This window comes from Lactuca sativa, chromosome 6, assembly GCF_002870075.4.
Source record: "Lactuca sativa cultivar Salinas chromosome 6, Lsat_Salinas_v11, whole genome shotgun sequence".
Lineage (NCBI taxonomy): Eukaryota > Viridiplantae > Streptophyta > Magnoliopsida > Asterales > Asteraceae > Lactuca > Lactuca sativa.
In genome coordinates, this window is record NC_056628.2 from 149,270,294 (window position 1) to 149,342,382 (window position 72,089).

A 72,089-nucleotide genomic window follows, 5' to 3' on the forward strand; every position below is an offset into this window, starting at 1 on the left:
CAAAAATCACTAACCTTAGCATCAAGAGAGTTAGATAAAACAAAAATCATTTAAGTTCATAATTAATTTGTAGTTTGTAAAATAAAACAAAAATCATTTAAGTTCATAATTAATTTGTAGTTTGTAAAATTAGATGAATAGAACCGTCAACCAAAATGTTCGTTTCTAATACTAATTCTATTTGCATAATAATGATAGTTTTGGTTGAATTTACTCGTTTTTAACACCCTTTATTTAAATTTTATGCATTTAATAAAACTACTAGGCGAATCCCCGCGCGTTGCACGAGGATAGAATTATATAGTTAAAATAATAACTTTTACCAAATTATTATTTAATCTTTCTACTTTGAAACAAAATGTTAGTAGTAAAGCAAACATATAGTTAACATATTAGTTTTATTAAACATTATAGTTTAATTTTTATGTCATTGTGATATATACAATTATTTGATAATTTTATAAACCGTTTAAAATTGTGTAAATTATATATCAAATGAATGATAATATAACGGGTAACAAAATGTATGAACAAAAATATGAACTGTAACTTTTAGTAACATAAAAATAGAAAAACATCTATTATAATATTTATATTAAAAAAGATATATATACAACGAATAATAAAAAATATGAAAAATAAACATTATAACTTTTAATAACATAAAAACACTAAAACATCTATTATAACATTTATATTAACTCTTCATATTTAAATCACAAATCTCTTCAAATACATTAATGTTTTTAATGAGCAAAACTTTACAATCTTATAAAAGAAAGGAAAATAAAAAATTATTAGTGATTACTAATTAATAATTATAAGTTAAAAACTCTTGAGTTGTAACTAATAAATATACATAAATTAGAAAACTCTTGAGTTGTAGTGTGAGTTTCCAATGAATGCGGTACTTGAAAATGTATATTTATTTATTTATTTATTTATTATTATTATTATTATTATTATTATTATTATTATTATTATTATTATATTCTTCTAAACAATTGGTTTTGATGCATCATTTTAATCCTTTCAATTATTAAACATAAAGATATTTAATTATAAATTTATAATATACATAGGTGCATATACATGTTAAACAAATCACACACACACACACACACACATATATATATATATATATATATATATATATATATATATATATTCGTATATATCATATGTAATTCTTGTCGTAGTAATATGGATAAATTACTTTCATATGAAGAACATATCATGATAAGTCTATCATAATTACATATCAAATGTTCAAAATTATGTTATCTTTTAAATATATTATGTAGGATAACCCAACAAAAAAATAATAAAAAATAAACATAATCAAAATAGAAAAAATACAATCAAATAAATAAGAGTATTAGGTGGTTGAATATATAAATAAAGATGTTACATAAACATACAGTTAAATCAAAAGAAAAACTAACATTCGTCAACTTTGCTCAAACAAAAAAACCTATATCCATTTTATGAATCTTTTTTCTTCATTTAACACCATTCAACCATAGAAACTTGATGACAATTATTCACTAACCTGCAATCAAAATATTTTTCTTGAAAAATAAGAAGCAGAAAGATATTCCAAGCAAAACATGATGTTTGGAGAGTCACATTCAACATTGAGTAATACACATAAATCACATATAAAGATTAAATGAGAACTTGAATATAAAGAAAGAATAGAAAAACTTCATTTGTTTTGGTTGAAAGAAAAAATCATATTACAATTACCATCGATGCGACATAACTCATTTCTTCAAATCATCATATTTGGATCGTGAATGCTTCAACTATATGAAAATTTTTGAATCACAATATCTTCAAATCCTTCTTACATGTAAGATTTTATATAACACAAAAGACATAAAAGATTGGTCTTTTTATAGTAAACTTTTCACTAAATGCTAATTAAACATAATATAAGTTATAAAACTTTTAAGTGTTAAATCATAATTAAAAAAAACTTTTGAGTTGCATTAGTTAAAAAAAGGAGGTTTCAAATGAATGTGGTTTGAGAAAGTTAAAAAAATGGGGTTTCAAATGCATGAGATTAAAAAAAAGATGCTAGCTTTATAAGTATGTATGATATGTATAGTTACTTTTGGATTAAAACTAGACCCTTATGACACTATTACTATCCTTTTTAAATTATATAAGTGCAAATATGAATTATTATTTTATGGATTCCACATTTATCATACATTCTAACTAGATTATAACACGCGTTAAACGCGAGAAACATATAAAAAACATACAAATGTCTACATATATTGTATAATGATTATTAAAAAAAAATAAAGTTATTGATATAATTAAAATGTGTAGAAGATACAATGAAATCAGTAAATATCTATAATGACCTCTTTGTAGACAACATTTTTTGTTTTATTAGTTAACGACATTCTTCGTCACATACGAGTACCTTCAAAATCATAGATAATTACATTAGTGTAATTTGACGAAAAATTGATGGATAAAACATCAGAGACAAGACTTTTAGCTTTTTTTGGAGAGAAAAAATTAGGATCGTGAAAAAATATATATATGGAAAATACAAATTCAAATTGTGTTAAATTATGGATGAAATGAATGAATATTACATTGGTAGGTTATGACTGAATCCGATTTTGGAAAGTTTAAATTTGATCAAGGAAACGCGTAAGTAAAATAATTTTTTTATGAATATAAATAAAATACAAATTAAAATTTGATAAAGTAACGCGTAATAAATAAATGCTTGAAATATTTTTGGAGGGGAAAAATCAAGATTATTAAAAAGTTTTATATAAGGAAAATACAACTTTAAATTGAGTGAATTATAGATTAAAGTAATGACGGTTAAATTAGTAGGTTACGATCGAAATCCGATTTTGAAAAGTTTGAATTTGATAAAGGAAACACGTAAGTCATCAAAAGATAAAATTTAAATGCGGGGGAACATATAAAAAATACATATAATGTTATAAAAAGGCGACACAATAAAAAAAAAAAGATAACACAATATAAAAAAATATATCCTAATAAATAAGAATCATTTGTCACATGTTATTTTCTCATTCATTTTGCCAAATTACAATTTTTGGTATTTTTGAATTAACTATTTTTCACTTGTCATTATTCTATGTTTTTCAATTATTTAAAAATGTTACTTAATTTTATTGTTATATAAGCATAAACATTCTAATTAGACACCCCTTCCATAATAAGGTTACTTAATTTAAACATATATTGACAACCAATATACCGTGTTTTCACTGCATTAAATATTGACAATTATTTCATTTATTCAAATCAAGTCATAGAGTATAATTTATGGAATGTTAAATGTTAAATGAATTTAATTTTAGTATATCATCAATGAAAATTCTTTTCTAAATCATGATTGGTTTATTTTAAATTGATTATGAATATAAATGCTAACTTTTATGTTTGTTCTTATATATTCGGTGTTCGCATGAACTTTGCATTAGACTTGACGCAACTTTGAATAATATTGGTATATCATCAATGTAATTTTATATGTATATATATATATATATATATATATATATATATATATATATATATATATATATATATTAGTTTTATGAAATATCAAATAATGACATTTCATTACTATTGAAACGACCCAAATTTTTACGTCCGAAAATTTCATTTTTAAAATATTACTTTAGAAAACATTAATAAATAGAAACATTATCTAAATAAAAAGAAACATTGTTTGTTCACACCATAACACATTGCAACCATGTTCTCAAAAGCCAAACCGTATATCCCATCAAATATCATAGTACAATCCCAGTAAGTCTCATAAATGCGGAAACCGAAGAGTGTGTGTATGACGTGCCGCTACCGCGCCGGCTCCTTCCCCTTCGATGCAGAGGTACCTGAAAACAAAACTGTAAACGTAAGCACAAAGCTTAGTGAGTTCCCCCAACGTACCGCATACCATACGAACACATAACATATATACTGCCAGGCTATTCTGGGGTGCCTGACTACCCGGTACGGCCATTCTGGGGTGCCGACCTACCCGTGTCAAGCCATTCTGGGGTGCTGACCTACCCATACGGCCATTCTGGGGTGCCGTCTTACCCGTGTCAAGCCATTCTGGGGTGCTGACTACCCATCGGTCCTGACAACCGATCCTCGGGGACTATTTCACCCCTACTACTATGATCACATATAACATAACAAGCCAGCATGCAAACATATCATCACATACTGTCAGACGTATCTGGGGTGTCTGACTACCCTTCGGTCCTAACGACCGAACTTTACTACTATCACAGACAACATATCATGCTAGCATATAACATATCAGGTAATAGCAAACTTAGATGATATCACAAAGACAATCATCTACCATACATCTCCTACTGGTGGGTCGACATTGTGGCCTTAGACCCACCGCTACTGGAAGGTAACTCACCTCAAAGTAGCTGCTGAACTGATCGGGAACTAACTGACTGCTGCTGCTCCGGGAGTCCTCCGGCTGCAATTTCCACGACATACTCAATCAAACACTGCTAACTGTCCTTTAGGTAAAATGACCATTTTACCCCTGGATTAACTCTAAGTCAAAGCTGGAGTCAACTTTCAGTTGACCCGACTCGCCGAGTGGATCACCACTCGCCGAGTCCCTAGCAAACCAATGTCCTGGGTCCCTGGTTCCACTCGTCGAGTCGGGCTATGACTCGACGAGTTTGCCTTCTAACTGTCATTCAACACCTTCATCCTACTCGCCGAGTTGTATGAACAACTCGTCGAGTTCATCTTCATCCGATGAACACTTTATGCTAAGACTCGCCGAGTTGTATGAACAACTCGCCGAGTCTGTTCTTGAGCTATGAAGATTGCCTTGGACTCGCCGAGTCAGGGCATTGACTCGCCGAGTCCTAACATGAGTGAGTTCAGCTCCCAACTCACCGAGTCACCCCCTGTGACTCAAGGCTCAACTCGACACATGAAGAAGGGACCAATTCGGTAACTCGCGACCAGACTCGCCGAGTCACCTATGCGACTCGCCGAGTCGTCGCCATGCACTCCTTAAATATACCGATTTGCTCGGTTCCAGACCATGCCATTCATAGATCTGGACTTCTAGGACACGAATCACACGTAAAGTTTCCAACTTTACGTGTGGATATTCACCAATATGGATTATAAGGCTCAAAATGTCTCAAAATGGTAGATCTAGGGCTAACAAGCCTTATGGGGCCAAAAAGCTAACAGATTTGAGCTCCTGGAGCTCAATCTTACATAGATCCAAAGGCCAAACACCTTATTACAACATATAATGAACATGCAACTTGGGAAATTGACCAAGAAGGACCCAAATGAAGTTTTAAGCATAGAATCAAGGGGAAAACGGGTTATACCTCAAAGGAAATGTAGAAATGGCACAAGGATGGCTGATCTCCTTCTCCTCTTCTTGATCTACTCCTCTTACACTTCAAAACCTTCAAGAATACACCAAGAACACCTCAAACTCTCAAGAAAACAAGGGAAAACGATGTAGGGGGAGTTCTGGGGGTGAATGGGGACGAGTTGGGGCGGAATGAGGGTTTAAATAGGGTGCAAACCCTTGAAACTTAGGGTTTCATCCCGCAGCGGTGACTCGCCGAGTCCAGGATATGGACTCGTCGAGTCGCCTACTTAAAACGCGTCCTGAGTCCCGTCCCTACTCGGCGAGTCGGACCCTATGACTCGCCGAGTCTAAGGCTAAATTAGGGCAATGCTCAAATAAAATTCACATACCGGAAACCAGGTGCTACAAATCTCCCCCACTTATTTTAGACTTCGTCCTCGAAGTCTGCTGCCTGATCCTGAAACAGCTCGGGGTAGTGCTCCATCATCTCGTCTACCGGCTCCCAAGTCCACTCTGAACCCTTGCGGTGCTGCCATTGCACCTTCACTAGCTCCACCCTCTTGTTCCTTAAATCCTTCGACTTCTTGTCGAGGATTGCGACTGGGCGCTCGATGTAGTTCAGGCTGTCATCAACCTGAATATCCTCCAAAGGTACTACTGCAGAATCGTCCACTAGGCACTTCCGCAACTGCGAAACATGGAAAGTGCTGTGGATCTGGCTAAGCTCGGCTGGCAGATCCAGCCTATATGCTACCTTGCCCACCCGGGCTAAGACCCTGAACGGTCCGATGAATCGCGGGCCCAACTTGCCCCGCTTCCTGAATCGGATGACGCCTTTCCACGGCGACACCTTCAGGAGGACCATATCCCCGACCTGGAACTCTAAATCGGATCGACGCTTGTCGGCATAACTTTTCTGTCGACTCTGAGCAGTCTGAAGCCTGCTCCGGACCTGCTGTATCCTCTCAGTCGTCTTGAGCACCACTTCGGTGCTTCCCATAACTCTCTGGCCAACCTCACCCCAGCATATCGGGGTCCTACACCTCCGTTCGTACAACATCTCGAAGGGAGGGCGGTCGATACTCGCGTGATAGCTGTTGTTGTAGGAGAACTCAGCCAAAGGAAGATAGGTATCCCAGCTACCACCGAAATCCAGAACACACGCCCGCAACATGTCCTCCAAAGTCTGGATGGTCCGCTCACTCTGTCCATCTGTCTGCGGGTGAAAGGCGGTGCTGAAATGCAGACGAGTGTCCAACTCGTCATGGAATCTCTTCCAAAACCTGGAAGTAAAACGCACATCCCTGTCTGAGATCACCGATACTGGCACCCCATGCCGTGCCACAACCTCCCTGATATAAATGTCGGCCAATTTCTCGGCCGATATGCTCTCCGGAATCGGAATAAAGTGAGCACTCTTGGTCAATCTATCCACGATGACCCAAATCGAATCCACTCCACGTGCGGTCCTGGGAAGCTTTGTGATAAAATCCATCGTGATATCTTCCCACTTCCACAGTGGAATGTCCAACGGCTGCATCTTGCCATGCGGCCTCTGATGTTCGGCCTTGACCTTCCTGCAGGTCAAGCACCGCTCGACGTACCATGCCACATCCCGCTTCATGCAGGGCCACCAATAGTCTAGACGAAGATCCCTATACATCTTCGTCGCCCCGGGATGAATGGAGAATCGGGACTTGTGCGCCTCCTCCATCAAAATCTGGCGCACGCCCCCGTGATACGGCACCCACACCCTATGGTGTAGTGTCAATAACCCTCGGCTATCATAATCGAAGGAGGAAACCTGACCTACTACGCGCTCGCTCTTCCGATGCTCCTCCTTGATAGCCTCCTGTTGAGCTTCCCGAATCTGCTCCAACAGGGGAGTCACCACAGTCATCCTCAAACAGGCGTCCCTGATCGGCGCCGTCTTGCGGCTAAGCGCATCGGCCACCACATTGGCCTTTCCCGGGTGGTAAAGGATCTCGCAATCATAATCCTTCACCACATCCAACCACCGACGCTGCCTCATGTTCAGATTCGGCTGGTCCATGAGGTACCTCAAGCTCTTGTGGTCCGTGTAGATGGTACACCGAACCCCATAGAGGTAATGTCGCCAAATCTTGAGGGCAAATACCACCGCCCCCAACTCCAAATCGTGCGTCGGGTAGTTCGCCTCGTGAGGCTTGAGCTGCCTCGAAGCGTAAGCAATGACATGCCCCCTTTGCATCAACACCGCGCCCAACCCAGAAATGGACGCATCGCAATAAACCACGAAATCCTCTACGCCCTCTGGCAGGGCTAAGATCGGCGCCTCACACAATCTCTGTCTCAGCGTCTCAAATGCAGCCTGCTGCTCGGGTCCCCACCGAAAGACCACGGCTTTCTTCGTCAGCCGCGTAAGGGGCACGGCTATCTTGGAGAAATCCTGGATAAATCTCTGATAGTAGCCTGCCAATCCTAGGAAGCTCCGAATCTCAGATGGGGACTTCGGAACCTCCCATCTCATCACGGCCTCGACCTTGGCCGGATCGACCAGAATCCCGTTCTGGTTGACGAGGTGCCACAGAAATTGCACCTCGCGCAACCAAAACTCACACTTGGAGAACTTGGCATACAAGCTCTCCCTCCTCAGGGTCTCTAACACCTCTCTCAGATGCTCCTCATGTTCCTCCCGGGTCTTGGAATAAACCAAGATATCATCGATAAAGACTATCACAGACCGGTCCAGCATCGGTCTGCATACACGGTTCATGAGGTCCATGAACGCGGCAGGAGCATTGGTGAGCCCAAACGGCATCACCACAAACTCGTAATGGCCATAGCGCGTCCGAAACGCGGTCTTCTGCATATCCTCCTCCCTGACCCTCATCTGATGATAACCCGAACGCAAATCAATCTTGGAGAACCAAGATGCGCCCTGAAGCTGGTCAAAGAGGTCATCAATCCTCGGAAGCGGGTAACGGTTCTTCACCGTTACCTTGTTCAGCTCCCGATAATCTATACACATCCGATGCGACCCATCCTTCTTCTTCACAAACAGGATCGGGGCTCCCCAGGGCGAACTGCTCGGCCGAATAAATCCCTTGTCCAGCAGCTCCTGCAGCTGCGTAGACAACTCCTGCATCTCGGGAGGAGCCAACCGATACGGTGCTTTGGCTATCGGAGCCGCACCGGGAACGAGGTCAATCCGGAACTCCACCTGTCGCTCCGGAGGTATCCCAGGTAGTTCCTCCGGAAAAACATCAGCAAAATCTCGAACCACCGGGACCTCGCTCACGGTCGCCTTACCCGCCTCCCGGGTGTCCATCACGTACGCGACATAACCCGCGCATCCCTGCTGAAGGTAGCGCCTAGCCCTCGCTGCTGAACATACGGTGGGTCCACACTGCGGCCGCTCTCCATGAATCACTAACTCTCCCCCGCTTGGGGTCTTGACTCGCACTAGCTGCTGTGCGCAATCTATCACTGCCCCATTAGGGCTCAACCAATCCATACCAATAATCACCTTGTTCCCACGCAATGGAATGGGAACCAAGTCTACCAGGTAGCACTCCTCAAACAGTCGCAGGACACAATCTCGAAACACCATCGATGCTCGCACCGATCGATCATCGGCAATCTCTACCTCTAACGGGCAATCTAACTCGCCTGAAGTCTCATGAAATCTCTTGCTAAGAGCAAGAGAAACGAACGATCGGGACGCACCCGAGTCGAACAATACCTGAACCGGGATGCCGTTCACATGGAACGATCCTAATACACATGTATACACACAGAGCACATATCAATATCATAACAACGAAAAAATAAAAGATAGAAGGAAGGAATCATACCCGTCACCACATCGGGCGCGGCGCGTGCCTCCTCGGCAGTCAACTGAAATGCCCGACTCCTCACCACTGGAGCCTCTGCCTTGCCCTGACGGCCATCCGTGATCCGCAGGGTCGCTGGAGCTGGCGCCTTCACTGGCGCTGAAGCTGTCAACATGGGGCAATTGGCCTTCTTGTGGCCCCTCTGGTTGCAGTGGAAACACAGCAACTCCGATGTCTGAATAACGGTCGCAGGAGCAGTGCAATCCCTGCTGATATGCCCAAACTTGTCGCACTTGTAGCAGCCTGACGATCCCATCCTGCACGCCCCCTCGTGCGGCCTGCCGCACCTCCTGCAGCGGCTCGGTCCCGACTGGCCTTTCGGCCTCCCATCTGATCCCTTGGGCTTCTTCCCCGAAGCCCCTGATGCCTGACCATCCTCAAGTTTCCGTTTCCGGATGTGCTCCAAATCTATCTCTCTCTCCCTAGCCCTGGCAATCATGGAGTCCAGGGTAGGGCAAGCCGAAAAGCTAACATGCTCCCGAATGTCAGCTCGTAGCATGTCGTGGTAACGAGTCCTCCTCATATCCTCGTCACCTGCATACTGGGGCACCAATAAAGCCCTCTCCCGAAACTTGGCGGTGATCTCCGCCACGGTCTCTGTCGTCTGCCTCATGTCTAAGAACTCCCTGGCCAGCTGCTGAAGCTCGACCGCTGGCGCAAACTCTGCCCTGAACCTAGTCACGAAGTCCGACCAGGTCATTGCCTCGACAGCCGAGGCTCCCATCGAGTCACCCACTGACTCCCACCAATCTCGGGCCCGGTCCCGTAAACACCCTGCTGCGTACCTCACCTTCGACCCCTCGGGGCAGAAGCTGATCAACTGGGCGGACTCGATATCCGCAATCCACCGCCTGGCGACAATGGGGTCCTTCACCCCATGGAAATCCGGCGCACCACTGCTCCTGAAGTCCTTGAAGGACAGTGTGCGAGATCCTGACTGGCTAGAGGCCAAGTCGCTCCTGAATGCCCGTAGGCGATCCTCCATCATCTCCACGATCCCTTCCTTGATCGACCCAAAGATGATGGGGGTCGACTCAAGGATGCCCCTAGTGATCTCCGACGTGATGAACTCACGTAGCCTCTCCTCAATCGGCTCGGTGCCAGATCCCGAACCTGACCCCTCTCCTGACCCGCCATCTGTCGGTCTCGATCGAAGTACCACCATTCTGCAAAACATCAATAATAATCATTAGTGGTACTGCTACTTTCTGAGGGATCTCAACTACTTACAGGTTCCTTGGTCTCGTCTTGGCCTTCCTCGGCTCGGGTACGGATCCTCTGCTTTCAGTAGTACGGGCCCATACTACCTTCCACATCTATCCGTACCTTCTCCGGGGAATTCCTCGACTCCACCAACTCCCCTCTACTACTGCTACTCTCCGATATTCTCACCCTAGGCTTGCCCTAGGGAGAACTCAAGTTCAACACAACTGGTCCTCAGCTGCTGTAGGTCTCCTCATAATGCCAGTTAGCCACCACCTAAACACCATCACATGTAATAAGGATTAGATAATCCTTCAAGTAAAAGATCCGTCCCTACAACGGTTGGACTCAAACAAGAGCTGCGCAATAGGGCCAGTTCCAACACTTTGGGATTATTCAACCCTGATTACATGTGGCGTGACGTGTTTACCTAGTGGCTCACTCCCATTACTCAGAATCCCACCAAGCACGAAGCAAGCAGCATTCGGATAAGGAAAAACAGACTCAAGCCAAAACTGTTCTTAGAACAAGAAACGACACTTAACATAGGATGCTAAGCTCATACTATCAGGCATAACCTAAACAGGCTACCCTACTGCTGTCTACTCAATTCTAACATGCAATATTCAATAAGCTGGAACAAATAAACAGGCACATAAGGCATCACTCCTAGATCCTTAGCCTATTCTAGCATGCAATATTCATAAAGCTGATAAACATAACATAAACTTGTATGGGTACTATGGGGAATACTTACTTGAGCTCGGCCGGTCGCGCACGTCACACACTTTACTCTTTCTCGTGACTCTTATCCGGGTTTTAAAGAATAATTTCTTTTGGAAAAATCTTTCAATCCCTCGGTTTGAGTCCAAACACTCCCGAAGGCGTGTCCGAATCCCTCAAACCAGGGCTCTGATACCAACTTGAAACGACCCAAATTTTTACGTCCGAAAATTTCATTTTTAAAATATTACTTTAGAAAACATTAATAAATAGAAACATTATCTAAATAAAAAGAAACATTGTTTGTTCACACCATAACACATTGCAACCATGTTCTCAAAAGCCAAACCGTATATCCCATCAAATATCAGAGTACAATCCCAGTAAGTCTCATAAATGCGGAAACCGAAGAGTGTGTGTATGACGTGCCGCTACCGCGCCGGCTCCTTCCCCTTCGATGCAGAGGTACCTGAAAACAAAACTGTAAACGTAAGCACAAAGCTTAGTGAGTTCCCCCAACGTACCGCATACCATACGAACACATAACATATATACTGCCAGGCTATTCTGGGGTGCCTGACTACCCGGTACGGCCATTCTGGGGTGCCGACCTACCCGTGTCAAGCCATTCTGGGGTGCTGACCTACCCATACGGCCATTCTGGGGTGCCGTCTTACCCGTGTCAAGCCATTCTGGGGTGCTGACTACCCATCGGTCCTGACAACCGATCCTCGGGGACTATTTCACCCCTACTACTATGATCACATATAACATAACAAGCCAGCATGCAAACATATCATCACATACTGTCAGACGTATCTGGGGTGTCTGACTACCCTTCGGTCCTAACGACCGAACTTTACTACTATCACAGACAACATATCATGCTAGCATATAACATATCAGGTAATAGCAAACTTAGATGATATCACAAAGACAATCATCTACCATACATCTCCTACTGGTGGGTCGGCATTGTGGCCTTAGACCCACCGCTACTGGAAGGTAACTCACCTCAAAGTAGCTGCTGAACTGATCGGGAACTAACTGACTGCTGCTGCTCCGGGAGTCCTCCGGCTGCAATTTCCACGACATACTCAATCAAACACTGCTAACTGTCCTTTAGGTAAAATGACCATTTTACCCCTGGATTAACTCTAAGTCAAAGCTGGAGTCAACTTTCAGTTGACCCGACTCGCCGAGTGGATCACCACTCGCCGAGTCCCTAGCAAACCAATGTCCTGGGTCCCTGGTTCCACTCGTCGAGTCGGGCTATGACTCGACGAGTTTGCCTTCTAACTGTCATTCAACACCTTCATCCTACTCGCCGAGTTGTATGAACAACTCGTCGAGTTCATCTTCATCCGATGAACACTTTATGCTAAGACTCGCCGAGTTGTATGAACAACTCGCCGAGTCTGTTCTTGAGCTATGAAGATTGCCTTGGACTCGCCGAGTCAGGGCATTGACTCGCCGAGTCCTAACATGAGTGAGTTCAGCTCCCAACTCACCGAGTCACCCCCTGTGACTCAAGGCTCAACTCGACACATGAAGAAGGGACCAATTCGGTAACTCGCGACCAGACTCGCCGAGTCACCTATGCGACTCGCCGAGTCGTCGCCATGCACTCCTTAAATATACCGATTTGCTCGGTTCCAGACCATGCCATTCATAGATCTGGACTTCTAGGACACGAATCACACGTAAAGTTTCCAACTTTACGTGTGGATATTCACCAATATGGATTATAAGGCTCAAAATGTCTCAAAATGGTAGATCTAGGGCTAACAAGCCTTATGGGGCCAAAAAGCTAACAGATTTGAGCTCCTGGAGCTCAATCTTACATAGATCCAAAGGCCAAACACCTTATTACAACATATAATGAACATGCAACTTGGGAAATTGACCAAGAAGGACCCAAATGAAGTTTTAAGCATAGAATCAAGGGGAAAACGGGTTATACCTCAAAGGAAATGTAGAAATGGCACAAGGATGGCTGATCTCCTTCTCCTCTTCTTGATCTACTCCTCTTACACTTCAAAACCTTCAAGAATACACCAAGAACACCTCAAACTCTCAAGAAAACAAGGGAAAACGATGTAGGGGGAGTTCTGGGGGTGAATGGGGACGAGTTGGGGCGGAATGAGGGTTTAAATAGGGTGCAAACCCTTGAAACTTAGGGTTTCATCCCGCAGCGGTGACTCGCCGAGTCCAGGATATGGACTCGTCGAGTCGCCTACTTAAAACGCGTCCTGAGTCCCGTCCCTACTCGGCGAGTCGGACCCTATGACTCGCCGAGTCTAAGGCTAAATTAGGGCAATGCTCAAATAAAATTCACATACCGGAAACCAGGTGCTACAACTATTGTGATAATTTAGTTTATATATTGAATTATTACTAATGTTAACAGTCTTATTTTTTTCTAATAACCGTGCCGTTTTTACCAAGTATATTTTTTTACTATGTTATTTTCAAGATTGACTGTTTTAAATACGAAACTTTGTTCACTGATTTCGACCAAAAAGGGTTTCCCATGACTAAGGATGTCAAAAAGTCCCATGGGACCCCGATCCCGTGGGGGTCCCGTCCCGTTTTCCCTCGTTGACATCCCAACCCACGACCGAGATATGACATTTCAAAGACATGGACAAATTAGGGAAAAATGTTGATATAAGACCTTTGACTTTTTAAATAAAAAAACACGTACGCACATTGCTATTAACAAAATATGTTAAAAACAAAATAGAAATTACAATGCACTTTGTATCCACTGAACACAGTTAAAACAACTTAAAAGAAATTCAGAAATTACAATTCAAAACATTATATATTAAAGTCAAAGTACATTGCTATTAACTAAATCTGTTAAAAACCAAGAATTATGGGCAAATATGTCAAATTAATAGCAGTATAAAATTGATAATTAAAAACACTGAAGGGTAAATGATAGCTTTCAGTCGTTGTGCTTTTCTCATGTGCATTTTATCAAACATGTAGAGTGTAACATCAAATGCAATGTTAAAAAAACAAAAGTAAAAGATTATAAAACTAATACTAACATTTATAATCAAGATTATTCATGCATTCAGAGATCACAATCAAATACAACAGTAATAAGAATAAAAAAACCGAATAAAATTAATAAAATTAAGATCATATTAAAAAGGAACCTGGATGACGAACGTGGTGCTGCAAATGGTGATGTTATTCGAACGTGATGCTGCAAAGGGTCTGAAAAAAATATAATGTACAAACAACGACACATGATTTATACATAACTTTTAACAATGATTATGGAAAGGATATTAAATTTCAAATTATTTGATTATTTGAAATTGAGTGATGATATCCCATAATTTTGTAGATATGTTTCATATAATAGATGTGTATTGAAAAAATATACGAAAGGTGCTAGCTAATAAAATGATTTTAATTATGAAGGAACGAACTTTACTTTAAAAAATTATGATGAGGTTTAAATAAATTGAATACAATCCTTTTATAAATGACGTTAACATTAAATGAGTTAGTCAAATTTTTAAATTCAGTCAATATTAATTTAATTTTATTTTATTTTAGGATGACATCATTAAAATGATCTAAGAGTTGAAATTAATCAAGGAAACATAATAAATGACTCTAATTGTTGAATGCGATGTTATCATGTTTCTCTTTTAATATAAATACAAATTAATCATTTAAGTTGAGATTAAATTGAGATATTTTATGCTAATAAAATTTAGGGCAAAAATGTTGATATATCTTATCTTATCATTTAAAGGTCATTTGGGATGTGTAATGAAGTGTTGGGTCAACATCATCAAATTAAAAAAAAAAAAAAAAAAAAAAAAAAAAAAAAAAAAAAAAAAAACTTAATTGGACAAAAATCATAAAACGAGGAACGACACGTGTAACAAGCTATATCAAAACTAAAAATGTTATAACTTTTGCTATGTTGATCCATTAGACCTAAAACCATTTATATTATGCTTTTAATGGCATAAGAAACATGACATATCTAGGTGATAAAATAAGATTCCAAATGTTTAATGTTATAAAAGAACTCAATTTAGTAGTTAAGTGATTGATATAAGCTTGATGTATAGTCTTAGACATCTAAACACTACTAAAAGTGAAGTTTGACATCTACAAGAAGCTAATGCGAGTATTTACATGTCCCTATAACACTTAACTTTGATGATTTTAGTTAGCCGTTTTCACCGTAAGTTTTTACTATATCATGTCCTAAGACATATTTTTTGCAACTTATTTATGTTTCAAGTGTTCATACGTCTAGCAACTTTGTTGTTTACTTGTGCAGTTTGAGTGCTTATGCACTACTAAAAATTTATATGACATAGGCGAAATAGCAGTTACGAATTTAGAATAAAAAATTATGTGATTCTTTATATAAATGAAACCGAAAAAATAAAAAAAAAATACAAAATCATAGTGGCTTGCCAGGTTGCCTTAAAATATTTATACATAAATTCAATAGTTATATTAAAGTTCTTTAAGTTGTAGTCGTTTCAATTATTTTATCCAAATCACAAATCATAAGTGCTCATGTACACATGCGTGTCTCTGAGAGAGATGTGTTGTTGATGGGCGATGTTTTTTTGTTTTGTTTTTTTTTTAAATTTTAATAAGGATTATACATAAATTCAATAGTTATATTAAAGTTCTTTAAGTTGTAGTCGTTTCGATTATTTTATCCAAATCACAAATCATAAGTGCTCATGTACACATGCGTGTCTCTGAGAGAGATGTGTTGTTGATGGGCGATGTTTTTTTGTTTTTTTTTTTTTTTGGTTTTTTTTTTATGGTTTTTTTTTTTTTTTTTTTTTTTTTTTTTTTTTTTTTTTTTAATTTTAATATGGATTAGGCTATTACATATTGATTAAATTTTAAGTGGATTGATGTATTGGATTAGATCAATTATTTTTAATATGTTTTTTTAACCACAACTTAGATAGATTATTTAGTAAGTCCTTAACTTTTTTGGCATATAACATATACTACATTTAACTCTACTTCCCTTCGCCATTGGAAGTAGCTAACCATCTTCATCGTAGATAACCCAAAATTCTCATAAAAACCATGAAGTTTTAGCACCAAAGGATGTTGATTGATCTTATATAAAAAAATATCCCATATTTATTTTGGTTAAATTTTGATTTTGCAATATAAGGATTTATTGCTTCAATTATATTTTGATTTTGCAATATAAGGATTTCTTTTCTACAATAAAAAGGTAAAATTGTCATTTTTATTATTCAACACATCCTTTCCAAAAACATGTTTTCATTCAATATATTCCAAAAAACATGTTTTCATTCAAATATAAATTTTTCAGAGCCTCTATACCCGTTAGATGTCTGAATGTTTTAAAAAGCATTATATATGAAAAATATTTCATCAACGTGGTAAAAGATAGAAAAAGTTAGGTTGTCGAATTTTATGGTTTTTGATCTTTTTTTTTAATTGACCCGTTTAATTATTCGGATCCGGATAAACCTATGCTTGCCAATTTGTTGCAGAACAAAGAGCTCGAAGTCGGTCTCTTCACAATCCGTTAATCCTCCATGGAATTCATCTCGCACAAGATGCAATTTCTCTTATGTCACCCTCTCTAAAACCCTGAAAATCCATAACCCCTAGTTCATCACACAATATGCTTCCCACACAAATTGGGATACCTGATAAATTTGTATTACCTGGGGCCTTTTCTTCCCAATCCAGCATTACCCTCCATACCTCACTCCCTATCAAAACCCCCCTTCGAAATGATTTTAAACGTATTGAAATCAGGAGAAAAAGACTAAATTTTCCTCATGCATTCTTTCGAAAATCCGATTCGGTTCAGAATAATGATAATAGTGCACCACAGGATGATTTTGTAACTAGGGTTCTGAAGGAAAACCCTTGCCAGATAGAGCCCAGATATAAAATTGGTGATAAATTGTATACACTGAAGGAGAAAGAGAATTTGGGGAAGAAGAGTCATGGTAGTAATAGTGCTTCGGAGATTCTCAAGAGTCTAAATTCGAAATGGTTGAGTAACAACAAAAGTGGAGATAGGGTGGATTATTCACAGGATGTGTATTTGAATGATATTCTGAGGAAATCAAAGGGGAAACTTTATGTTCCCGAACAGATATTCGTAGAGGAATTATCTGAAGAAGCCGAATTCCGTAGGGAGTACGAGTTGTTGCCAAAAATGAGCTTTGACAATCTCCAGAAGTATATAGAGACCGATATGATAAAGTTTTTGACTTTCAAAGATGAAGGTGAGGTTGCTTATGGACACAAGGATCTTATCGTGGAGCTGAAAGAGATTCCGGGAGACAAGAATTTACAGAGGACTAAGTGGTCGATAAAGCTTGATGATATTCAAGTACAAACTGTTCTAAATGAGTATAATGGACCCAAATATGAGATAGAGACACAAACGATGACATGGGTGGGAAAGCTCCCACAGTATCCAAATCCAGTCGCCTCATCAATATCCAGCAGGGTAATGGTGGAACTTGGTGCAGCGACAGCTGCAATTGCTGCAGCTGCGGTGGTTGTTGGTGGCTTTTTAGCTTCAGCTGTATTTGCAGCAACCGGTTTCGTGTATGTAGGGACCACATATGTCATATGGCCCATGGCAAAATCACTACTTAGCGTTCCTTTAGAAGTTGTTGTCGGTGTTTTGGAAAGAATGGGTGATGTGATATTAGACATGTTCTTCTATGGCGGGATTTCCTCAAAGTTGAATGAAATGTATCGACTTGGGGTTTTTTCATCTGCCTTTTCAATAGCTAGACCCATATTGTTGGTAGGTTTATTAATGGTTGTTCTTGTTCGTTTCACTCTTTCTAGAAGGCCTAAGAATTTCAGGAAATGGGTAAGATTAATGATCTAAATCCTAGGATACCCTTTTTTCTACAGTGTATGCATATGCTTCATAATCTTGAAATTCGTTTTCTTGAAAACAAATTTGCAGGATATATGGCAAGGAATTGAATTTTCACAGTCTAAACCACAAGCTCGAGTTGATGTTAGTTTTACTTAATGTTCGATCACATTATTTCAAAGATCAAATTCTTGATATATGTGTGTGTCATTCATTTCTTATTCTCTTTTAACCATTTGTTTAGGGTTCAACTGGAGTTACATTTAGCGATGTGGCAGGTATTGAAATAGCAGTTGAAGAGCTCCAAGAGGTAAAAATCTTTCTTTTTCTTCTAAAAGTTATGAATGATCCTGAAATTAGTTCTATAACCTATTTGTTATAAACCAATTATCAATTATGATTATGAGATTATCCCTCATAAAATGTTTGACTTTTTAGCTAGTCAAATACTTGAAGAATCCAGAACTATTTGACAAGATGGGGATAAAACCACCTCATGGTGTACTACTAGAGGGTCCTCCAGGATGTGGCAAGGTAGGTTATTATAAGCTATTTCATACTCTTTATGAGAAATAGGATCAATTAACTTTATGTTAAATGTCATTCAGACCCTTGTGGCTAAAGCTATAGCTGGAGAAGCTGGTGTCCCATTTTACCAAATGGCTGGATCAGAATTTGTTGAAGTGTTAGTTGGTGTTGGATCTGCTCGAATTAGGGATTTATTCAAAAGAGCAAAAGTCAACAGACCATCTGTTATATTTATTGATGAAATTGATGCATTAGCTACAAGGTATTCATTCATGTCCTTATTGTGTTTTTATATTTATTTATTAAAGAAAAAGATTCGGTAGATTGACCTTTTCTTTTTGCAATAATCAGGCGTCAAGGGATATTTAGTGACAAAACAGATGATCTATACAATGCTGCTACACAAGAAAGGGAAACTACATTGAACCAATTGTTGATAGAATTGGATGGATTTGATACAGGAAAAGGTGTTATTTTTTTAGGTGCTACAAATCGTAAGGATTTGTTAGATCCTGCACTTTTGAGGCCTGGTAGATTTGATCGAAAGGTTGGATCTTTGCTCTTTCACATAATTACATAAATACCCTCTTGAAAATACTCTATCTTGCAACTTAGGACGTGTTTTATGAAAAAAAAATTATTTTCTTTTTTAGATAAGAATTCGTCCTCCTAATGCAAAAGGGCGATTGGAAATATTGCAAGTGCATGCACGCAAAGTGAAGTTGTCAGAATCTGTTGATTTATCTGTTTTTGCCCAAAATCTCCCTGGTATGTGCTTTCTTGATCTCTCCTCCTTTTTAGTAAATTACATTGAGTCCAAAATTTGTAACATTTTTCAGTTTCAGTCCTTGTTTCAAGTTTTCATATCAGTTTTGGTCACTACAACTTGGAAATAAGGACCAAAATCGATATGAAACCTTGAAATAAGGACCAAAATTGAAAAAAGCTCCAATCTTGCACTAAACATGGTATAAATCAGAAAGCAAAGGGACCATTTTCGTAATTTACTCTAAACATTGACTCACATAACAGTTGAAAGTAATTGTATAATGTGATGTGCATGAGTGATAGATAATAAGAAGAAAGATTTGTGTGTTTAATTGTTTGTTTTCATCTGAAAAAAAGTAAATTACGAAATTACCCTTGCAGGATGGAGTGGTGCAAGATTGGCTCAGCTCCTCCAAGAGGCTGCTCTTGTAGCTGTGAGAAACAAACATGACTCAATCCTTCAGTCAGATGTTGGTGAAGCCGTGGACCGTTTGACCGTGGGCCCCAAACGAGTTGCATTAGATTTGGGTCAACAAGGTCAACGCCGTCGAGCCACAACTGAAGTGGGGACCGCTTTGACCTCCCATCTTTTAAGAAGATTTGAGAATGCAAATGTTGAGCCCTGTGATCGCATCTCAATTCATCCTCGTGGCCAGGTAAAAAATAAGTTCAAGAAATAGCAACCTACTTTCACTTTCTATTTTTATTTTTTATTTTTTGTTTTTATTAAAGTAATGATTTTTTTTTCTTGATTGATACTAAATGATAATATGCATGCAGACACTATCACAAGTTGTATTCAATCGACTCGATGATGAAAAGTATTTATTCGAACGTCGACCACAGTTGCTTCACCGACTTCAGGTAAAATTATCACAATGTAAAACTACCATTTTGCCCCTAATGATGCTTACTACTTCCGACATGATTACATGAACAGGTCTTACTTGGTGGGAGAGCTGCTGAAGAGGTGATTTTTGGAAGGGATACATCAAAGGCATCAGTAGAGTACCTTGCAGATGCAACGTGGCTCGCCCGTAAAATTATCACAATGTAAATTTACGTATTTGCCCTTTTATTGGGTCGGATAGATTTAAAGGGTATTTTAGACATTTGACATGTTTGCTTTTTCTCAGATGGAACATGGAGAACCCGATGGTTATACATGGGGAGCCACCTCCATGGAGAAGGGAACCTAAATTTGTGGGCCCACGTCTGGACTTTGAAGATTCTTTATATGAACATTATGATCTAATTGAGCCATCAATTAATTTCAAAATGGATGATGAAATTGCAAAAAGAACAGAAGATTTGATGTCCAACATGTATGGAAAAACCGTTGCTTTGCTCAGGCGCCACCATACTGCTTTACTCAAAACCGTAAAGGTAATTTTGACTTTGACTTTGAGGTCCATGTTGATTATGACTTATGATATGAAAAAGAAAAAGAAACAAGGGACTTGATTGTTGTTTGTTGAATTGTTTCAGGTTCTTCTTTGTCAAATGGATATGACAGGGGATGAAATTGAGTTAATTCTTGATGAATACCCGCCAAATACTCCAACAAGTCGGTTACTTGAGGAAGGTGATCCAGGGAGCCTTTCATTCTTTAAACAAAAGAAAGGAGAAGATCTTGAGATGGAGTATAGCATCTTGAGTCAATGACACGTGTTCATGGTTTCCCAATACAAAATTTGCGTTCATATTTTTCTTCAAAGGTTTTTTGGGAGAGAGGATTTCGGGGTTTAGATTGTTGTTGTATAGAAAGTTTTGTTGAAATCTTGGAAGAATCGTTAGAATGATTGTTTGTACGTTGGTTCTAATAAACACAAGATTTTACTTTTTGTTGAATTAGGTCAAAACTATTTTCTGGGAATTGTGTGTTTTATAAGATACTTGTTATTGTTAATGACCAAATGAATATTAATCTGTAGTTGCTAATTAGTTATTCAAAGAATAATAATAGTATTTGTTATAATTAAGGGATATCCGCCAAAATATTACTTTTGGCAAATCCATATCACAAAATAGCCTTAATTTTCAAAAGAAAAGTTTCTTAAGGGATAATGACTTGAGAGGATAATGTATTTTAACTTTTGATCACTATTTTTTTTTTTTTTTTTTTTTTTTTGTTTGTTTTTTTGTTTTTTTGTTTTTTTGTGATGTATTAACCCTTGAACTTGTTGAAACGTATAACTGTTACCCTTATGACCACTTTTGGCAGGTCATAACGGTGAAATGTGAACAATTTCAAATAATTCAAAGGTAAATCAAGCACGTAAAAAGTTCAATGACTAAATGTAAACAAAAGTAAAAGTTTGTTACCTTTTCAAATCATTATCCCATAAATGGTTCTAAATGTTATTAAGGATGAGCACAAGCGGGATATGGAGGTTACAAAAGTGAGGATGTTGTAGTAATCGTGTGATATACCTTTATTGTATAAGGTACCAGAAACAATACTTAAAAATCCAGTAGGAGCGGCTTCAATCACAAAGAAACTGAATGAAATATATATATATATATATATATATATATATATATATATATATATATATATATATATATATATATATATATATATATATATATATATATATATATGATGGTTTCAGACATATATTTAGGACATAGAAGACGGTTTTCACTCTAGAAGGTGGAGATGGTCGTTATAGATCGTGTGAGGAAGAGAAAACATATACTTAGGACATAGACGGTGATTTTCACTATATAAGATAGAGACGGTTGTTGTGAAGATAATATGATGTTAGATTTAAATGAGGTTTTTCTCTAATTAAATCTCATGTCATTGTAAAGAGAAAAGCCTCATTTAAATCCATCATCTTATTATCTTCACAATGACCGTCTCCATCTTCTGGAGTGAAAACCTTCGCCTATGTCCTATGTATATGTTCTATCTTCCTCGCACGATCTATAATGACCGCCTCCACCTTCTGGAGTGAAATCATCGTCTATGTCCTAAATATATGTCTGAAACCACCATATTATTTTCTTCCAGTTTCTTTGTGATTAAAGCCGCTACTGCATTTCTAAGTGTTATTTCTGGTACCTTATACAATAAAGGTATATCACACAATTACTACAACATCCACATTTGTGTGACCTCCATATCTCGCTTGTGCTCATAAATAACATTTAGAACAATTTATGGGAATTGAGATAATGACTTGAAAGGGTAACAAACTTTCAATTTTGTTCACATTTAGTCATTGAACTTTTTTCGTACTTGATTTAGCATTAATTATTTAAAAGTATTCACATTTTACCCTTATGACCGGCTAAAATCAGTCATAAGGGTAACATTTACACGTTTCAACAAGTTCAAGGGTCAATACATCACAAAAAATATTAGTGACCAAATGTGATCAAAATCTAAAATATTTTACCCTCTTAAGTCATTATTCCAAGTTTTAATGACCATCAAATTCCAAATTAGGATTTTCGAGTTCGATTAAGTTTTTACATCAAAATTATTATTATTATTTTTTAATTTCAAGCTCCTTTGAATTTTAGGAAGTTAATAATATGTGTAATACACCATTTTTTTTCTCATAACATCTCATCTTTGATTTTGACATATGTCATAATCCAGTAAATAAGAGGATAAATACGAATATTTAGTAGGAGGATATTGAACCTCTCTTTCATGTATTATGATATGGAAGAGGTGGAAATGAAAGAATAACTAAAATGGAATGTCGTGACAAGTGTGTTAGGAAAAAAAGAGTACCTCCACCTCAAAATAATAGTAATCAGCTATCTTTCATTTGTGTTGCATACTTGCATTTGAACATGTAGTATGCTATAGAGTTGGAGTTGAAAGTATAATGGTTAGAATTGTTTATCTTTACATATCTTAATATCTTATGTGTGTTTGGATATGTATTATGAAATTGATTATTTGATAATTGCGATTTAAATTGCAATAAACAAGTTTACCTTATTCGGATTAACAAGATTGTTATCGTGAATCATGATTATAGTGCTTATTATATTCATATTGTATACCACTAACTCGACCGGGCCTTAAAAACCAAAGTCTTTTCCCGAGTCGGGTCAAGAATGATATCGGGTTCAAAACCGATCGTGCATGTCTAGACAGAGCCAAAATTTCCATAGGGGTGGGGTTTGATTAGGATTTGGGGGGTGCTTTTACTTTTAGAATCGAAAAACAGAGTAAACTTCTCCTGTCCACTCTTACGTAAATCTTCAACTTTGATGAGAGATGAAGAAACCCATCATCCAAGATCCATCTACAGATGTCAAATTTCACCCTAATAACCTCAAATTGTTCAACAAAAAAGACGAAAAGGATAGCTTTTTAAAGCTCTCGTTGCCTTTATTCATCACATTTTGGCTCCCTTTTATGATTTCATTCTCTACATTTGGCCTCAATCACGGCAATGGAGGTATCTCACAGGCAATTCCAATAAATTATCGATTTTGATAAGAGAATATTTGTTATTTTCGAATTATGTTACATACCCATGTATTATTTCTTGGCTTTGTGAATCCCCATTGTTAAATCTTTGCATAAAGTTATGATTTTTACGGTTTGTTTATGTAATATTATGAGAATTTGTCATACCCTTTTGGAAACCATCATTCTATTTATTTATTTTCATGAATTTGAGGTGCCTTGTATCGTATGTTTTAGAAAAAGATTTGTTGTAATATCTTTTGACATTGATTTTCTTTGCATGAATTGATGCATCTATGAGGATGATCTTTAGGGTGTTTGGACGTTCATGTAATATTTTATAAAAATATATGCGGTTTTCAAGTTAAGTTACATACCCATGATTTGTTTCTTGATTCTATGAACTTCCATTGTTAAATTCTTGCATAAAGTTACGATCTTTAAGGTCTGTTCATGTAATATTTTGAGAATCTGTGATACCCCATTAAATAATCCTTTTATGTTCTTCATTTTTGCAGGGAATGTAGGTGTTTTTAGCAAGAACTTCACCAACTTGAGCTCATATCCATACCTCGAAGATCAAGGTCGAAATCATACAGATAGGGTTCTTTTAGAGTTAAATATCTCTAGGGTTCATAACGATTCAACGTCTTACGAGGAAGAAACCGAGGGTAATCCTCTTGACGAAACAACTTCAGCAGACGAAGTATTCTGGAAAGTTTTAGGTTATTCCTCATTCGTCTGCGAACGACAAATTCAAGACCTTTATCTCGAAAACAGACAAGAAGAGGTCAAATCAAGCCGAACCCATCTAACATATCGTGATTTGAAAGAGGTCACCGGCGCACCAAGCGGGTTAACCAACATCACCCACCGGCTGGAGCCCGATGGAACCAAGTACAACTACGCGGCGGCGTCAAAGGGGGCGAAGGTGGTGGCGCACGATAAGGAAGCGAAAGGTGCAAGCAACATTTTGTGGGAAGATCACGATATGTATTTGAGAAATCCGTGTTCTGTTCCTGAGAAATTCGTCGTCATCGAGCTTGCAGAGGAGACTTTAATTGATGCAATTACGATCGCGAATTTTGAACACCATTCTTCGAATTTTAAGAAATTTGAATTGGCGGGAAGTTTGGTTTTTCCGGCGGAATCGTGGTATGAGCTCGGAACTTTTGAGGCGGAAAACGTGAAACATAAACAATACTTTAAATTACCTGAACCCAAATGGGCGAGATATGTTATGTTGCGATTGATTACTCATTATGGGTCGGAATTTTACTGCACGCTTAGTGTTTTTCAAGCATTTGGAGTCGACGCGATTGAAAAAATGCTTGAAGATCTGATCATGGCGTCACCGGAATCGACAGAGAGAAAGTTATTAAACCCTAATCTGAAAACCGATGGTGAACTGAAGAATATGATCGAAGGGGTTGATGATGGACTGAAAGTTCCTGAAACGGTGGCGAAAGGTAATGGGCGGATTCATGGTGATGCGGTTCTCAAGATTTTGATGCAAAAAGTTCGATTGTTGGAGAATAACTTTTTGTCGTTGGAGGAGGAGATTAATGGGGTGAACATGAGACATAGTGATGTCGTTCCACATCTTGAGAAAGAAATCGCGAAATATTCAGGGCTTGTAGAGGAAACAAGATCGGAAATTGAGAATCTTTATCCATGGAAGGAGATTTTGGTTAGTTGTTTCTCTAAATAAAAGTTTGTCAAGCACCAACATGAATTGTCTTTGGCGTACATATGCCAAAGACAATTCAGTTTCAGTCGGTCCCACATAATCTGATCAAATTGAACCGTGTTAACACGGTTGAGTTTCAGTTGGTCTTTAAAACCAAAAGACCAACCGAAACTGATCAAGTTAAACTGGTTTTTGAATATTTATGATTAAGGACCGTGGTTAACGATTTCAGGAGAAAGAAATTGCGGATTTGGAGTCATGGAAGGCTTCGGTGTCATTCCTTTTGGAATCGGTAGTCAAAGAAAACATCATGATTAGGTAACGAAAATCATTTAAATTTTAAAAACCAATTTTAAGCTTGCCTTTTTAAACCCTTCGGTAGTATGAAAGAAGTAAAATACGCATACATGACGTGTTGTGACCATATTTCATATCTCATTATATACTTGAAAAATGTCCCTTGCATCTTCGGTAATTTGCAAGAAATTGCAACCTATTTTACCCTTTTTATTGTTGATCCATAATAGCAGTGTACTTACATTCTTTAACGATATAAGTACGCTGCTATTATGGATAAAAATAAAGTACATTACCATATTGGTAACGAGAGTAAAAGGATTGTTGCTAAATGGTGCAAAACTTTGCCAACTTTTTTGATAGGCAAGAACTTGAGAAGGTTGTAAGTGATGAAGAAAGCCTGGATAAAACGGAGCATGCTTTGTTGTCTGCAAGTGTTTCTTTCACCATTGTTGTCACCTTAAAGATTCTTTCAGATCGATTCTCAAACTCCTTTGGCGACTTACATCACTGGAAAACACGCAAGGCAGATTGGGGATGGAAATTTCTGGTTTTGACTTGCGTTATTACAACAATTGTTACTTTGACTTTTTGTTGAGTCTTTTTATTGATAACCTCAAGCCATTGTACATTAATCTTTAGCATTAGCCATTTTTGCAGTTCAAGATTGTGTCAGAGATGATTTATTTTTATTTTTTTATAAAGATTTGATTTTTGTAGCTCTTTTTAGAAATTGGGTTTTAGTTCTCTAATTTTAAGAAAAAAAAAGTAGTTCTAAGTTCTACTAAATTTGTATCATCCCAAGTTTAAACAACAAATTAACATATATTCATTGTAGTTAAAGTAACAAACTCATCTAATAACTTGTAAATTAACTTGAAGCAAAAAAATAGTAATGATTCATAGATTTACACAATATCTATTTATTTTAACTCAAAGTTTATATCCCCAAAATATGCATCCAACCATACCAAAAACAACATTAATTTCTTGTGTTATGTACCTTGCATTTTTCTTGGTTCCTTATAACATAGTTTAATATTTAACGAGAGTTTTGACTTAAATGACAATGAAAGTCTCAGTTTTAATTTTAGCTCGATTTAGCCACTAAATATCTCACCATGTTAAATTAGACCTTGAAGCCTCGTTTCGACCTCATGTAACAGATTTATAAGTTGCATTTAGGATTAATGACATAATTGATCCATCCAAAACATGTGTTCATTTTTTTTTAAATCTTAAAATACTTTGGTTATTTTCGATTAAGACCTTTTTAAATTTGTAAATATCCTTATTTTAAAGATATGAGCCCATTAACTTGTGTTCAAGCCCACAAGTCGGGTTGTCTTCGTTTATTTCTGCAAACCGCTTTCGAAAAAAAAGCTGGGGAACAAATCAACGAACAGTGCAAATCAACGTATTTGCTGAAATGTTGAGAAGGAAACTCCCTATCTTTATTATCAAACTCCATTAGAAATGCATTAGTTTATACAAAACCCACCTCACATTTCCCCATCGCAAAGGTATTGCACAACCCAATTCATCATTGGACCCTATTTCAGAAACCTGTTAATTATTCATCTGGGGTTAATACCATTCGAGCTTACAGCTTTTTGAGGTTGAATGATCTGAGGGACAACAAAGGTGCTACGAAACAGATAACAAGAAAGGGTCGTGGTATCGGGTCGGGTAAGGGGAAGACAGCGGGTAGGGGTCATAAGGGGCAGAAAGCTCGAGTAAGTTCGGTTTTGAAGGTAATTTCTCTTCCATTTTCTATTAGAAATTTTCACCTTATTCATGCTTATTATCTTCCCTGTTCTAATGTAAAATACTATCCCTGTTCTAATTAATCGGATTCCAGCTTGTTAATGAGTTTGTAATGCTTTATGAATCGTGTTGAACTTTATATAATTGTATTATGAATCATATATTCGCGAGGTTGGAGAGAAATGGAAGGAAAGTTAAACATTTTCCTTTCATTTTCTTCCACTTTCTTCCTTTAATGAAACTCGGGATTCCTTCAAACTCGGAGCACCATTTTCTCTTGCTTTCCTCTCATTTTCTTTCTTTTTTCTCTTTAAGTTGAACTCGGGAGCGGGATGTGAGAGCTCATCACAACGAAAACTAATAAAGGCACTCATTTGAAGGTTTTACTTTAGTTTTCATCTGGTGGACACACATTTGTTGAATATTTTAATGCTTCCGTGGATTTCCACTTCTAATCATGATCCATAAGAGTGTAACTAATTTTATTCTCCTCACACACAAGTACAACAATGGGATTGTTGTCAATTAGTAATGCTATTATAACATCGATCACAGTTCAATCATATCAGCTCCTTATCGAGTGTTTCAACTGTGTGTCAGGTTTGTAATTACCAAAAGGCTTTTATGGCACTAAATGGTTTATAAAAACAATTCATTCATACGTAATAATTTTTCTTTATATACAATAATTTGTGTTTTAAAATATTGTATGGTACAACTTTATAAAACACAAATTATAGTGTATAATAAAAAACAGTTGAGTTGTGTATGAATCACTTCCTATAACAACAAAAGATTGCCATTTATAAAATTTGATCAAACAATATGTGTTGGATGAAATGTTTTACCACACAAGACCACATTTGCATACGTCTTTTTAGAGTACATTTGTAACTCATTGTTACATTCTTATCAACCAACTATCCTTTGAATTATGAGTTTTAACCTCAAGGTAAAATATTGTCACCGATGAAAAGATGTGATGATTTCTAACTCATAAAATTAACGGGTGTCTTGTTTTTATTGCCAATGGTAAAAGAGTGCAGCGTAGACTTTTACACTTTTTGCATTTTTTACTTACCAAGTATGGTGTCGTGCATATGAGTTATTTTAATTTCATTTTTGAAATATATATATATATATATATATATATATATATATATATATATATATATATATATATATATATATATATATATATATATATATTAAAACCATACGAAAATTTAAAATAACATAAACTTAGAAATTAGAATTTAAAAATCCTAATTTAAAAAAAAACATGAAAGTTAAAGTTACATTGAAAACCTAAAAAATAAAAATAAAACATGCCGTTAAACTTTAAAACCCTAGAAAAAAAAAACAAAGCATTGAATTTTCAGTTGCGTTTCGTTAGATTATATTTTTCCTGAATCGATGCTTTCATAATTCTTGCCGCTTCTTGAGTCCGCTTTCATAATTCGGGGTCAAGGTGTCTCACGTCTTGCATTAACAGCGAATATTCCGTGAGTCCGATTGTTTCCGCCATATGTTTCTCCAAAGTTGTATTCAATTGTGCTATTTGTGTCATCATCTCCTCCGATCTAGCTGACCGCTCCGTTCCGACTGACGAATTTGAAGATGTCGCCTTCCCTTTTCCTCTTGCTCGAGCTTTTGTGTTATCCCTTTCCATTGGAAGATGAGAAGGTCATACTTCTTCGATACCTTCGTCATCATCGTTAAGATTAACACCTATGTGATCATTCAACGAAACTTGATGTGAACTCGAATATGAAGATGTGAGACTTCTTTTTGGCGGATTAGCTGTGTTGCAAGTTCCCTCCACCTAACGCTTTGTTTCACAATATCCCACACATGCATAAAATTAAAAGGCTTAAGCATATCATCTTGAAATACGGTATGTGTTTTTTTTCAACAAAATTGCTTCACTTTCTCCACTAACCCGTTGCTTTTCAAAGTTTTTGTAAATTCCATTCCAATATGTCACAAGTTTTCTAAATTGATTCCATTTCGAGTTACATTGGACCGATGTCTGATAATCTGGATCTCGAGCCATTCCTTTACAAAACTGATGTGAGATCTTCATTTTCACGGCCATAAAAGACCGATTTTGTTTATGCTTGTTTGAAAATCAGAGTAACATTTTACATAAAAGTGTTGCGGAATTTTTTCCCAAAATAAAAATATGATTCAAAGTATTTCCGTAGAAATGTATTTCATTAAAAAGACTCGGGATGTCATGTTCGATACAGGTCAAAAGCATAAACAATACAATATAAGCCTTATTACATTATTTCATATCTACAGACCTATATCCGTAATCCTTCATCTAAAACATCACATCTATGCTCGAGCGTCACTACCTGTAATACATGAAACCGAGTGGGTCAGACTTGGGAGCCTGGTGAGCACATAGGGTTTTCAACCCACAATAAATAAATTTATTAATTTCCTCAACCAACAATAACCCGATTACCCGTTCCCGTTATCCTCACATTACGTCCCTAAACACCTATTATTAGGGACCTAGACTAAGGATCATCATTGGGATAGACACTACTGCCAAGGGGGTTCCTCAGCAATAAATGTCCTAAAGGCAGCCATGAAGGGGATGGAGTACACCGGTGAACACATCGTTCACAAACACCTACAGGTTACGAGCTTGCTAGCGTTCCACTGGACTGTCTAGAAGAGTCCGTGGTCGTCATCCATACTCCGCTAAATGACAGAATCCACAACAACAACATCGATACCTCTCATTATTTTATCACACATCGTCTGTTACATCTACCCATGTTTTACCCCAACATTTTTTGTAGATACAAAATATATATACAGTTTAAATCATTTAAAACATGTATAAAAATCTTTCATCAGTATAGACAACAAGTATTCAGACAATATGCACACATAGCACGTAGTTTATATTAAATAATTCATATTTATGTGTAAGATGAAAGTAACTATACACTCACCTGAGAAGGTGGTGACCCGGCACTCGGACAACACTTCGTTTCTCTTAACACATTTTTTCTCGGACAAAACCTAGTATCATTACCACTAGAGTTTAGTCTAATATTCACCGAGACTAATTAATAGTCTAGCTATTATTACTATTATATAAGCGTTAAATGATACTTATATAATCCATAATAATAGTCCAAGTACTTATTATAAGGTCCTAATAACATTACTATATTAAAACATAAGCTATACTAAAGATAGGTTAGGTGTAGCTCACTTACAGCGGGTTTTTTCTCAAAATCGGGCTTCGCTGGAGCAGCGTTTCTGAGCCGAAAGGCTCTTTTCTCGGGACTTCGGGAGCCTCGGGGCTTCCTTCGGGTGCTAGGGGGTTTACCTAGACTTTAGGGGGCTTAAGGGAGGCTAGAGAGAGTAGGAAGAGAGAAAGTGAAGTTGGGATGGTGTGAAGAATGAGGGAACCCGAAACCTCTATTTATAGGCTGGAAATAGCTCTACTCATCGAGTCCATGCCACATGTCACCTTCTGGTGGTTTGCCTTGGGGAGAAAGCATTGGCCCATATTCAGCCACGTCACCCGATTTCGTACAGCACCCTGTCGACTTCTAAACCCCGTAACTTTCGCATACGAGCTCCGTTTTTAACGTTCTTTATATCCACGCTTAGGTAAAAACAAGATCTACAACTTTCATTTAGACTCCATTGACTAATTCTTGACCGATCTTAAATTTAACAGTAGGAGGAGATTGTACTGTTAAATGTCCGCGTAAAATTCATAACTTCTACATACGGACTCCATTTTCATCTGTCTTTTTATCGTTGAGTTCCTATTAATGAGATCTTCAACTCTCATTTAGGTCGTGTAGGCCAAAAACCACTCGAACTAAAATTTGAGTTTTGGGTTGTGCACTGCTATGCTAAATATCTTAGAAAAATCATAACTTTCTCATACAAAGTCAGATTTGGGCGTTCTTTTTATGGATGTTCTCGGTGTAACATATTCTATGATTTTTGTTTAAATTACTAAGGCGAAAAAGTATTCTATCGTAAATTCGCTATTTACGCTTCCCGGTGTCGTGCCGGTTCCGTCGCGAAACTTCGACGGGTCATAATTTCTTTGTTATAACTCGGATTTCGGCGTTCTTTATATATCCGGAATCCTTGTTTCGACCACTAAAACTTTATGTAAAGATATCGGGCTTATCTCATAATTTAATTTTGACGCTTATTTTTACCCTTTATTTATTATCTATTTATAAATAAGTAATAAGCACATAAATGCACATAATTCACATAATAATCAAATATTTCATCATTATTACTTCAAAAAGAGTTACAATAGTTGACCTAGACTATTACATCATCTATTAATGCTTAACACTGAAACCCGGGCGTTACAACTACTCTATGATACGTAACCAAAATTGCTCACGATTTTGACCTTTTTCCGTGCCACCATCTTCAGATATGTCGACCCACGCCTTCACTAATTCGGTTTCTTCTTTTTATGTCTATCTTATCGGATCGGTCTTCCCTTTCTTTTTTTGTTGAGGTTGTTGTTGTTGTTCCTCATGGTCGGAATCAAAATAATAACTAGGAACACCATCTTCTTGGGATGGTTGGGATTGGAATCGGACTTGTTGTGACATTTTAAACTGTGAATAATAACTAGGAACACCATCCATTTGTTGTTAATAAGGTGGTGGTGATAACAGATCGTAGCCGAAAAGTACGAAAGGGTTGGTAACATTTTGGGTTTGAGAATTTTGTTTGGAAGAGTTTGGATGGTTGGAAGACATTTTCAATGATTGGAATTTGAGTTGGAGTAGAGTGATTGTAATTAGAATTGGAATTGAATTTGTAGAGTGTTGGAAGATTGGAATTGTATTTATAGTGTGGATTTAAGAAAAAAAATTAAATGAATTTGTCCGTTGCCAACGGCTGCAACCCCACAATGGTCACATAACCTTTGAATTTTCAAACATTTACCATCGGCACATTTGTACCGCCGACACTTTACCGATGGTGAAATTGGGAGAGCGGGTCGGTGTTTACCGACGGTAAATGTGTACACATCGGATTACCGACGGTGTAATTGTATGATACCGTGTATCCTAATGCACACATCTTTTCACCAAGCACATTGTCATCTTCTACGTTCAAAAAAACATAAAAAAACAAAATGTTTTCCTAGCTTGAACAATTTTCAGGCTAGGTATACATTTGCCACAAGCCCACAATGCCTAATTCCCATACAACACCTAATTTACAAGATTTTATATTTAGAGGAAGCATTTGTAATGTAAAACCTAGATAATAATTTTTGGACAATTTTGAGTTAGTGTTATTATGGTTTTCATTCCCTCTATGACCATCAATGGTAGCATAAGAAACAAAGGAAAAACATTGTACCAGTTAAGTCATCAATATACCGCCACAAAGAACCATTATTCAACGGAATGACTCTATGAATAAGGGAAGTTGTTAAGAAAGTCTTAATATTTTCAGAAAAGTTACGGTTAAATCCCTAAAAAAATCAAACATTAAAAGTCGTGATTATTTCATTTTGGCTCAAATTAACAAAAAATTCATTTTTTTTTCTTTTAACAGGAATGACATATTATTGTGTAAAATCAAATAATTGAGATTTTTCTGTTCAAAATTTTGTCTAAAGTGTAACTTTTTCAAAATAATGAGACTTTTATGAAAAATTCCCCTATAAATATTAATTTTTTTAAAGGTGTCATTACCATATTTTCCCCAATGTGCATTTCCAAACTTAAATTGATTATTTTGATAAGTTTCGCTTGACTTGAACGAACTTAAGTCAAATATTCAAGTTCGAATAACTAGATGACAAAAGCTTACTAGTTTTAGGGTTGTTCAGTATTTAGATTAAACCGAGTTGTCCAATTGGACAAATTTGGATTGGACTATTTGGTTCGGATATTCGGATTTTTTGATTGGTTTTTGTAACGCCCTGTTCCTGGTACACAATTATTTAATTATTCAAGTATTTAGTTTGAGCTACTCGGCGAGTTGGTAGCCCTAATTCGTCGAGTAGATGCCAGAAAGGACGCGGGGTTTAAAGAGTCTACTCGGCGAGTTCAAGCATGGACTCGACGAGTAGGTCTACCAGGAGGAAACCCTATTTTCGGGGTTTTGCACCCTATTTAAACCACTTAAACCGCTTTCGAGCCTCCCTTATCAACCTCCCTGTCCTCCTGAAACCGTAATTCGTTTGAGAGCTTCTTCCTTGTGATTTTGAGTGTGTTTTTGTGCTTTGGAGATAGTTGGAAGATCTTGGAGTTAGATAGTTTGTGGAAGATCAAGATCCAGGAGTACACTCACCTTTGGCAGCTTTCTGAGGTAAAAAGCTCTTAGCTTGATAAACCATAGCTTAGATCTCTTTGTATGTTGATTTATGGGTCTTTTTGACCCTTTTTAGAAGGATAAGTTGGTTCCCATGGGTTGTAAGCAAGGCAATCCCTTTTTCCTATAATATTTAGCCTCTAGCTTCATAAAAGGAGTCTTGAATCCGTTTTCATCCAAGCCATGGTCTTATTCATGGAAGTAGATTGCTATAACTTAAGTTTGGGTCTATTTCAGGTGTGCAAAGCCATCAAGTCTCCAAATTTATATAAATGGACCTTGGAAACGACCTAGATCTGTATTTTGGAGTTGTAGAAGTGTAAAACCAATTAACTGGGTTAGATCTGCAAGGGACTCGGCGAATTCATAAGGGAACTCGGCGAGTCCGATGAAGAAACCCCGATGATGTTCATAGGACTCGACGAGTCGATTAAGGAACTCGACGAGTAGGAGGATCTTGTCCCTTTTTTAATTATGCTAGGACTCGATGAGTTTGAGGACGACTCGACGAGTCAGTTCGACAAATCGCGATAACAAACAATTTGGGAACTCGACGAGTCATGGGGTGTATCGGCGAGTCGAGTAGCGATTTCAGGGTTCTGAGTTCTAGGACTCGGCGAGTCACAAAGCTGACTCGACGAGTTTGGTCAACCTGGAGGGTTGACTTTGACCAAGATGTTGACTTTGACCAAGGGTAAAATGGTCATTTTACCCTAAGAATAGTTATCAGTTTTTGACTAAGTGTCCTTATGAAATTTATAGCCGGAGAGTCGCCGGAGCAACAAACAGAGATTCCTCACCCATATTTTCAGTAGTCAGTCATACGAGGTGAGTTTCCCTCAAGTAGGAACGGGTCTAAGGCACCAATGCCGACCCGTTTATGTAGTTGTAGTATGTCGGGGTAAGCCCGATGAGGTATATGTGATTATGTTATATGTTTATGTTATGTTCAGTTTTTTCCGGACTTCGGTTTGATGCCGGGGGGCCCGATGCAGTGGGCAGGGCCCAAGTTGTTCCGGACTTCGGTCTGATGCCGGGTGGGGCCCTATGCAGTGGGCGGGGACCAATTTATGCCGAACTTCGGTCCGATGCCAGGCGAGGCCTGATGCAGTGGGCAAGGCCCAATATGTGTTATATGTGTTATTGTATGGTATGTGGTAGTTTGGGAGAGCTCACTAAGCTTCGTGCTTATAGTTTTTAGTTTGGTTTTAGGTACTTCCGGTAGCAAGGGGAAGAGCTTGGGGTGATCGCATGGCACACACCACAGTATTAAGCCTGGGATTGTTTGAGACTCTGATATTTTACCAATTGTTTTGGTACAATACTTTCATATGATATTTTGAGACACATGACATTTGGTTTTCTTATTGATTATGGATGATTATAGCTTTTATGATATTCTTTTCAAACCAAATTTTTGGGCCGTATTTTTTGGATGTTCAGTTTTCGACAAAACCGAATTATTATTTTGGATTTTGGATTGGTTATGGTTTATAAAATAATAAACGAATAGTTCAAAAAAACTGAATAATAGTTTATTATTGATTTATTTTTAATATATATCTATAATTATTTATTAATTTTGTAATTTATTTTTTGAAATAGGTTCAAAAAGTTTCTCCTAATAAAAATTATTACTATGCATTTTCTCTCAAAAGTTTTTTTTTATCTATATTAAATATTAAAATATAATATACCTTATTAATAGTTGTTTATAAATTTCAAATCGTAACTAAATAATTTTTTTTCTTCTTGTGTAAATTCGGTAATATTATAATTATATTTCATTTTTAAATGTTTTAGTTTTAAGAACAAATTACACGGATGGTCCTTTAGCTTTACAGTTTTTCCCTGATATGGTCCTTACGAAACTTTTTTCCCTGAAATAATCCCTACGGAGCAAACCTTACACACAAATGGTCCTTATGACTAACTTTGTTAACAAAATCTATTAAGTTTTGTTAAATGACAAAAATACCCTTGTTTTATGCTCACAAATGGCCCCTCTCTCTCTCACATATATCGGCACACACATAAGATAGAATCACCATCATCTTCTTCAATATCCTTCTCTTCTTCAAAAACCCTCGTTTCCTTCAATACCCAACTAACCCATCGGTCACCGTCCCTCCTTCCAACTCACCCATGGGCTTCCTATCTTCCCTATCTCTCTCCCTGTCTCTCTCAAGACCAAAAAAAGTCCACCCACTCATAGTCTTCTTCCCCATCCCTTCCCTCCATTGATGAATAAAGGAACAAGAACCCTTCTAATCCTCATTCTAGATCTCACGACAAGCTTCTTCCTAATTATCTTCTAAGACAAAGAAAAATCAAAGAAATATGACAAAGGCGTTTATAATTTAGCGGTCGATTAGAAAGAAGAAAGGGGTTAGGGAGTTCATCGGTGGTTAGGCTGTAATGGGAAAATGAAAGAAAAGAAATGCCGATGGTTTCAGGAAGTTTAACAGCTCCCAACCCTCGATCTCACTCTCTATTACTGCTTCCTGATCTTTCTTATCTCACTAAAACGGAATTACATGTTTAATTTTATAGGTTTTATTGAATAATTGCATCTATTCATTCTCGTTTTGTCTGTGGGTTTTCTTGCTTGATTAAGAATTTTGAAAAAACAAGTGTTGTGATAACTTATCAATAGAAACATAAGATTACAGAAAGGATATTAAGAATTGATTTGCAGGTTTCATTATTGTAGGTTTCACCCTCATCCTATACACTTTCTGTATGAGTGTGTTCTGCATTTCCAAAATTGGACCAAAAGTCCAACTGTGATCTCCCTCTTTTTGTTCTGAAAATTTGATAACCTCCACTCCTTAGTCGTTGCAAATGTGGGTTTCATTTGTTCATATGGGGTCTGAGAAGCAAAAAAGGAATATTTATTTGGGTTTTTTATTCATCTGAGCTCATCTATGTTTATTTATTTTTCAATGTATGTATGTATGTATGTGAGATTTTTGAGAGAGAGAGAGAGAGAGAGAGAGAGAGAGAGAGAGATGCATGTTGATTTCTAGATTTAAAGTTTTTTTTTTGTATTTTTGTTTTCTTTGATGTGTATGTGTGAGAGATAAGAGATAGGTAGAGATAGAATAAATGGTGGTGGTGGTGGTGGCGGCAGAGAGTGATGGCCGATGGTGGTGGGTTGATATTTGTTTGTGTGAGAAAAAGAAAGGATGAGAGGAAGAAGATGAGGGTGGAGATTGTGATTGTGTTCACGAGAGAGAGAGAGAGAGAGAGAGAGAGAGAGAGAGAGAGAGATGACCATGAGAGAGAGAGGACCAGCCGTGTGCAAAAAACAAAGGGTAATTTTGTCATTTAACAAAACTTAACAGAATCTGTAAACAAAGTTAGTAATAAGGACCATTTATTTGTGTGCAAGGTTTGCTCCGTAGGGACCATCTCAAGGGAAAAAGTTTCGTAGGGACTATATCAGAGAAAAACTATAAAGCTAAAGGACCATTCGTGTAATTTGTTCTAGTTTTAAAAACCGAATTATAAAAACCGATCAAATCGAATTGTAATTGGATCAGATCAGATCGGATTTTGAATTTAGTTTAAATTATTTGGATCTATGTTTTGAAAACCGAAATCAATTTGGATTCACTTGATTGGATTGGATTGGATTAAACCGATACATCCAAACGAACACCCCTAACTAGTTTAGTCCAACTAAAAAGGAATATTGAAGGTTTAATATAACATTTGAAAAAACCTTAGGGGCTCCAAGCGACAAAAACTCAAAGAGTGATATCTGTTTGACGATCAAAATTATATTATTAGTAAACCCGTTAAAAAATGCCAAAAAGAACGCTTCAGTCAAAATCCTAGGGTTTGAGGTCTGGGCGGAGCACTCGATTAGTCAATTAAAGGTACGATTCTTTACTCTATCTCTTAATCGTGGTTACAAAATAGGATTTTTGTTTGTAATGCTAGGTTAATTTCAATTTTGTTTTGATTAGCTGATCATTTTTAAAAATTTGGATCAGTTTGCTGTTGTGCGTAAAGTAGTGATGGATGTGGACAGATTAGAGCTTGTAAAAGCTCAATTGCAACCATTTTTACGTCAAGGGGAGGAATATGTTCGTCGCGTTGAAGAATTTGCTCGTGAGATCCCTCCAATTCAGATCTATATTGCAGTCGGAGCCGTGTTCATCACTACCTTTCTAATCTACTTAAGTAATTTCACTACTCTCTCCTTCCATCATATCGTTTTCGTTGCTAGTAATTTTCCAGTTTGTGGATATGCTTATTCCAAAATACGAACACCTGTAGTATATTTTGCTTAGTTTTTACTATTAAACTGTTGAATGTTTGTACACATGTTCATTTAAGTGCTTGATGATGTTTATTAGCTTTAGCATTAGGAAATCTACACTTTATCTCTCCTTCATTCATGTAAGTTTGAGGTATTTAAAGTTTATTAGACACAAAATCTTATAACTAGTCTTTTTCAATGATTGATATTTCAATCTTAACACAATATAGCAGTTCTTATTCCTTTTAAAATATACCTCATTTCTTGATTCTCTTTGCAGTACGCCTTTTCAAGCATACAATATCCAACACCATTGTACTCACTGGGCTTAGTGGAGCTGGGAAAACTGTTCTTTTTTACCAGGTAAATAAATAATCACAAAGATACATTTTATTCAAATCATATTGATGCCAACAACTTTTATTTTTTAACAAAAACACAATCTTGATACAGCTTCGTGATGGTTCTTCTCATCAAGGCACTGTTACATCAATGGAACCCAATGAGGGTCTTTTTGTCCTCAATTCCGAGACCTCCAAGGTAAACAAGCTACTTTCTTTACTCTTTAACAAACCTAAACGAGGGCAAATTCGTAATATGTTGTTCTTCAGAAAGGCAAGATTAAGGCTGTTCACCTTGTTGATGTTCCTGGCCACTCACGTTTGCGCCCTAAATTGGACGAATATGTCCCTCGAGCAGCTGGCTTAGTATTTGTTGTAGATGCAGTGGAATTCTTGCCCAATTGTCGTGCTGTTTCAGAGTAATTTATTTTTTTAATTATGATTTGAAACTTAATTCCATATGTGTTTTTTTATGGATATTAATCTTAACATATATTGTTTTGTTTGCAAAAAGGTATCTCTATGACATTTTAACAAAATCGAGTGTTGTCAAGAGGAAAATTCCACTTCTTATCCTTTGCAACAAGGTGGATAAAGTCACTGCACATACAAAAGAGTTCATCCGAAAACAACTGGAGAAAGAAATGTATGTTACACTTGTTTTGTCTGTGTTGTAAATGAAAAGGGTAAAACAGTAATTTACTCACATTCTTGAATGACTTTGCAGTGATAAGCTTCGGACATCAAGAAAAGCTGTATCAGATGCGGATATATCTAATGAATTCACACTCGGAATCCCAGGGGAACCCTTTTCATTCTCTCACTGTGTAAACAAAGTCACTGTTGCTGAGGCTTCTGCATTAACTGGTGAGATTCAACCCTTGGAGCTCTTCATTAGGGAACGTGTCAAGCCTTGATCTTTCATTCCATTCCATTCCATTTCTCACAATGGAATTAGATAAATAGCAACGGAATCGGAATTTGAAGAGATGTTTCCCTTTCTTTTTTATTTTCTTTTTTGGAAATTGTTGTTTAGGAGATGTTAATATTCTAAAGACGTAAATTTGCATATTGTGGGGTGTGTTTGAGTTTGACAATTCTGAGATTGATTTTGACTTTTCTTTTTCTTATCAATGCTAACCAAATTTACACTTGATGCAACTAATTTCTAGAGATATGTAATCTATGTACATTATCGAATTTTCATACAACACCTACACAATTTCCTCTATTTGTCAATGGGTGAAAACCCTTTGAGCTACCATATCCATCATGTTCATTGGATAACACATCTTCGTATGCAATCCAGACCACACATTCTCTGCTAAAATCTCATTCACAGCAGATGTGGGATGAAATTGATCCCACCATAGATGATCTGAAGCATTCTCACAAGCCATTCCAGGTGATATACACATGATCCAACCATTATATCGCCCTAAACCACAGCATGCAGAATTCATCACGCTAAACCCTAAAACAAAAATTATCAAGATTTAGATTTTTAGATCTTTGATTTCCGAATAGTTTTGGAGTCAAAATTGTGTTACCGTATTGGTCAAAATTCTTCATGATGTCCATGGAACCAAGATATGCATCGCAGAAGATGATATTGGAATTGTTGAGTTCTTTACGAAGCTCTCCCACTGTGTATCTTAGAACAAAGTTGAATTCCATTATCATGTTGTTTATCTCCTTCACACATTCCCCATTTGTGCTGTTGTATTGCCATAGGTAGTATGGGGCACACCCGATTGGAGCTAGTCCCATCACCACCACTCGCCTCACTTTCGCATTGTACAAATTCTACACCGCAAACTACAACATTAATCACCATGAAGCTGTAACAGAAACAAAACAGACTGTACTGCGTCTGACACGCATTGGACTGGGATCAAGACTAATGTCAATAACACAAAAGTTATAACTTTTTGTCCCGCCCAAAAAAGGTGGAACAAGATGGGACATGGATTCACTCTCGATCTCTTATAAGTACAAAAGACATAAATACCCTCCTCATTCTCATCATTGAAAATAGCCCAAAAGAAAACTTGTCCTATCCTGAATAAGAAATGCAGCCCAAGGCTGCATTTCTTATACAGAACATGATTGGACTAGACAAACTTTGTAAACTATTTTTAATGATAAAGATGAGAAGGGTATTTACGTCTTTTCCACTTATGAGAGATCAAGAGCGAATCCATGTCCAATATTGTTTCACCTTTTTTGGGCGGGATAAAAAGTTATAATTTTTGTGTCATTGACATTGGTCTTGATCCCAGTCCAATGCATGTCAGACGCAGTACAACCTATTGTTCGATTTAACAAATGGAATGGAGGGTTGTTGTAACCTTAATCTCTTGTTTCATTGATTGGGCTAAGAACTGTGTAAATTTCCATGAGACGTATTTGGATTGTACATCGGATACATTGGGCAAATAGTAATGTATGTAATCATTAGTCCCGATTGAAATGTAAAAAATGGAGTTTGTGATGAGACTTGATGCTGCAGCCTCACCCATGGTTAGTATGAACCGTTGGAAGGTATCCATAACCTGTTGAATTTGCTGTGTGAAAGATATGTGTTGACCCTGTAAATTATAAAACAGTATTTTTCTTGAATCTACATATAAAACAAAACAGCAAAAAGCCAGAAAATTTATAAAAATTGGAACTTGGAATATATAAACTGATCAAAACTTTTACCAGTTCTGATCCACTGGAGAAGATGATTCCAGCACCAGCAGATGCATAATTCAACCCGCGTTTCATGTCATTAACAGAACCACTTTGACCTAAGAAGCTTGGGACAAATGGGAGGCCAAGATGTAATGCTGTTTGGGGAGATGAGAAAAATGGTATTGATCAAGAAAGTTTCAAGAAACATGAGGTATTTTGTTTGATGTGAATTGATATATGTGACACAATAAGGAAGAAAAACAAGATTATTAAAGAAAGTAAATCAGTGAAGCTTTTCATCGAACACCTGATCTGCAACCACTAAATTAGCTTTCATTATCTTTTAAATTCTAAGAACTTGAAACCCGAGATAGAAGAAAAAGTGTAAACATTCAGGAATCGCATTTTTTTGCCAAACAAATAATCCAAGAAAATCAACGATCGTGCTACGATAAACAAGAATCAGATTCTTCTATTATTACAGAGAATCTGAATGAACAATAAGAACATCAAAACGCAAAATAAAATGGAACCAAATAACAACCGTATTCTCAGCTAACATGAAATTTAAGTAAAAAGTAGTTAATTACCAAGATAATCGACAGGGATTCTTCCGTTGGAGAATCGTCCGGTGGGTTGATGGGTATCAAAGTCACGTCCATAAGGAAGACGATCTGCTCGTGCAAATGTTCCAAGAAAATTATTGGTCCCGCAATCAACAGAAGAGTCACCAATTACGAACAGCGCCGGAACCGGAGAAGGAGGCAGTGGAGGTGGTGGAGGGGGAAGAAATGGAGACGGTGGTGGTGGTGGTGGTGGTGGAGGAGGAGGAGAAATCGAACTATTTCTTGATCTGGTATAAAGATCAGAGCTATTTCCTGGTCTAGTATAAAGATCTTGGGGAACATGGACAACTCCAACTGGTTTAAAATTGAAAAACATGGTGTGGGTAAGAATCAAGAGGGGTATGAATCGAAAAGAGGAGGAAGACTCCATTGATGAATGCGAGCTTTGTGACAGACAAAAATGGCGGGGCACAGTCGTCCAGAGAGTTGAACTTAACAGTTAACGGCAATATGTGAAGAAAATTGAAATACAGGCCAATATTTGGACTTCTGCCCTCTTGTAATGGGTTCTGCTATAAGGCCCAATTAAAGTTGGCTACAAATTTTCCTAACTACATTCAATATTTTTTCTTTTAAATATTAACTCAAAACTACAAATTTGATTTTGGTTTGCAAAAAAAATATGAATAAAGTCTAAAATCTTTTGAACTTCGTCTAAAATCATTTTTTTTGTGGTTCGGTCCATGTCTAACACAAAAATACTATTTTTTTTCTTTTTAATTTTTTTTACATTATTTTTTATGTTTATCTAAGGGAAAACTGTAAAAGAGTTATTGGCTTAATAATCAATTTAGTTTTTATATATTTTTTTTATTCAATAAAGTCTTAAAACCAGTAATCGTATTCAATTTAACTTATCTATCAACAGACAATCTAGCTTTCAAAAATTATGCTTTTGGCCCATATTTAAATTTTTATTACAAATTTGATCCAAAATTTATACTTTTGGCTTAAATTTTGAATTTTATTACAAGTTTAGTAAAAAATTTACCATTTTGACCTAGATTTCATAATTTTGTTATGAACTCATCCTAACTTTAGTTTTTTCAAAACTTTTTTCTCAAAAAAAAATTCGAATATGTTTTTTCTTTAAAAAAAATCATATGTATACAAAAATAAAACATATTTTCACATAAAAAATCTTATATTTTCAATATAAAATTTTTATTGTATACGAAATACCTATTTTAAAAAATAAGTATTTATTAAGTACATTAATATATACACATTCGTTTTTATAAAAAAAATATATACAAACATATATATATATATATATATATATATATATATATATATACACACACACACACACACACTAGTCTTTTACCCGCACCAAACGATGGGTGCAAATAGTTTCTTTTGGTATTATTTCTATTCGGTAATATTTATGATTAGGCACCCAACTTTGATACGAATGTAATGAAAATGTAAACTCCTAATATTGAAATCTAATTTGCTTTGGAACATGATAACTTATAACTTGGAAGTTAACCAATTTTGATATATTATTTTGGGTTTAAAACAAAAATATAACATTGTGTCGGTTGAAAACAAAAAAGTTCTATGACAATAAATTTTGTTTTTTAATTTGAAAACACATTTTTTTTATCAGTGATCAAAATTCTTTTTGAATTTTAAATATGAGTTATTATTTTATCGTATTAATTATTATATAACTATTATTTATAGTATACATATAAAAGAATAATTTAACTGTCGATAATTTATTTCTCAAATGATGTTTTTTTTATCAAAAACATGTTTGTATATATATATATATATATATATATATATATATATATTATAAAAACATGTTTGTATACATTTTATATATAAACGTGTTTGAATACAAATGTGTTTATTAAAAAATAGATGTTTATAAAAAATATATAAATACGTTTTTAAAAAAGAAATGTACACAAACACTTATTTAAGTGCATATAAATATGTTTTTATAAAATGTATTTAAAATAAAATAGATGTTTGTATACATTTTTTCTTGTAAAAGACGTATTTGTATACTTTTTTTTTTATAAAAATGGATTTGTATATATTTTTGTACTTAATAAATACCTATTTTTATAAATAGGTATTTCAAACATATATATATTTTTTTAAAAAGTTTTTATATAGAAAATATAAGATTTTTTTATGTGAAAATATGTTTTTGTTTTGTATAAATATGATTTTATAAAGAAAAAATATATTTGAGTTTTTTTTTGAGAAAAAATGTTGTAAAAAAACTAAAGTTATGATGAATTAATAACAAAATTCTAAAATTTGGATCAAAAGGGTAAATTTTGGACCAAATTTGTAATTAAATTTAAAATATGGGCCAAAAGTGTAAACTTTGGACCAAATTTGTAAAAAAAATTGAAATCTAGGCCAAAAGTGTAATTTTTAAAAGTTGGATGACCTTTTGACCGGGTTAAAATGATTAAATTGAATACGATTATCGGTTTTTGTGACTTCATTGTATAAAAAATATAAGGATTAAATGGATTATAAGACTAATATGTAAAGACTTTTTTTTTATAGTTTTCCTTTTTCCTAATACTAGAATAATCAAAAAAATAAAAAATCCTACCCACCCCAACATTTCTCTCTCTCTCTCTCTCTCTCTCTCATCCATGGTTGGAGCTTCCATCATTCCCTTCACAGCCTCATCTATTCTCCATATCCAAACCCAAAAATCACCCATTACCACCACTTCCCAAATCAACCACCGTTCACCACTGGAGACACCCAAGAACCCAACCATAAACCTTCGTCTCTTTCACCCATCTTAAACCTCAACCATAATCCCACACAACAACCCACCTTTATACCTCATTTTTACTACCACCATAACACACTAAAACATAACCAATACCGTCACCATCAGCCACCTTATACCTCTGTTTATAGTGATGATTGAATCGAGTTTGAATATGAAATCAGAGTTTAAGAAAAGATTTAAAATACATAATCTAAATATAATCTGGTTGGCTCAATATATTGCTTTCAGAGAATACAAGAGGTTATACAATGAGTACGATGAGTGTGCAAAAGTTCTTAACCTCTAAGACATGTACCCATCCCATGTTTATAGGGATAAAGAAAGCAAACAAAAAATATAAGGTACTCGACACTATAGCTTCAAAACTAAAAATTCCCTTATAATAAATTTACAAACAAACATTCGACATTTGGAAAGACCTAGACACATTCGACATCTCACAAAAACATCTGACCCCAACATTCTCCCCCTTTGTGAGAAATGTCGAATCTAAGTCAATAGCATATGTCCTGCTTGATGTATCACTCTTCTGATCTCAGAATACCAGTTCATAATCTTCTTGATCTCAGCCTTGTCACCTTCGTTGTTCTTCTTACAACTATTCATACGAACAATTAAATTCGTATAATGAGCAGTTATAATTTCCTTCCCAATTGCTAAAGCTAACTCAACATCAGTCAATGCAAGATTTTCATAGTATTTACCTTTGATGTGAGCAAATCTAATCAAGAAATCTTCTTTGCTTGTCAGCTGAAGCATCAAAAAATTAGTACCCTTCAAGATTCTAGCAATACAAATCAAGTCATGAAAGTTTATCATGGGAAAGTCCGCAACTGAAAAATCGAATGCCACATTATTTGCTCTAATAGCATGAAACCAATAATTCTGCAATACTCCTTCAAACAACACATCCTTAGAGATATTGAGAATTCGAACAATTAACCAAAGACCATATCTCTTCTTCTTTCTTCCCCATCACAACATGAAATCAAAATTTCATCCTTTTAAATTCTTCTTTATCAAACTTCTAACAATTTGATATTGGGAAGATAAGAACATCATCTTGTTAAATGGAAAATCCAATTGATTAAAATCAGTGTTCTCAGTGGCAAAACTCTTCTTTGGTACTTTTTCAAAATCGTGCATTTCATTAGTCACAACTATTGCTTTGATATACTCGTAGTAGTAATGTTTAGTAGGATCTCCTTTTTCCATACCAGGAGGATCGTTTGCTCTTTGACGAAGAATGCTCTGAATTTGTCTTTGTTTCTTAATTTCTGCTTCAATTGCAACTTTCATCTCTTCCTTTGTAAGCTCAATGCTTATGCCTTTTCCCTTGCTTTTATCAGCTTCTGATGTTTTTGGTGGATGTGGTTTAGAAGATGAACTTATACCTCCACCAGCAGATCCAATCACAATGCACTTAGTTATTGGTTTTGTTGTTGTCGTTGTTGATGTTGTTATCATGGATGTTTTTGGTAACGAAGTTGGAATTTGAGTAGTCAAAATCTTTCCAACTACTTTCGCATCATCATCAGTTTTACCAGAACCACTACCTCCTGTACCAGCTTTCACACTTATGCCAACACCATCTTTTTCTCCCCCTTGCACCCCTGTGTGAACAAGTGGGACATCAGTTGACATTAAGTTGATTGGCTTCGCTAGAGGTGCAAGCTCCTTTTGAATGGTAGTCTCCAACATTTTAAACTTCTTAGACAGAAGCTCTACAGAAATCAACAAAGATGAAACAAATCCAGACTTCAAGACTAAACCTTTCAACTCAACCAGCAGTTTATCAACATGACCAAAACTTTTAACTTCGTCTTCTGCTATCTTGTCAACCTTCGGAAGTAGAGAATTATACCATTCGACAATTTGAGTTACAACATTAGCAATAATATCCACCTTCTAGAGAAGAGAGGAATAATTGTGATCTAATGTTGCAATCTCTTTCGCCATATCAGCATGAAGTTCCTCAATTTTGAATTTGACATCTTCTCGAACCTTTTTGACATCTTGAACAAACAATACATGCCTTTCCCGTGCAACAACTTTCAAATCTTTTACCTCTGCATTAAATGAAAAAGATTGTGCTTTCATCCTCTTTTCATTGTTCTGATCAACCAAGTCAATTGCATCACGAAGTCTATGCTCTTGAGCCTTGAGCATAACATCAAATTCGATACCAGACACATAATGCTTACCCCTGCATGTGCTTGAAGCTATAACAAAGAGTTAAGCTTTTGATTGAGGATTTTAAACTGTTTCCCAGACATCAACATATGATTTGGAATATTTTCTTCTTTCGGATCAAATTCGATTTCAGCAAACGTTCCCATAAACTCATTGTCTTTAGTGTGGTCATCTTCGTGAACAATGTTGGGATTAGTGGATTGTGATGAAAATAGAGAAGTGATAGGTTGATCGATGATGTTTTCAAAAGTTGGTGAATTAGTTGATTGAGGTAAAGTAGTAAAAGGATTTGTTTGAAATAGTGGTAAAGAAGTGGTTTTATCAACTGTAGAAGTGTCAAAAGATAAGGAAATAACAAGGTTAAGATTACCTTGAGCTGCATTCACTACTAGAAAAACAGCCTTTTACGACGCTCATTGCACGTCGTAAAAGGCTCAGACGACGCGCAAATGCGCGTCAAGGAAGGCCCTGTCATAAAGAAAGACGACGCGCTTTTGCGACGCGCGTTTACGACACACAATGCGTATCAAGGAAGGCCCTGTCATAAAGGAAGACGATACGCATTCACGTGTCGTAACCTTACAACGCGCGTGTTAATGACACGCAATGCGTATCAAGAAAGCCACTGTCAAGAAAGGCCATGTCATAAATGAAGATGACACACATTTTTGCGTATCATAATTTTAAATGTTTAAAAAAAATATTATTTATAGATTTTTCTAATTTTCAAATTAAATAATATATTAAAAATCTCATAATACAAAATAAAATACCATAAATAACAAAGATAATTCATTTCACTAATATGTCAAATACAAATAACTATTCCAGTAGTGAGTAAATGTTATAAAAAAAAATGAACTCATTTATATACAATTGCATTATCTAGCTTCCTATGTGCCAAGAACTCTCTGTACAAAATGTTAACTTTGGTATGCATGTCTAAATACCTACTAACTCCTCCTATTCAAAAGATAGCCACCAATTTTCTCAGCAAAGTGTTGAAAAGGTACCTGCAATACAAAATCATTAACAAACATAATATATTTTAATTTTTTATTGAAGTATATGAAAATTGAAGTAGTTAGTTTAGTTAGCTACCTCATTTTCCTGTTTGATATCATGTGTAAAGAATTGTTACATATACATCCTATACAGAGTAATAAAGTAGGAGGTTATTTCCTGTAGTTTACCCATAAAAGAAAGGAAAAAAAAACTTACAGGTTCTGTAATATAGAGACGTGCCAGGTCCTTCAAAAGGTGAATTGAGAGAAACAAATACGTTTGCAGCATTCATGAGATTAATACTTAACCTCCTTCCCATAATTATTCTTTGCATTTCATTGTACAATCTGTTAATCAAATTTATATGTAAAAGGGTCATCAATTTGAACTCACGTTCCAACACCTTCTTTGAATAGATGACTATAATTTCTAGCCACAATTCAACTTATAAAAAGGAAAGAAAACAACAATCTAGCTTATAAAAGATTAATAAATAGAGGGCCTAAAATTGCTTAAAGCTCAACACCAGTAATCGCTAATCAATAAGATAATACTTTGTTTTTTTAACTTCTCCAACCATTGGTGGTTGTTGAGTTGACCCGACATCTTGTTGGAAAAATCAGGGCTTCCTTCAACTTCTCTCACTTTGTCCATAAGAAGGGATGATGGGCTTACTTCCTTCAAATCAACATTCAGATTCTTAAACAAAACCTGAAAGGCCACAATAACAATAGTGAATATAGTATATTATCGGAATTGATGTTATAAACTTTTTGATTATGATGTGTGTGCAGAAGAGTAGGGATCTTGCTGGGTACCATAGTTTTCAGCATAAGTAACCTGAACAGGAAGGGTTTGTCCGCTTGCAGCCCCACCGTATGCATGGTACACATCCACCACACCATGTGTGGCTGCAACTGCAACTGGTTGTGCATACGAATCTTGACTGTTCACCATTGTCCTGCAACCTATATATATATATATATATATATATATATATATATATATATATATATATATTACAACTGCAACTGGTAACACTGTAACTCCTAGGCACCAAGAAGGGTATTTTTGGAAATTGTAAAAGATCAAAAAGGGTATTTCAGGAAAGTGAAAAACCCAAAAGGGTATGTCTGGAAATTGAGATACTTGAACAAGCTCTTCATTTTCAGTAGCACAATTGGGTTTATCTTCATTTTCAATAGCACACTTGCAAAAATTTTAAACTTTTAAAATCCATCTTAGAAGGACTAAAGGTTAGAAAGGAGAAGTAATGAAGCTATGAGTTGAGAAAAGAGTAATCACAGCAAGGTCTCTAAAACAGACCGGCTGTTCAAAACGGATTTACTCCAAAATCTAAAACAGAAACATAGCTTTAACTAAATTTTATAGAAAACTATGATTGTTCAGGATTCCAGAACTATAAAGAACTCCTTCTAACTCCAAAGGATGAATTAAATATGAATTTTACAAAAAGGTGTATCACTTCTATCTCCAACAAGACAGTCAAGTGAGGTTGGCCAATTCTACCCAACTTGTGAGTAGAATTCGTCCATACCAAAATTCAGAGAAGTAAAGGACATACAAATGAAAGTCTCAGAGTTGGAATTGAATGAAAATCATTTCCCAAGCTCCAGATATAAAATTCACATTGTGGACAATCACAACACTAGTAAAAGCTGGTGACTGCCCACTGATCTGGAGTCTGGATCAATTCTAACCAATTTATAATTGGAAATAACACCCCATCTGCTCCAGATCTTAAATTCATAATATCAGGAACATATAGAAACTTGGAATCACTCTGGATCCTTTTCCAAGCCTTATAAATGATGAAAACAAAATGACATATCAGAACAGACCCGGATCAGACCTAACAGCAAAGATTCCATTCTTGCACATAGATAAAGTCCTTACCAGTGAAGTTGGGCTGCTTAAGAAAGTTAGCCAACTCAATTTGTGAACTTTGGGAACTGGTTTGGGGTCCGTTTGAGTTCTATAGCTCAAGGTATGATTTTTACAATATGACTATAGATCTGATGGAAAACAGAATCATAGCCACCCGTGATTCCTTTTTGGCTTATCCATCCTTCTCCATTGTTAAAAAAAAGTTCTACTAAGAACTGATACAGATACAAGGTCGAACAAAATTACATTATTACCCTCACGCTAAAAGTAATGGGAATTTAATAGTGATTTATTAAAAGTAAAATTTCAACACTCCACCAATCAGCGGCCTTATCATGGCCCCTCCCTTGTACAATTTCAGGTGTCATACCTTATATTTAGTAAGGAATGGAATATGGGATATGGGAAATATACCTTATATTTAGTAAGGAATTGAATATGGGAAATCATTTCAAAATCTTCAGTGTCTGCAGCCATCACTACAAATTCAGAAAACCCCTATTCAGGTCCCTTGTAACTGTTTAAAAAAAAAGAAAAAACAAGAAGTTAGAACCAACATTAAGAACAAAATATCAAAAATAAATATGAAAACAAGTCAGAATAATATTCACAAAGTTGATAAACTTTGGTTAAGAAAAAGAACAAGAAACATAGCCAATTTAGTTAGGCATTGAAACAAACCTGAGTAATATCAAGCATTATGCAACTCTGGGAAAAGATAAGAACTTTATGGCCTTCCGGAATAAGATTACCCTGTAATTGAATAAAAAATCACATTGTAAATTTGTACCTGATGTTATGAAACACACATTCAACTGATTAAGATTTTCACTGCTGTTATGAAAAATCTACATTTGTACCTGATGTTAAGAAAAATCACATTGTACATTCGGATGACCTAGAAGCAAAAGTTTTCACTTTATGTAGAACCATGAACTATATAACAGTGTATGGCATGACCAAGAGAAACTTTATGCTGCAAATCCTTCAAGGATGGTTGGAAACAATCATCTTTCATCTCATTATCAGACCGACTTCCAGCAGCAGCAGCTGGCAAGGAGCTCATTGATTTCTTCTAATAATGGGCATTGGAGTGAAGGTGAGAATGGAAATAATGATATGAGACTACTGTGACCAAGGGTATGATTGTCATTTTCTAACACAACATACCATTTTCTGTTTTCACCTGGAATTAATTTTCACAAAATAAAAAAAAAACATATAAGGTTTTCTCAAGTATCAACTATAAAAAATAAAAACCAATTTCCACTAATCTCGATTGATGTTACTGCTATTCAGATGAAAGAAGAAGAGGAGAGAAGTAAAATAGAGAAAGGAAAAGAAGGAACCACTATGGATCTTATGCAAGTGCTTCTTGCCAGCACTAAAGAAGTTAAGGAACAAAATGATGGGTTTGTTGATGTGGTGAAGAAAACCAAAGGAAATAATGGAAATTTGTTTTCAAAAGAAGCTACAGAGGGGGAAAACAGTTTTCGAGTCAGGGGCATCAAGGGAATTTCTCGAAAAATGAAGGTTCAGGGGTTTTTGCTGGAAACAGCAAGCAGGGGCAAAAAGGGAATTATCCGAAAATTGGAAATTCTGGGGCTTCTGTTGGAATTCGCTATCAAGGGTATAATGGGAATAATCAGGAAAATTTGGAATTTAGTTTTGATAGAGGTGGGAAGACAGGAGGTAAAAATGGGCAGGGGTATTATGGGAATATTCAGCCAATGAAAGGAAAGTCTAATGATTCAAAGATTAAACAGGGGCAAAGTTGGAAAAGTAACAAGGTTATGGGAAAGAACAAGGATGGGGGTGATGTTTCGGAAGTCAAAGGGTTTGTGGGGAATAGTTCTATGAGTCGGCCTGACCAGGAAGCTAAAAAATCAGAAGCAGGGGTAAATTTTAATGGTAACAGGCAGGGCTATATTCCGAAATCTGGGGCTCAATTTCAAAATCAATATTATGGCTTGCTTTTAAAATCAATTTCATTAATTTTATATAAGAAGGGTACAGCTGACCTAATTTTATATAAGAACTCTAGAACTGATACGTACCTTTCTCTTTGATAATTTCTTTTAAGATGACTATTGTTTAGGGCTATCAACAACACCGTCATCTCCGCTACCATAGTGTAATAAACAAAGCACCATTGAAGGCCCTTCATCATCTTCCGCTGCCATTACTTCCTTGAGTGAAAATTTCGAACTCGATGGGAGAGGAAATGAGTCGCCAATAAGAAATCTGAAATCATAAAATCAGATGGGAAGAAATCTGTGAAAAGAGTTGAAGTCGTTTGAGATACCGATGTAAATCCTTAGAAATCTCATTCGAGAAGAGAATGGAGAGCCGCTTCTTTTTTTGGCGCTGAATCGTTTCACCACCGGTCGATCACCACGGAAACAGGAGAACTGGAAGCTTAAAATAAAATAAAACCCTACACATATTTGTAATCTTCAATCGTCGGATCTATGGCAGAAGTAGATGGACGATGGGAAGTAGAGCAGATGTGAAAATAACCCTCAATCGCTAGTAGGCTATGGAATCGTTAGCTTGTGAAAATTTTGTGAGGCAGTGGATGTGGGTGAGAGGTGGAGACGATGTAGGGTAGATATGAGAGTCATATGGAAATGAATGTAGGAGAAGAAGGCGGGTGTTTAAAAAATTTGGGGATTTCATTTTCCCTCTTAGAGACGCGCGTTTCTTAAAAAAATATAAAACAACATTCACAGAGGACGCACGAGTGCCCTCCGTGTTTTTAATTTTTTTACATGAGACACTATTTAAGGGCACGCAGTAATGCGTGACCTAAATCCTTAAATTTTTTGAATAGACGACACTCTTTTAATGTCACTCTCCTTTGCGTAACATAAATCACCGAGTGTCGTGGTTTGCACGTCGTAAAAGGCTATTTTTCTTGTAGTGATTATTCGATACTCTTTCACCCTTATTGGCATTTACATCCGTATCAGATACGTTCGTAGTGATGAAGAAGTTTCAAATGAAACAACCATTCCCCGAGTTGTTGTTGATCAGGTTTTCGAAGAAACAAAGAAATTTAACAAAATCTTGAAAGAAAAGGGTTCTCATTATCTTGAACCAAATTCTGTTGTATATCCAAATTTCAAGTGCACTCATGATGTCATTTTTCCAAATCAAGTATTTGTGACAACTGGAAATGGAGAAAAGGTTAAACCTGAAGTTAACAAAATTGTCGAAGAGGACAACAAGAAAGCTTCGAAGGAAGGATTTTTTTCAAATCAAAGTACTGTTGCAAATAATCTCAATAACAATTCATCAACTTTTCAACGACAAAAACCTTGTAGAACATGTGCCATTAAAACTGAAAAATCAAAAGTTGAACAACAATCAAAGGTCAATGTTTTTGAAAAATCAAATCAAAAAGCTCAAAGTTTAAAAGAATATATTCAAAAAATTATCTAAAGAAAATGGAATTTCGATGAACAAAGATCGAAAGAAAGCTTATTGGCAAAATTTTGTAACTAAAAAGAAACAATGAGATTCAACAAAAATGTCTGAAAAGAAAAAGACTGAACATGTTAAGACAAAATCTCAAAGTTCATTTGATGTTCAAAACAAACTGATTTCAAAACGCTCAATCTCAAAAAGATTTTTCGAAAACAAAAGCAAAAGTTTCGAATGAAAATAAAAAATCATATGTCAAACTTCTTATCATGAGAATTATGTGAAACACCAACATTCAAAGAATTCTGATTGTAATTTTCAAAACAACAGGTTTTCACAAAATAATTTTCAAAGAAGTAGTTTTCAATCAAATGTACAAAATAATTATCATTGTGTTCCAAATCAAAATCAAATGTACAAAATCAAAATCAAATGTACAAAAGAATTCTGATCATAATCAATATATCCACCATAAATTAGTTTGATCAAACCAAGGAGGGAAAAATAAAAAAAATACCGGTGATTAATCGATCTAGAGAAGAAGGAAGGCTGCGAATCAATTTTTGAGCATGAAAAAGGAACGGCGGGAGAGGCTGCTTTTTTATTTTTGTATAATTGATTTTTAGACTAGAAGGAACGGACGTAGTGCAGAGCAGCGGTCGATTTTGAGAAAGAAAAGGGGGTTGTGTTTCTTGGAAGGATACTGATTGAGTGTGAACCGATATTCAGAAGAAAAGACCGAGAGCTAGAAGGTCGATTTTTGTTGTTGGACGAGAGATAAGGGTTTAGTCTAAGCTTGAACCGCGTCGTCACCCTATTCTCCGGCCACCATTGTCGCCGTTAATGGCAACCTCATTGCCTTCGTTCCTCTGCATCTCCGACAGCAACAACATAGCTGATGCTTTCCATCGTTTTTCCCTTACTTGATATCTGTCTCTCTTGCCTTATTTGATCGCTTGTCCCCCTTTTCTTTCCATCTTTGATCCATCGACAAAAAATAAGGGAAGAAAGAAGGGTTTAGAGGTGGGTCACAATGGAGGAAAAGAAAAGATAGAAAGATAGAAGGGGATAGGGGGGGGGGGGGGCTTCTTATTTTTATCTTATAAACTTGTTGGTAAATATTAAAATAATGTGAAAAAAGAAATTAAAGGGCAATATGGTCATTTTAACTTTTTTCTAGAGATGTAAACCATAAAAAGTTTTGATTTTTGGACTATTGGTGTAAGTTGAAAACATTTTGGACTCCAACAACATTTTTTGACAAAATTGCAAAAATGGTCCCCGTGGTATGCATTTTTTTGGGGTTTTAGTCCAAACCCCGACTTTTTTGGGTTGACGGTCCTTTTGAGCTAGTTTGCTTGCAGTTTTGGTCCCTGTCCAAACTAAAAAGACTTATTATACCCTTAATGAATTTATTTTTCATTTTTCTTCCACTTTTTGATAATATTATTATTAAATATAAAAATAAGCCTACTTCTCTCTCTCTCTCTCTCTCTCTCTCTCTCTCTCTCTCTCTCTCCACTGTATACCCCCATCCTTTTTCTTTTTACCAGGACTAATTCATCTTCTTTGTATCTTCCTTCTTAATACCACCATATCATGTCCATATATCATGTCCATAGATCTACAGTGATGCCAAGATCTCCCTACAATCGGACTGAGATCTTTGAAAATCAAGCTTCCAACATCTCCACCATTGCTGGATTGAACATCTGAGGAAGCATGTGCAATTCAATTAGAGGATGAAGAAGTGGAGGAGTGTCGTACGTAGACAACAATTGGGGCTCTCCATTTTTCTTTTTCCCCGTCACAAACCCATACACTCGTTTGAACTTCCTTTCTTATTTCTTCTTCTCTTATCAAAGCTAAGCCACCCATCATCCCTCCCCAGTTCTTTCTTCCAATCCCAACGGTGCTTCCACTTCTACCGATGATCTTTGTCGCCTTTCCACTGATGACCTCCGCCTTCCTTTCACTGAATGCTTTTGATCAACATGTTTCTTTTTGTACTTATTTCGATTTTAAGCCTTTTTATCTTCTATTGTTTCAAGATTTGGTGTGGTAATTGATAAGCAGATCTCAATGATCCTCTTTTTCTTATTTGATTTTGAACGAGAAGATGGGACAAAGATGGAGATTCTATGTCTCTTTCTTCTTTATTTGTAAAATTGATAAGCAGATCTCAAGTTGTAGGTATGAGATGATGATAGGGGCTGATTTCCTTAGGATTCGAGTTGCAATGGGTATTGATTGTGGCGCCAACGGTGGTGCATGTTTTCGGTGGTGATGCAGAGGGAGATAAATCGTCTCCAGATTGCTGCAAAAGCTCAGGCTGCTTAGTTAACAGCTTCTCCCGAGCTGAAATCTCAGGTGTACCTCCACTCGTTTCTTCTTGCTTGCTAGAACTTCCAACAGTTGACTTCTTCAAAAGAGACCCTTTTACATATAGATTGGTGGTTGATTTCAAGAGATTGTGGGTCCGATGATATTAATTATGATTGTGATAGACTTTGACAGAAAGAAGAAGACCTAAAAAAATGAGGTGAGGAACATACCTGTTTTGTTTTCTCTTTGTGTACACTTTAACGGAAAGAAGAAGAAGAACCAATGTTTTTATCGACTGAGAGCTACACCCGGTTCTTGATTTTCTGGGTTTAGAAGTATAGAAGATTTGTTGATTGGATTTCCACAAAGTTGTACTCTGTATTGAAGATGTAGAGGTGAAGAAGTCAAGCATTAATCTGGGGAACATGAGAGAGACCCAAATTAAGTATTTATTTTTTTTTTCATTTAAATTAAATAGAAAAAAAATAAAAAAAATATATTAGAAGGGTATTATAGCCATTTCAATTTTACGAAGGACCAAATCTACGTACAAACTTGGCAAAAAGGACCACCAATCTTAAAAAGTCATAGTTTGGATTAAAACCCTAAAAAAATACATACGACAGAGACCATTTTTGCAGTTTTGTCTTTTTTTTTTTTTTTTTTTTTTTGCAAATCACAAGGATCAAATTTGCAGTTTAGTCAATATTTATCAATTAAATTTATGTTCACCATTATAACCGACAGTTAAAACTTTTCTGAATTCTATTGACTTTTTCGATGATTTTATTTTATCATAAGTCATATTCTCTTCTATGAAAAAGTTGAAATTTTGTGTGTTCATCATCGATCCACCTGCTGTGGGTGACCATGAAAAAAGTTATACACATCGATGAGTCTCTTGGTAATGAGATGAATGTGCTAGCATGATCGATAGTAATGAGCCTAACACTAATTTTGCTCTTTATCATAGTTTTCGGGAGCTATAATCTTGTAGATGATGATAACACTATTTCAAAACAACCTTTTAGAAGAAGCTATCATTTTAATGAATAACAAGTTTCAATATCATACATAATTAACATTTTATAGATAATAATTTACAAGCTCTATAAGTATCAAAATATATTTTGGTTTTTGGTTTTTATCACCTTTTTTATGATTTTTTTTTAGCATATTGGGTTACAACTGGTAATGAAAAAAGCTTCAATGTGACCGTCATACTTGTTTCATCTAAGGCTATGTTTGGCGGAGTAGCTGAAAAGCTAGCTGATAGCTGAAAAGCTAGCTGTTAAATAAAAAGCTAGCTGATAGCTGAAAAGCTAGCTGATAAAAAATAACGTTTGGTAAAACTAGCTGAAATATATAAAATTACATAAAAGGACAGGTAAGAATATGTGTTTCTATAATTAATTAGGGGTGTATTTGGAAAATTTTAAAAAAGCTCCTAAAAAGCTAGTCTAAGTAGCTTTTCAAAAAGCTAGCTTATCAGCTACTTTTTGGCTTACCAAACACGACAACATAAAAAAGCTCGAAAAATAAGCTAGCTTATCAGCTAGCTGTGGCGCGCCAAACATAGCCTAACATGAAAAGTTGTTCGCAAATCAGGAAAACTTTTAATTATTGGTTGCTATGGGTTTTTTTAATATTTTATATAAGTTTATTGGTCAAATATGTCTGCATAAAAAAGAAAATGACCAAAAGTAATCAGGAAACTTTTAATTGTGGGTTATAATGATATTTCTCGAACATATTATGTAATTTATCGACTAATATATATAATTACAATGTTGGTTATCCAGATATCTTATTAACCTTAAAAAATTGAAAGTGTAGAAATAAAAAAATGTTTTGGTTAATTTTTTATTAGTAAATGATGTGTTTTGAATTCATTAACTTTAACTTTTCGTATGCATGTATTCATTATACTCGTGCAGTCGTAGACAATCTGGTTTAAGTTTTGTTTGTCTTTTATTCCTTTTCTTTTTTATTCAAATTCATTGCACGTATTCACTATTCACTAACCTTTTCTCAAAGCAATTGATTGTCTTAGATTAAAAACCATATACATGTGGAGTGGACAACCTAACATGTAAAGACACGATATGCTGCTACCTTTATTTCGTACACGATACACCTAACATCATAAATCAAGAATGGGGTTTCACAACTTTTTCAGAACATATGTTATAGTTCTTATATAAAATATCTAATCTTTATAAAAATAAATAAGCAAGTGGTACTTAAATCATTGTATTTGTTTGCCCTTCTTTATTTGTATTTTTGAAAACAATTTGTTAGGAAAATCTGTAGGGAAATCGTAAACAACACCATTTTTAGATTTGAAATATAAGAATTTGTTTGTAATAAATAGATTTTAACACAAGCACAAAACAATTTTTAGTAAAAGATTTGAAATATCCAGGAAATTATTTTTTATTTAATTATTTTAATTTTCATAATGACTTGTTAATTATTAGACTTATAGTAGTTATTCCAATTGACAGTTTTTTGGTAGTTAGATTCGTTTGGTGGTTATTAGCTGTCAATTTGGAAGTCTATAAACATCTTTGAGAATTGTAGGCTTAGAAAATTACACAAAATTCTAAAACTACCTTGTTTTCCACTAATTTCATGTTTACATTGTATTAATTTGTAACACCTCAAATTTTAAGACAAATTTTTCATTTTTAATTCACCAAACATTACTCATAAATTCAAGTCATCACATAAATTATAAGTTATTATCAAAACAATATCAAAGTATCCCAAAATCCACAAGATATCATAAGCCGACGAATGTGTACAATCATGTCTCCGCCTTCCCGGAATCTACAGAAGTACCCGAAACACATTTAAATCAATATTGTAAGCACGAAACTTAGTGAATTCCCCAAAATACCACATATACAAATAATTAGCCTCTCGTGGCTAAATCTCGATAAGGACTCTCTGGTCATGTGTCTCAGTGAATAGCCTTTAGTCATAACTAAATATATATACACAAAATAATATAACAACATAAGTCACAAAGACAGAATGCATAATAACACATAAACCAACATAAACAATTAAGACCCTCTAGTCAATAATGTAATAAGACCCTCCGGTCAATAATGTAAATAACATCCTCTGGTCAATAACACGAAATAAGACCCTTTGGTCATTAACACAAAATAAGACCATCTGGTTAACAACACGAATAAGACCCTCCGATCACACATAAATTACCATGCATGTAAGTATAGTGAGAAGACTCACCTCAAACGCTATGCGGATAATCCTACACTGTCGTTGTTGCTGCTAACCAACTCCCGAACTGAGCCAAGTAACCCAACACCATAATCAATAACTAAACAAGGCTAGAATCCAGAACTAGGCCCAAAGATAGCCCAAATAACCAGGCCCACTATTGGTCCAAATCCATTGGGCCTACTAAGGCCCAAATCTATTAGGCCCACCAAGGCCCAACAAGGGAAGCCCATTATCTAATCCCAAGAGGAGTCCAAATCCAAAGGTAATTCCACAGACTCAGAAATCCAATTCTCAAAGCCCAAGACTCAAAACCAAGCCCAAAGTCCCAACATGACAAACGAGCCCAAAATGGCACTGAGCCATTTACGTTGGGCGTACCCAACAAGTACGTTGGGCGTACTACCAAACCCTTCAGTATGCGGGGCGTACTAACATCTACGGTGGGCATAGACGTGACTTATCCAAGCTTGATTCATGACTTAATCCCTTAAGCACTTGGCCCCAAAACCTCATGAAAGCTTCAAAATAATCCCTTAACTGATAAAGTTGGCAACTTTATCAGTTTACATGACTTACTGGGACCCAAAAACCAAAAATAACCATTAAGACTCATATTAAGCACCTTAACCCATGCATGGACCATTCTTAATCATCAAGCAAGCATCTTTATGAACTAATGACCTCAGAGCTACTAAGAGTAGCAACTTAAAGCTCCTGGAGTGGTGCCAAACCACTAGATCTCATCCATGGGACCACAATTGTACCAAACTCATACAATGCTAGATCTAAACTTCAAATAAGCAAGGTTAGAGCTTTATACCTCTAATGAGCTGGAAATGAAGAAAAGAGTCCAGATCCACAATCCTTCCTTCGATCCACCACCTTGCATTAAGCTTCCCCTTCTTGAATAATCACCAAAACCCACCAAAAATGAACACAATGAGCTCACAACACTCTTTGAGGAGGCTAGGGTTCAAAAATAGGGTTTAAGGACAGAGGAGGCTGATAAATGAGGGAGTCTTGAGGTTATAATGATCTTTATATAGTGCCCAAAACCTAAAAAATAAGGTTTGGAACACTGACCGTTACGCGGGGTGTACCATTAGGTACGTTGGGCGTACTTGGTTCAACCAGGCGTCCCTTTGCTCGATACACGGGACTAATCTGCCAACTTGTTCCATCAAGGGCCAAACTTGTCAAAACTTCAAACTACCATAACCTCTTCGTTATAAGCCCGTTTCCAACGAACTTTATATACACGGAAAGGTGGCGAGAAGCCCCATGCTTTTAACAACACACAATAACCTTAAAACTTCCCGAATAAAAACCCAAAATCCTTAAAACACTGAGCCAACGCCTTTACCGATACCCTTGGGCTCTAAAGCACAACCCGAACTCTTTTATCGCACAACCTACTTTACCAATACCCGAAAAGGGCCTAAACCTTTCTCCTTTAGAGCCTCAAAACCTTCTCATACCCGGGTTTCGACCCACGAGCCTTAATTCACAAAATGATCCGAAACAAGATGTTACATAATTCGTCAGATTCAAGATCCAATCTTGAATTGATAGTTCAATCTCTAAACTGATTCCTACTAAAAAAATTATGCCTTAGAAAACTAAAAATTGTACCCTTTGTACCAATTTCATGATTGTAAGACTAAACGAAGTGGGCTCGTTACCTTCGGTCACCAAGCTCGCCAAACACGCTAGAACACCGCCCTTAGCGCTCACTACCTTCTACTCATTGCAATCTTCATCAGAAGAGAGAGAAATGAATTGTGCAATGTGATTGATGGAAAGCGAATTGGTTGGATTGCAATCTGGTTTATATATATATATATATATATATATATATATATATATATATATATATATATATATATTATATCTAATATTATACCAAATGCTAGGATTGTTACCACTCCTTACCAAATGCTAAGATTATGTGTTAAATTGAGAAAAATAAGGCAGCGTTCAAAAAGATGACGGAGCAAGGTGCTAGGAGTGTTACCACTTTTCTTAGCCTAATACTAATTCAAATATGGTTACTTGTAAATTGATTATGGTGATATTTATTTCTATTCATTTTGTTTACAGCTTCGTCATCCTCTTTTTAGAAAAAAATAGATTTCTTGATTGTATATTTCTTTCAAAACAAATAACACTAACAATGTAACATATTTGCAATTTCTATCATGAAAAAGCTCACATTCATAAAAAATAACATTTTTAAGATGTTAAACATTTTGGTTAACCAATCAGATTTTTCTTAAAAAATTAATTTTTCTCCATGAATATAATCTACAAGAATATCATGTTGTTCAAAGTTTTTTTTTTTTGGAATGACACACACACACACATATACATATATATATATATATATATATATATATATATATATATATATATATATATATAGCCCAAGCTTAGCAAGAAACTAAGTGGGGACAAAGAGATCAAAGTTTTACAAGGAAATTAAAGAGGACAAGCAACCCATTCTACCCAATTACAAGGTAATTTGCTCCTATGTTTCAACCATATGAATGAATTAGAAATGATCTCTCCCATAATTGTTGTAAATGACTTGTGAATGTTATTAAAAATCAAGTCATTTCTTTCCTTCCAAATGTGCCATAGCATACCCTATATTATAGTAAAAAAAAATTCTTCGGACAGATGCCCCATCTAGCTCCGAACTCAAGAAGCTCTACACTGATGAAAATGAACCAAACGGAATTCCACACCAATTAAAAATCCTCTTCCTTGTATATGTCGCTTTAGGACATTGGATTAGAACGTGATCGACACACTCATGCATGTGATTGCAACTCTTGCACATGGTTGAACTAACATTTACACCTCGATCATGTAGTCTTTTTTTCACTGGTATTCTACCTAAGCCCGCTCTCCAAATGAAACAATTAACTTTTAGTGGCATGATTCGTGCCCATGGCATTCCCACAAAACCGATTGTGGTCAATTTTTCATCAATCTAATTTTTCATCAGGTTGATTGTGGTGTACCAATTTCTTTTAACTTTTCAAGTATTCATAATTAATTTCATCCATCAAAACTTAATTTCTTATATCAAAATCTCATCCAAATAACAACTAATAATTAAGAAATAATATCTTCTATCAAAACTTAATTTCTTATATAAAAGTCTCAACCAAATAACACCAACTCCATTGAACATGGTTAATTCATATTTGAAAGACATGCATTAACAAACTTTCAACATATTTGAAAGACATGCATTAACAAACTTGAAAGTGCTAGAAAAGAAGGCATTAATTAGGTTATAAAGGCAACCAATATAATTAATTTTTGTTTTCTAGTTCTATTAAAAATCAAAAAAAAAAAACCACTATGTATCAATTACATAAAAATATTATTTTTCTTGGTTGATATTTCCAAATCATCCAATGTGTGAGAATGTTGTTGTTGTTGTTAGCATCAAGTATAATCATGTTGTTTGTAAACTCATTTTAGAAATTGGGTAGGGTTTATAGTGGAGATCTGGATGCCACTTGGATCGTGTAAACACATTTCAAACTGATATTTCTGCCCTATGTCCGGGATACAATAAATTCAGCCTAGGATAATCCCAAGGGGATACTTACGAATCTAGACACAGAAACCGTAAGCCAAATTGCTATAGAATTCTAAGTTCGTGTGAAGAAAACGAGAGCTAAAAGGTATATGTCCTTCAAAGAGGTGAGTCGTTTTTATATATAAAAGGAGATGTAGGGTTTTGTTTTTAGGGTTGGCTGTCATGGATATATCTGGAAACAAATCAAGGGAATTCGGAATTAATGAGGAAAACTTAGTCAGTTTTACCATAATCGTCCTCAAGAATTCGATTTTTTTCACTATGTATCTACTAGTAAAATCCGAAGATCTTAGTCAGTTTTACCATAATCGTCCTCAAGAATTAATGAGGAAATAAATGGTTTCCAAAAATGAAGATATTAGTCAGTTTTACCAGCCAAGGGATCTGCCCTTTGGACCTTGCTAGGGGCGCTACCCCTAGACCCCGCTAAAGGGGTGCTGCCCCTTTGGAAACCCTAAACCTGGGGGCGCTGCCCCCGGACCCCCCGATTTGTCGTGGAACTGACTTCTAATTCGATCTTATACATGTGTGCACTCCGTACATACCCACACATATATTAGAGTACAAATTACGAATCCCCTTAGCTCACATGTAAGTTCCAATTACACAAAGTGTCCTTGTGACACTAAAATCACCAATTACTCACTTATCATCTTACCACTTTTACAATTTTCATTGATGAAAACTATCTCTTGCAGGAACCTTGGTTGAAGAGTAGTTTCGCTCTTGGTATACTTGGCAAGAGAGTCAATGATTTGTATGTGTTTGATCATCACCGAATCAAGAAAACCTTAGTTTACAATTTTTATGTTTTTCCTTCTTTATTGTCTTGTCAAACATTTGTATTCAATCTTTCTTCTCGTGATCAAACAATGTTGTGGCATAATAGACCAGGTCATATTCCTTTAGCAAAGTTGAAAGAAATTTCTCTTGTTTCCTCAAAATGTATCAAGTTGTATATTGATTCTTGTCTTTTTTGTGCTACAGCTAAACAACACAAGTTACCTTTCCTATCAGTTATACTATGACCAAAAATCCGTTTGACGTAATACATGTGAATGTGTGGGGTCCATATAAACATGCAACATATGATGGTTATAGATATTTTATTACCATTGTAGATAATCACAATAGGCATACATGGGCTCATTTGATGTCACACAAACATGATGCTTTTCATCTTTTAAAAGCTTTTATCAAAATGTTCAAAATTCAATTCAACATAATGGTCAAAGTAATTAGAACCGATAATGTTATGGAATTGGGGTAAAGTTCATAATGAAATTCTTTTTTTTTTCAAGAGAATGGTATTCTACATCAGAAATCCACCCCATACAACCCTTAACCAAATGGGTTTGTAGAGAGGAAACGTTAACATATTTTAGCCACTTAAAGAGTTATTTATTTTCAGTCAGGGATTGGAATTGCATATTGGGGGTGATTGTGTCAAGACATCAGTTCATTTGATCAATAAAATGCCATCAAAAGTGCTAAATGGTTAAATTCCTTTTCAAATTTTGTATAAAGAACAACATGCTTTTGATCAATTAAGGAGCTTTGTTGTCTGTGTTATGTTTAATCATGGGCTAATGTCATAAAAACCCTCAAGTTTTCAGGGTTTTGTCGGTTTTGCCCAAAGTTGATTTTTATGTCCGTTTTACCCTGACATTTTCCAAAAAATGTTCGGTTTTACCCTTTTACGGGTGATAACAGGTTACCATTATATTAACTTCGCAAAAAAAAAACCCTTAAAATTATAGTTTTTTTACGTTTTTACCCTTAAGTTTATAATTTTTTTTACACTTTTACCCTATGTATTTTTTTTTCATATTATACGTATTCAAGCAGAAAAATCATATTTATATACGAAATTTTTTTAATTAAATATTGTATTTACATTTTTTAATGTTATTTCTTTATATATATATATATATATATATATATATATATATGTGTGTGTGTGTGTGTGTATGTGTGTGTAAGGGTTTTTTTCTTGGATAAACCATTTAATATGTAAAAAAACAAATTAATATGTTTTTAGAACTACAAATACATATTTTTATGTATTTAAAAATATACATATCAATAAAAAAAACTTGTTCATTCATAAACATGTTTATATAAGTATATACATATATTTTTAGAAGTGTAAATATGTATTTTGATATACGTTTTTTTTAAAGTATAAATATATTTTTAGAAGTATAGATACATATTAATATATAAAATAATAAAAATATGTATTTATACTTCTAAAAACTATATCTATAAAACACATGCTCATAATTCTAAAAATATTATTTATCTTTTTAAATGGTATAACCATGCAAAAACACACACACACACAAACAAATATATATATATATATATATATATATATATATATATATATATATATATATAACATTAAAAAAATATAAATACAATACTTAATTAAATATTTTTTCGTATATAAATACGATTTTTTTGCATTAATATGTATATTATGAATAAAATATACTTAGGGTAAAAGTGTAAAAAAAAAAATACTACTTAAGGGTAAAAACGCAATTAAATGGTAAACTTAAGGGGATTTTTTGCAAATTTAATATAATGGAAACCTGGAAAACCTGCTATCACCGGGGGTAAAACCGAACATTTTTTCAAAAATGTTTGGGTAAAAACGGACATAGATTTCAACTTTGAGCAAAACCGACAAAACCTTGAAAACTTGATGGTTTTTATGACATTAACCCTTTAATCATTAGCCAAATGGAAGAGACAAGTTCATGCCACGTGCAAATCCCTGCATTTTTATTGGTTATCATCATGGTCAGAAAGCATACACGATTTCAGATTTGGTAACCAAAACTATTTCTATTTCAAGAGATGTCAAATTCTTTGAGAATATATTTCCATTAAACTCATCAGATAAATCTTTACCTTCAATTGTGGATTCTTTCATTCCTATTCCTATTTATGATTCCGATATTCAGAATCCCCATTTTACCCCTGAAACAAATTTTGTCCCTGATTCTGATAACAATGTCTCTTCATCTGCTTCTCCTTTACATGATTCACCCATTCAAGAACCTTTCCTAAGGAGAACAACAAGGATATCTCAACCACCCATTCATCTTCAACATTTTGTTTGTAATAGTGCAATTACAGAGGCATCATCAAGTTGTTTTCACACTGTTACAAATTTATGCATTTGTCTCAGTTCTAAATCTCACAGTATTTCTCTAGTTGTTACCAAAACCACATCTCAATTACCAATAATGGAAATTGAACTTGATTTTTATCATGAAGCTAAAGGTAAACCTCAATGGGAAGAAGCCATGAGGAAAGACTTGATAGCTTTAAATGCAAATCATACATGGGAAATTGTAAAATTACCAAAATGAAAGAAACCAATAACTTGTAGATGGGTATTCAAAATCAAAATACAGAGTAGATGGCACTGTGGAAAGACATAAAGTAAGATTAATATTAAAGGGGTTCACTCAAAAACATGGGATATACTATAATGAAACTTTTTCACCAGTGGTGAAATTCACAACTATTGGATGTATGGTTTCTCTTGCTGTAAAAAGTGTGTGGAATATACATCATTTCGATGTAAATAATGCCTTCCTACATAGAGATCTTTATGAGGAAGTCTACATGCGACCTCCACCTGGTCTTTTTCTTCCATCATCTCCCCTTGTTTTCAAGCTTAAAAGGTCATTATATGGTCTGAAGCAAGCCTCCAAACAATGAACAAACTTTCATTTATTTTTGTTATTAAAGGTTATCAAATATCAACAAATAACTATTCTCTTTTCATCAAGAAAACTTCTACCACCATTTTTATTGTAGCAATATACGTTGATGACGTTTTAGTTATAGGAAATGATGACATAAAGATTTAATCTCTCAAGAATTCACTTCATGATCAATTTTAAATCAAGGATTTGGGTCATCTTCATTATTTTTTGGGCATAGAGTTTAATAAAGTTGCAATGGAATGGTGATTAAGCAACAAGAGTATATCAAAGAAATCCTATATGCTTATTCAGGACAACATAATTGTATTACTACCACTCATTTAACACCAAAGCTTCATTTGTTTCCCTTAATGGAAGAACCTTTGTCTGATCTTACTCTCTACAGACAACTCATTGGAAAGTTGAATTTCCACCTTCATACTCGACCTATTTTGGCTTATTCAGTCTAGTATTTTAGCCAATTAAGTCAAACACCTTGTCAAACCCATTACAATGCCACAATCCATGTCTTAAGGTATCTTAAAGGAACAATGACATAAGGGTTGTTTTTCAACAAAGGTCATTCCTTTAACATTGAAGCCTTCTGTGATTCTTGCCCAATCACTAGAAGAAGTGTTAGTGGTTTTTTTATACTTTTTGGGAATGCACCTATCTCATGGAAATCTAAAAAGCAAGTATCAGTCTCTCTATCATCTGCAGAAGCATAATACAGGTCTATGAGATGTGTTTGTGAAAAGTTGGCATGGTTAAGTCGTCTTCTATCTGAGTTACAAGTGGACAATATTACTCCTATTCCTCTCAAGTGTGGCAATCAGGTTGCTATTTACATTGCAGCCAATCTAGTATATCACGAGAGGACAAAACATATAAAACTTGACAGAAGCTACAAACTGGCCTAATTTCTTTGTCTCATGTTCTTACTCAACAACAGCTAGTTGATGTATTCACTAAACCTTTGTATGGGCCAGCACATCAAGATGTAACAAACAAACTTAGTTTACTTCCATATCCCCCAGTTTGAGAGAGGAGGGGGGGTTAACTTCTATCATTTTTACTGTTATTATTTATGTTAGATAGTTTGGGGTATTACCATAATTTGACATTTAGTTAGTTACAAAAATAGTTAACGGGTGGTTGTTTTGTTAAAGAGACTCGTATATGTACATATTTTAGTTCTCTTCATTGTAATGACAAGTTAATCAATACATGAAGATTGAAAATAATTTATTCTCTCTCTCAAATCTTTAGTGTTAACAATCGTCACCCGTAGGATATCTAAGTCCTGGGATATCTAAGTCTGACCATTGACAATTAAGCTCAAAATACAACAATAGGGAACAAAAATAAAATACATTCTAAAGTATCCATGTTGCTATTGCAAGACGCATACAACATCATGTCTACTGTGATTCCACGTTTGTCTTAATTTACCTTTTAAGGTAATATGTTTAGATGCCTTCTCCACGCCATTAATTTGAATTTAACCAACTTGTTCCATCTAATAGGCATGTCTCCCACAACTAAGGACATTTTATCTATCAACATATTGCAGAAGAGACTACTCTAGCTCCCATGTCTACCTGTCATTCCAATAAAACCTTGCATGGTGACATGGTAAGATATAATTGAGAAGACCATCTTCACCATGCATGCAAGAGCGTATTTAAAAATTTTATACAGGTCTACCAATCAAAGTATGCATGTTGTAAATCAAACTAATAGATGCGCAAGGAAACCGACAAATAATATTGAAAATTATATGTCGATTAGTTGCGAATAAAAGATCCAATTATTACTAATATGTTTACCAAGTTTCGTCCAGAAACCAGATCAATCATTCTCGATTAGATATGATTATAAGAGAGGTAGAAGAAGACTATCATGTTGTTGGATGAAATTAAACACAAGACAGAAAAGTAAAATCGACATGTCGATGACTAATCTTGAACTTGAAATTACTGCACAGACTGGACACCTGTCCTTAAAGGTTTTTACTTCGCTTCTATTGGCTATAAGCAACAGAGTAAAACTCCAGGATTTAATGCAGATCTATCGATTTTCCAACAACACTAGAAATCGATAAACACAAAGCGAATAATCGGAAACCGGAAGAAAAAACATAGAGAGAGGGAGAGCTTTGGTTTTCATAAGAGAGTACTCCTAGGGAGATGTATTTATAGGTATTGAAACCCTAGAAGACATGAAACATGCCCTCATAAGCCGGCCCCTAGAAACCCTAAGGCAACAACTTGCTCTCCAAGCAAGTTGTTTCCTGATCCTTCCAGAATATTCCGACTTGTCCTCCACGAAGTCAACCATTTGACCGATCCGGTCAAACCGACTTGACTCGAACTCGTCAAAAATAAAAACTCCTCAACTCGCAACGTCGACTAGTGCTAGGCTAGGCGTGTGTATGGGCTTGGCTCATTCCTTTGATCAACTAAAGCCTTTGAATGCCTATCAAAGGAATAAACTTATAATGTAAGGTGAGGTAAGGTAAGGAAAAATGGTGTGATAGGTAAGGTAAAGTGAGGTAAGGTGAGAGGATGGGGTTGGGGGTGTGTTTAGTTAAATAAATTAAAAAATCAAGGGCAAAATAGTCTTTTTAGGTAAGATAGGGACCGAACGTGTAACAAAAACAAACGGTAGGGACCTTCCAAGTTAAAAAAATAAGTTAGGGACCAAACACATTAATTACCCTAAACCATAGGGACCATTCGTGTAATTTACTCTTTATTTTATTTATTCTTTTTACATGGTTATTATAGTTTCTTATTGTTTGTTTTGGCTTTACAAAATTTTGAGTTATTGTAGTTCCATTGTTTAATAAGTGATGTTTGTTTTCATTATTTGCAAGTTTCCTATCCAACAAAATCTTAAACGTGCATGATATAAAAGTGTAAGCAAGAAAGACAAACTATAATATAACAATATAAATCTCGAGACTAAAACTGATTAATACGTCTGATAAGTCATGAAAGAAATCCCTAATTATTTTAAATCAGAAGCAAATTAACACGTTTTAACTATATACAAAAAGAAGTACAAGAGAAAAAGTAACTTGCAATTGGAGGGTAATTCCAAGGGTAATGGGGAAGGTGAATTGGGTACTTTGATAGATATGTAATCTAGATATGGGACCCCTTTTCTATTGCAGTTGCATATAATTTGCTTCTATGTCCAAAAGTTACCAATTTAACTTTATATATATGGTTTAATTTTAAAGTAACAGAATTAGGTATTGAATTAACATTTCATTTAAATGATATGGATTGGTTTGACATGATTTGTTGTTTCAGAATTCAGATGACAAATCAAACTTGTCTAGATGAATTGAACTTTACCTTGTTTACAAAAAAGTATTTACATTTATTTTCTTAGTTATATATATGGAGGTTCCGTATTAAATAACCATATTTTCAGCTTATATCACAAAATAATCCTAGTATCTGCAGATTTCACTTTCCGATTCGCTAGTAGGAGACAAACAGTCCCAACTTATAAAGTCAATTAACGCCTTTTTATTTGCACTATTCCTCAAATTTCGATCAATAATCTTTACAGTTGATTTATATAAAAATGTAACGATGTTTTGATGTGCACTCTATAAAGTGTCGTTATTAATGTTTTACATAATTTCTAAGATATTAGTTTCTTCTATTATTGTAAACGAGTAACTGTGCGGGTGGTGTTGTCGGACGGAGTCTTAAATTGTAAGGGGTCTCTTATCGAAAATTTCATTTAAAAGTTACTAAAAAAATTAATTAGAAGACAACTGTTCAAAGCCAATTGACACTTAGTAATTTGAATGGTGACCATGTTTAATTGAACAAATATTACAGACAATTAGTTGTGAGACCCATATATTATACGGATTGATTAAAATAAAATGTTAAATATAAATAATTAAACGGGAAGTTTCTTTGAATTTGAAAATTTTGAAATAAGTAAAAATTATGCGAATTTTTTTTTAAAAACACATGCAAAAAAATAAATTAAAATTATGTGTTTAGTTGTCAGACTCGTGTATTAAAAGTGTTGATTATAACAAAATTTTAAATACGAAGGTTTAAACTGTAAATTTATTTAAAATATAAATTGAAGTTTGAAATTGAAATTTGAAATTTGAAATTAATATAGTAATTATGATATGTTTAATTTATGGAAACTAAATTAATTATATATTGAAAAATAAAAAATGAAGTAAATGACAATGAAAAATGAAAAATAAATATCTCAAAATTTTGACAAAATGATATGTGGCATAACGCATTAGAGAATGACATGTGGCAAAATTATTTTCATTTTATTAGGGGGATTATAAACTTGACTCGACTAAAAATTAAATATCATAAGTGCAGCTACATGTCTAATATAGTATGAACTTTATATCACAAGTGAAGCTACATGTATAATATTGTATATTTAACTTTTATATCGATATCACTATGTGGTATCATATATTGGTTAAACTAAATAACATATAACTACAATCTTAAACAATGTATATTGATGATGAAAACGAGTAGTGTTAGAAAACTTTTTGAGTTTTGTAAAGACTACCAACATCATGGATTTGAAAAGGCTTTGAATTGTGCTAGGGTTAAAGTTTTTATCTAGGAATTTTCCGATATTTTTCAAGAACAATAATAAGATAAGAATTTAAAGGAAATGCATTTTGATGAGAGTGATGTATCAGAACTAGTATATAAACTTTTACTTCAAAAATCATTCATGATTCAATATATTATATATATGGTTGATCAAGCTATTAGTCTATTAAAGCATTAGTACATGAACTTTTGCTTCAAAAATCATTCATGGTTCAATATATTGTATACATGGTTGATCAAACTATTGGTCTACTAGAGCATAAGTTTAAGCAGTAAAATTGGTATGATAATATTTTTGGTTTCTTATTCACAGCAGAAAACTTAAAGTTGTTGAATACTGATGAACTAAAGGCATGTTGCTAAAATCTTGAAAAGAAATTACAAAATGCTCAAATATCTAACATCAATGGTGGTGATTTATTCAACAAACTAGAATTGTTAAATAATATTACTAATCATACATAATACAACTAACTCAATACCAAATTTATTAAAAAGGATAAACACATATCTAATTTCTTGTCTAGCACAAAGGATATTGTTGATTATTTCCACTATAGATGCATCAATGAAAAGAAGCTTATCAAAACAAAATCTTTTAAAATTTAATTTGTAATCTACCATGTCTAGAGAGATTGAACGTTGTGGCTATGATTTATATTGAACAAGTTTTTTTGAAAATATTGGGTATGAAAGTATAATAGATGAATTTGGTTATGATAATGCTAGAAGATAGATGTTTAAAAAATTGCAATGTGTTGGTTGTTTTTCTTATTTTAGAAAGTTGTTTGCAATAATTCCAATTTATTACTAAGGAGTAAAGATCGATATACGGTGCTCAGGTAGGAAATTTACGAAATATTTGTTATCATGTTTAAGTTTTGAGTATTGAATTTATAGTGGTAAAAAATTTACTTAATAACATATTAAATTAATTTTTTATGGGGACTCAGTTTTATTTCCGCACAAGACATTCAAATGTTAGGGTCAGGCCTAGTGTAAAAACATATTCTTGATATCGCATGTTTTAACATCTTGTTTTGAGAAGTTTCTCATTTCGGGATTGTGGACTATAAATGGATTGAGTAAAGGCATGAAGCTTCAAGGGAATGGGGTTCAGACCTTATTGGATGATGATAATATTGGTTAAGTGATTAAAGCCTTCGATTTGTGCTTGGAAAAAAAAGGTAAAATGGGAAAGTAATATTTTGGGCTTCTTGCATGGATTATGATTTTAGTTCGACATATATTAAGTCAAAAGTAATTAGATACGGTTGTAGGGCTCGTCAATACTTTTCGTGCATATAAAGATCACCGAAAATGGAGTTGAAACGAAGAAGTTACAATTATTTAAAGTTGGGATGAAATTTG

At 35.2% G+C, this 72,089-nt stretch overlaps 4 protein-coding genes across 4 annotated transcripts; 3 read left to right on the forward strand and 1 right to left on the reverse strand.

The window, feature by feature from the left end:
* The first annotated feature begins 16,709 nt into the window (after positions 1-16,709).
* Positions 16,710-21,320, forward strand: LOC111898762 (probable inactive ATP-dependent zinc metalloprotease FTSHI 1, chloroplastic). Its single transcript, XM_023894639.3, has 12 exons — positions 16,710-18,082; positions 18,182-18,235; positions 18,336-18,401; positions 18,530-18,625; positions 18,700-18,881; positions 18,971-19,166; positions 19,273-19,387; positions 19,769-20,043; positions 20,168-20,251; positions 20,328-20,440; positions 20,524-20,773; positions 20,876-21,320. Exons 1-12 carry the CDS (start codon positions 16,865-16,867, stop codon positions 21,050-21,052), a joined length of 2,826 nt encoding a protein of 941 aa, XP_023750407.1. The 5' UTR covers positions 16,710-16,864; the 3' UTR covers positions 21,053-21,320.
* Positions 21,321-23,572: 2,252 nt separating this feature from the next.
* LOC111898785 (SUN domain-containing protein 5) lies at positions 23,573-26,524 on the forward strand. Its single transcript, XM_023894664.3, has 4 exons — positions 23,573-23,817; positions 24,347-25,518; positions 25,751-25,836; positions 26,179-26,524. Exons 1-4 carry the CDS (start codon positions 23,634-23,636, stop codon positions 26,411-26,413), a joined length of 1,677 nt encoding a protein of 558 aa, XP_023750432.1. The 5' UTR covers positions 23,573-23,633; the 3' UTR covers positions 26,414-26,524.
* An 11,135-nt stretch (positions 26,525-37,659) lies between these two features.
* On the forward strand, positions 37,660-39,661 carry LOC111898764 (uncharacterized). Its single transcript, XM_023894641.2, has 7 exons — positions 37,660-37,817; positions 37,935-38,124; positions 38,484-38,566; positions 38,657-38,743; positions 38,815-38,963; positions 39,059-39,190; positions 39,272-39,661. Exons 2-7 carry the CDS (start codon positions 37,959-37,961, stop codon positions 39,459-39,461), a joined length of 807 nt encoding a protein of 268 aa, XP_023750409.1. The 5' UTR covers positions 37,660-37,817; positions 37,935-37,958; the 3' UTR covers positions 39,462-39,661.
* LOC111898763 (GDSL esterase/lipase 7) lies at positions 39,543-42,354 on the reverse strand. Its single transcript, XM_023894640.3, has 5 exons — positions 41,814-42,354; positions 41,251-41,378; positions 40,896-41,135; positions 40,095-40,350; positions 39,543-40,018 (listed from the first exon to the last, which is right to left on the reverse strand). Exons 1-5 carry the CDS (start codon positions 42,217-42,219, stop codon positions 39,780-39,782), a joined length of 1,269 nt encoding a protein of 422 aa, XP_023750408.1. The 5' UTR covers positions 42,220-42,354; the 3' UTR covers positions 39,543-39,779.
* Positions 42,355-72,089: the final 29,735 nt, after the last annotated feature.

Bases quoted from the DNA above. Each gene is read 5' to 3' on its own strand.
- LOC111898762 (XM_023894639.3), top strand. From the start codon at position 16,865: ATGCTTCCCACACAAATTGGGATACCTGATAAATTTGTATTACCTGGG. The intron at 18,882-18,970 runs GTATTCATTCAT...TGCAATAATCAG, and splicing joins ATTGATGCATTAGCTACAAG to GCGTCAAGGGATATTTAGTG. The intron at 19,167-19,272 runs GTTGGATCTTTG...TTTCTTTTTTAG, and splicing joins CTGGTAGATTTGATCGAAAG to ATAAGAATTCGTCCTCCTAA.
- LOC111898785 (XM_023894664.3), top strand. From the start codon at position 23,634: ATGAAGAAACCCATCATCCAAGATCCATCTACAGATGTCAAATTTCAC. The intron at 23,818-24,346 runs GTATCTCACAGG...TCATTTTTGCAG, and splicing joins CCTCAATCACGGCAATGGAG to GGAATGTAGGTGTTTTTAGC. The intron at 25,837-26,178 runs GTAACGAAAATC...CTTTTTTGATAG, and splicing joins AAAGAAAACATCATGATTAG to GCAAGAACTTGAGAAGGTTG.
- LOC111898764 (XM_023894641.2), top strand. From the start codon at position 37,959: ATGGATGTGGACAGATTAGAGCTTGTAAAAGCTCAATTGCAACCATTT. The intron at 38,744-38,814 runs GTAAACAAGCTA...GTTGTTCTTCAG, and splicing joins TCAATTCCGAGACCTCCAAG to AAAGGCAAGATTAAGGCTGT. The intron at 38,964-39,058 runs GTAATTTATTTT...GTTTGCAAAAAG, and splicing joins AATTGTCGTGCTGTTTCAGA to GTATCTCTATGACATTTTAA.
- LOC111898763 (XM_023894640.3), bottom strand. From the start codon at position 42,219: ATGGAGTCTTCCTCCTCTTTTCGATTCATACCCCTCTTGATTCTTACC. The intron at 41,379-41,813 runs GTAATTAACTAC...CTCCCCAAACAG, and splicing joins AATCCCTGTCGATTATCTTG to CATTACATCTTGGCCTCCCA. The intron at 41,136-41,250 runs GTAAAAGTTTTG...TATAATTTACAG, and splicing joins TCTCCAGTGGATCAGAACTG to GGTCAACACATATCTTTCAC.